Consider the following 72,089-nt stretch of genomic DNA (forward strand, 5'->3'; position numbering starts at 1 on the left):
TTCCAACAGTTTTTTCTTCTCTTGAGTTTTGTCTTTAAGAATTGCGGCGGTTGCCCGTGACTCCCTCTTTCATGTCCCGCGAGCGGGGGCTGGGCATGGTGTATACGCTTGAACCGGCCTGCCAGCAAGCCTGCTTACGCAACACCTCGCCAAGGCCTTGGCAAAATCCTTGTGCGACACTCTCGAGCGAGCCATCGGCCCCTCACCCTCAGGATCCCTTAGCTCCTGGCCTCGTCGGGTGTCATGCCTTGGCGTGCTAATGATGGTCACATCGCCCGGGGCCTCCAGAGACCTACGAAAGTGGCGCTCCAGAGGCCCGCGGGTGGCTTAATGTTCAAGACTTCGGATCCCGACAAGGGGCCTTCCTAGGTCACTCTTGCACCTTAACCGCGTCACCACCAGGAGAAGCTCCGGAGGAGCCGGGGCGCATACCCACGACAAGGGGATCCGCCAAGGACCGCGAGCGCACCAAGCTAAGTTGTCCTAATCACACCAGGCAGGAACCTTTTGATTAAGGCTAATGTAATGTTGATGCGCAAGCAAGAAACACTAACATAAAGGTGCAAGCGCCGCATTCCATTACATGCCCCTGCGGAGCTCTTCGCAAACTCTCGATGCAGGAAATAAAAAAGAAGAAAAAGAAAAAGGGGGCGAAGCAAAAGGAGCGGCCTCCCGAGGGTCGCTACTCCTTAGGGATGGCCTTGTCACCACCCACGCTTAGTCGGAGTCCTCCTACTGCTTGACGGGGGCACGGTGATGAGGCGACTCGGCATCCTCCTGAGCGGGAGCAAGACGGCATGGTAGCCTGCCTCCCTCCTGAGTCTGGGTGCAGCGACAGGGCGGCTCGTCGTAGTCATCATCGCTCGAGCTTCCCCCAGAGAAGATGTCATCGCTGCTGCTGGAGGTGTTGCGGCCAAGGGAAAGTTCAAAGCCGAGGATGCCGCCGCTGCGCCGGCCATCATCCTTCGAAGGGTGGTCGTTGTCGTCATCACCCTCCGGGCAGCACCCCAGGCGGCTGCTGTCCTCCCCAAAGACCCTGATGAAGAGCATTGCCGCCCCGTCATACTTGAAGTGGAGGGTGCGCCTCCCCTTCAGGCCGCAGGCTCGGGCAAATGGCTGCCATCCGCGGGTCAGGAACACATGGCCGATGGAGTTGACGTCCACCTCCACCCATGAGGACCCGTTGCAGCAGCCGTAGCCCTACGGGTCCTGCCACTGGCAGCTCCTCCACGAAGGAGTTTGGAAGTAGAAGCAAAGTTCCTGGAGGGCCCTCCAGTCGCACGACGAACTCGCACGCCGAGTTGCTCAAGCGGGCATGCGGGTGCAGCGGATGGCTGGCCATGGCACGCCTTCCCCCTTGGCCATGGCTGCTAGCGCCCCCGAGATCACCCTCACGGGGGAGGCCCATCTCCCATTGTTGAGGTCGTTGCGTGCTGCCAGAGGCGGAAGCCCGCGGCCCCGTGAAGACGTCGCCGGTGCGGCCACAGATTTGCGGGGACGACCATGCCCTCTCTTAGGCGGTGGAGCCTCTGACAAGGCCTGAGGGGCCTTGCCCTTCTCTTCGGCCAAAAACCTCCTTGGTGGCACCATGGTTGCTTCAGCAAGATGGCGGCACCACAGAGATAGGAGAAGAGGAGATTGCAGGTGAGAAGACGAGAATGAGCTAGGGGGCTCTGCCTCGCCCTCTTATAGGCAGTCGAAGGCTAACCGGCGTGATGTAGGGTGGAACCCTAGGGGTCGATCTTTCATGATTGGAGCGGATCCTACGAAGAACACGAGGGGAAACATGAGGGGAAAACGAGAGGAATCACTCAAACCAACAAGATTCGATTACGCATGTGCTAGATCCTCGAAACACAAAGAGATACATGATCCACGATCAACAAGGGACAATACAAATAGCAAGTTCTTCTCTGTGGGGAGGTCTTGAGGGTCTTCCCTTTAGGCGTCTTGAATCCAAGCTGGACCTTCTCTGTAGAGGTCGCGGTCTCTCTTGGTGGAGTAGATCCGGATGGATGAGCAAAGCTCTATTTCTCAAATGAGCTATCACTATGCTGACCCTAGAAAGAGGGAGGAGCGGGAGAATATATAGTCTAAGTGGGCGAAGGGGTACATGGGCCTCGGCCCAACACGCTGTGCCCAGACAGGCGTCGGTCGTCCGGCGGCTATCGAACGTCCGGTGGCTCGTGAGTGCCCGGTCGTCAGGTAGGTGTCGGACGTCCGGCGTTTTGGTTCTGATCAAGCGGCATCGGATTTCTGGAGTCGTCCGGTCGTCGGTCGTCCGGAGGTTTCGGTCTTCCGATAATTTCCCTTTTGTTGGGTGACAGGGGATGTTCGGAGGGGGTCGGTCATCCGGTCGTTGGGGTGTGTTGGACGTCCGGTCCGTGTCAGTTATCCGGCCACTGTAGCATGCGCAGGCTGGGACTCGACTGTCTGGCTGGCGCTTCCAGGCGTCGGACGTCTGGTCCAGACTAGTCGTCTGGTGGCTGTAGACTTATGGCAACTCTTCTTCTTGTTCCTTGTACTTGGTGTCCTCGCCGTCTTGTCCATCGGGTATAGCTGTCCCATGGCTTTCCTCCAAGTACCTGATCACACATAGGGTCTCCGCTTGAGGTAGTATCCATGTCTGATATGTAGAAAGTGGTAGTTTAGAGAGGAGCTAGTTGACCTTATCTTCGATAGCCTTTGCTCGAGCTCTTGTCATTGGTTGAAGTGGTGTTGTGGGAGACGTAGGTAGGTCCGTGGGGATGACCATAGGATGCTCTGCATCACCCCCCCAGCCCGGGAAAGATCTGACCTAGGATCGAAAGTCACATCACCATGGTAGGGAGAGAGATCTTTGACACTTAAAAAAAGAAACGTCCGTGACATTTTGAGCCGAATGAAAAAAAATTGTCATGCTTATGACATTTCTATTACGATAATTAAAACCCGGTATCATCATAGATGTGGTGGGATCCTACTTCTATGACAAAAAATCATGACAGAAAATGAGCTTTTCATCCTAGGCAGGCCGGAGACGCACATGCATGACATTCTTTGGGCCGTCCATGATGGAAAAAATCATGGTAGAAGCGAGGGCGAGGAAAATTTCGGGGAGTTCCTGGTTACGGTGGTTGGTCGGGGCCGAGCGATGCACTGAGGGATTGCATGTTTCTCTCATACATGTACGCGCGTGTGTGCGAGGCATTGGGCTCTAACTGAACCTGAGCGAGGCATTCGCTTACTGAACCCCAACGATTGCACTAGCTACGTTATTGAACATAAGCGATTGCACTTTCTACGTTACTGAACTCGAGCGATCGATCCTGTTAACTAAACCCGAGCGACTCCTTCGCTACTGCTGCTAACTGAGCCGATCGAACCTACTGCCTCTTGATGAACAGTGAACATGAGGGTTGGTTGAACGCGTCGAGACGTATGTGGTTGGGGTTGGATGAATAGTTCCCTATGGGGGTTGGATGAATAGGATCTCGTGGTAGTAGTAGTAGGCCATTGCCGCTAGATGAACAGGACCCCGAGAGGAGGCCGCCACAGACGAGCTGGTGGAGGGGTGGATGAACAGTAGCCGGCGGAGGGTTGGATAAACAGTAGCAGGTGGAGGTAGGAGGAAGATGCGGTGGATGAACAATGTAGGTGGTGGCTGAAGGATGTCAACAGTGGGTGTCAGTGTCAAAACTGGCGGATCTTGGGTGGGGGCTCCCGAACTGTGCGTCTAGGGTTGATGGTAAAAGGAGGCAGAGGACACGATGTTTTACCCAGGTTTGGGCCCTCTTGATGGAGGTAATACCCTATGTCCTGCTTGATTGATATTGATGAATATGAGGATTACAAGATTTGATCTACCACGAGATCATAATGGCTAAACCCTAGATGTCTAGCCTGTATGATTGTGATTATGATTGCCTCTATGGACTAAACCCTCCGGTTTATATAGACACTGGAGGGGCCTAGCGTTGTACAGAGTCGGTTTACAAAGGAAGGAATCTGCATATCCAAACGCCAAGCTTGCCATCTACGCAAAGGAGAGTCCCATCCGGACACCGAGAGAGGTCTTCTGTCTTGTATCTTCATAGCCCATCAGTCCAGCCCATGTTACATAGCCCAGACGCCCGAGTACCCCTTAATCCAGGACTCCCTCAGTAGCCCCTGAACTAGGCTTCAATGACGATGTGTCCGGCGCGCAGATTGTCTTCGGCATTGCAAAGCGGGTTCCTCCTCCGAATAATCCAAAACAGCCTTCAAACATCGAAAACGTGTCCGACTCTGCAAAACAAGTACCACACACATAGAGAGTATAATATTTTACGAGTCCAATCCACTGACAACTTTTGTAGCATGACATCACGTCACCGCCCGGTCATTATTTCGAACCATTTTTAGCCTCCCGCGTCATGTTTCAAGATGCGGTTTTATTGGAACGTCTTGTCAAAGCAGAGATCGTGTCCCCTTATTGCGGGATTCTCATCAATACGGGCGTGGGTAATCCAACGTGCCATCTGCATGGCCCTTGGGGAATAGGAAAGTTTTAAGGAGAGTGGGGAGGCGCTTGATATTCGCAGCCTTTATAAAGGGATAAGGATTTCACCTTTTCACCCACGCCTTCTTTCTCTCTGCCCATCCATTCTCGAGCTCCAGCGCCCAATCTCCTATCCTTTCCACCTCAAAAAAGCACTCCAGCCATGTCCGGATCTGGAGCACAGGGCAAGTGGATGGTTTCCTCTGTCAAGGAGAAGGGCATCACCAAGCTCCAGGAGGTCGGGTACTTAGCCAAGGAAATAGACATCGGCTTCCAGCAACGGGGCAGATCATCCCCACCCCAGAGTCTCATGAGAGGGTGGTATTCATCGCCCACTTCGTCCGCGGATTGGGATTCCCTCTCCACCCATTCGTCCATGGACTCATGTTCTACTACAGGCTGGATTTCCATGATCTGGCCCCTACTCCTTCCTCAACATCTCGGCATTTATTGTCATGTGCGAGGCCTTCCTCTGCATTCCACCCCACTTAGGATTATGGTTAAAGATATTCAATGTGAAGCCGAAGGTGGTGGGTGGTCAACACGCATAGTGCGAAGGCGCAATGGTGAGCAAGATGCCCAATGTCACATGGCCCAAAGGTACCTTCGTGGAGACCGTCAAAGGGTGGCAACAACAATGGTTCTACGTCACAAAGCCTCGCGATGCCACCTGGGCCGCGGCTCCCGAATTCTAGTCCGACGCCTCGATGCGGCTCACCTGCTGGCTAGAGAAGGGCCTGGAGTGGTCTTCCTCAGACGAGCTGACAGCTCTTCAGACGCGCATTAGGAGCATGGTGGACAAGAACATCAAGCTTGTTAATGTGATCCAGTTGATGCTTGCTCGCAGGATCCTTCCGTGCCAAAGCCATACTTGCCATTTGTGGGAGTTCGATCCGGCCAAGCACCAGACCTTGCAATAGTTCTTCAGCACTACACACGAAGACCTCTGGAAGGTTCTCTTTAAGGCCAACGAGACGTGGTCGGCGATGACCAAGGACCGCGGGCACGACCTGGCCCATACTGCCAGTTCCATAAGTTTTCCGTTTTTCAAGGTGTATCCTTTACTTGCATACTCAAGGAAGGCGCCTAAGCTTCCCCATATATTTTTTAGGGTTGGAGGAAGAAGGTGGAGCGGATCTAGTGTCCGGCTCCGCTGCCCGAAAACCCAGCAATCCCTCTTCTGACGAAGATGCTGGTTCCGGCGCCCTACCAAGCACCGGAGAAGAAGGCCAAGAAGAAGGCCAAGGAGACCAGGAGTGGTCTCCGCCGTAAGGGCACTTTGGACGTGACGTCCGAAGACACCGAGAACAACTCCTCCCACACCGAGAACGATGAGGAGGAGGAGGAAAGCAACTCTCCCCCGGAGAGGGGGAGGAAGAAAAGGGCGGCCTCCATGCATCAGGAGGCAGAGGCGTCCAAGAAGGGGAAGGTCTCCTCCGTGGACAACACTGCATGGGACAACGATAGCAGCTTCGAGTGGCGCCCCAGGGATAAGCCCCTGGCCAAATCGTAAGTACTCAAAGACGCACACATATATCTGGCTCCTTTACTTCTTGGTTTTAACATGTTGAATTATGCGCTGCAGTCCGGCTCGTTCCGACCTCCAGCGATCATCATCTTCGAGGAATTCGTTGGATCTGAAGGTGATGGACAACGGGTCCCTTCCGGCAGCCTCTTCTCCCAAGGCCATGTATAATGCCGAGGTGATGTCCTGAAGGACCTCCCCAAGCCAAGAAGAGACGCAGGAGGCCGTCAGGGTGGCGCGAGAGGGTGAATCCTCGGCCGCCGACACATGGGGGAGCAAATCCCCATGGAGACCGGCGATGGGGCCATATCCAATCCGGCCCCTAGACGAATACAATTCCGGAGACCTATATGGTTCTGGAATCTGGCAAGCAGCCTCCTTCGAAAGAAGGAGGTGCACCGATTCCACCGGCGACCTTTGTCCATCCAGAGGCACCGGACACTCTACTGGAAATGCTTCCATTGTTGAGGAACACCGTACCCTCATGGTTACAGTGGTTGAGAGGATTCAGTCCGCGAAGAGCGGACTGACCGAAGCGTACACAAGCCTTCTAACAGGCTTTCAGGTATGAAAACACAATTTATGCAAAAGGAAGGTCATAGTATAGACAGTAGGCCCTTATACACTATCCGGTGTTCGAAAAGAAAAGCCAGACAGAGGATCAACTTAATTTTCGCAGGAGACTAACCATACGTGTCTATGTGAATAAGCAGGCTTCTTTGCTGGCTACGACCTCTCATGCTGCTGAGGTCTCCGGACTGAAGAAGAGTCTGGAGCGGACCGAGGAAGAGCTCGGCCGCGTGAAAAAATAGCTGGAAGACCATCAAGGTATGCAATGACCTTGTGTAGATTTAGAAAGGATGAATGATTTGTGTTGACCATAGTGCAATGATATTTTGTAGGAGCGGCAACCGAGGTGGAGACCCTCAAGAAGGTGCTGGCTGAAGACCAGGAGAGAGCGGCAAAAGAACAAGCCGCTCGCAGAAAACACGAGGCCAGGGTTGGTGAGGTCCAGTAGGAGCTCCAGGACACCGTGAAGAAATGCGAGTCCTTGGAGCGCAATATTACGGACCAAGAGTTCGAACTTGCTAAGGCCCGCCAAAGCGCACAAGATGCCCGGGTTGAAGCCCAGGGCACCCTCAAGGAAATCCAGGAGGCCAGAAAAATTATGGCGCGCCCAGAAAACTGTGGCCAAAAAGTTCCTCTTACTGACCCGGATTTGGAGTTCTCCAGGGCGTTTGCGGATCTGCCGCGCAGTGTTGCCGATGGCGCAGAATTCTTTTGAGCCAAAGAGGGGATCTCAATGAGGAAGCTGTTCTGGATGCAAATCTTACACCAGAGCATCCGGTGCCCTTTAGTGATCAGCTGAAACAGCTGACCGAACTGCATAGGGTGGCCGAACTGGCCATGAAGGATTTGATAATCCATCTATGGCCTACCGACGCCATACCAGCAGCTACTTCGAGCTCATGAAGCGGCTGGTCAATGCCTGCCCTCGGCTTGATGCCATCAAGCGGTCGGTCCGCATTCAAGGTGCGCGGATGGCCTTCGCCCGTGTCAAGGTGCAGTGGGCGAAGATGGACGCCGTCAAGCTCGCCAGTGAGGGACCGCCCGCGGGCAAGGAGCACTGCACAGCCGAGCGGTATTTTGATGATGTCCTGAACCGATCCCGCATTGTAGAGGGCCAGTGTTCAAAAGACATTATCCTTGAATGAAGTCATTCATGTTATCCCTTCTTGTATTACGAAACAAAGCCGTTATGTAATATAATGTTTGTTGTTTGAAAAAAATTACCTCCTGTGCGGCCGTTTTGTTAAAACTGAGAGATGGCCAGTCGTCGACTTCAGGCCCCACATAGGTAGTATGGGGGTGTTCGGGATGGAATGTAAACACTCTTGATCCAAGAGTTTGGTCCTTGAAGGAGGTGTTTAGCGCAACGAACCAGGCAATCAGACTATGTGGCTTTATCACTTTCACTTAGCCATAGGAGTTTGACAATAGAAATGTAGGCGCAGCCCTAGTTAGTATTTAATCCTGGCTAAGGTGCTATAGACACCTAATCGGGTAAAGGCCGATTAGTCGCACAATGCGAAAAAAATCGCAAAAGATTTGTAAACTTCGAATAGCTGACAAACTCTCGCTGTATCATGACAGTCAGTTTTTGGCTTTCTCTACTAAGGTGTTTGCTCGGATAAACCAGAAACACAATCATAGTAGTTCTCCCATTACATCCCTATCCGATAGGATAGAACGTAAGGTAGCAAGCATAGGAGCCGGGGAACCCAACTATTGACCAAAGACATGATTCGGAGCCGATGCATATAATGCTAAAATTCGGGGTGCTGAACTGTACTACAAAAAGTGTTCGGACTTTGTTGTCGTAGTATGGGGCAAAATGGAGCCCCTGGAAAATCAAAGCGTACCAAAGTGTGCGGGTGCAATCGATAAGAATAATAAAATGAAGTAGTAAGCTAGTGCCACATAAGTTGGGCCGCAAACTGTGTCCATTATAATTTGATTGATACGTCAAAGCGTATTTGTACAAATAGTGCAATAAGCAATAGGGTTATTTAACATGCCAAGACCAAGGGGGAGTTGCGTGCAGGTCCTGAAAACAGGTAGAGTGATCGTCAAGGAGAACATCTAGAGATTCCCCCACACGTCTGTACTACTTTCCGCCTTGGTATATCTATCCTTCGAAAGGACTGATGATCAGGCCGTCGGGAGGGGCCTGTGAAAGGAAAAACTAAAAAATAGTAAAAAGGAAAAGGAAAAGTATATGTGGGAGCCGTATGATGGACGACTATCAAGTTACGCCTCTGTCTATGCCCAGAGTACTTTGAGTGCATAGTTATGTACGCGCGGTACGTACGCCGACATTTTGTCGGGACGGAGACGGGGGCCGAATTGCTAGTCGAACTCTTGACGGGCTGGACTGTCCTGCTGCAGAGTAGTCCGGACTTGTTTGATAGTGTCCGGGAGCTTGGCCGCCGAATTAAGGTTCGGCTTGATAATGCCGCTCTATAGTTCTACTGCTAGGACCGCGGTGTCCTCCTCAGTACGGAGGGAGTGCTCCGTGTTTCCATTGACTGTTATGACACCGCATGGTCCGGACATCTTAAGTTTGAGATAAGCATAGTGTGGCACCGCATTGAATTGAGCAAATGTAGTTCGTCCAAGCAGTGTGTGATAGCCACTGCAGAAGGGGACGATGTTGAAGATCAATTCTTCGCTTCGGAAGTTATCCGGGGATCCGGACAACTTCCACTGTGATTGAACCCATGCAGCGGGCCTCTACACCTGGTATAACTCCTTTAAAGGTAGTTTTTGTGGCTTGATCCTTAATGGATCGATGCCCATTTTGCGGACTGTATCCTGATAGAGCAGGTTGAGGCTGCTGCTGCCTTCCATGAGGACTCACGTGAGGTGGAATCCATCAATAATTGGGTCAAGGACCAGTGCAGCTGAAGTGCCGTGACGGATACTGGTCGGATGGTCCTTGTGACCGAAAGTGATCGGCCAGGACGACCATGGGTTGAATTTTGGGGTGACTGGCTCTATCGCATAGACGTCCTTGAGCGCACGTTTGCACTCCCTCTTGGGGATGTGGGTAATGTATATCCTGTTCACCGTTTTAACCTGGGGGGGCTTCTCCTGTCCCCCCATGTTCGGCGGACGGGGATCCTCGTCGTCATTCTCGCTTTGTGACCCCTTCTCCTTGTCTTCAGCGTTTAATTTGCCGGCTTGTTTGAAGACCCAACAACTCCGGTGGGTATGATTGGCTGGTTTAACAGGGGTGCCGTGGATCTGACATGGACAATCGAGTATATGGTCTAGGCTGGAAGGGCCTGAATTGTTCCTTTTATATGGCTTCTTCTGCTGACCGGACATGGAGCCACTGAATTCGGCGTTGACCGCCATGTCATCAGTATTGTCACCATTGTTTCGACGCTTATGCCTGTTGCATCGGGGCTTGCCGTTGCTATTCTTGGGTTTGGAGGTGCCAGGTTCGCTTGCATTATGATTGCTATGGGCTAGCCAACTATCTTCGCCCACACAAAAGCACATCATAACTGCCGTGAGGGCCTCCATGGACTTCGGCTTTTCTTGGCCGAGGTGTCGGGCGAGCCATTCGTCGCAGATGTTGTGCTTAAAGGCCGCTAGAGCTTCGGCATCCAGGCAGTCGACGATCTAGTTCTTTTTAGTTAAGAACCTTGTCCAGAATTTCCTCGCTGACTCTCCGGGCTGTTGAACTGTCTGACTTAAGTCGTCGGCATCCGGGGGTCGGACGTATGTGCCTTGGAAGTTTTCGCGGAAGGCGTCTTCCAAGTCCTCCCAGCTGCCAATGGAGTTTTCGGGTAGGCTGTTCAACTAGTGTCGAGCTGATCCCTTGAGTTTTAGCGGGAGGTATTTGATGGCATGAAAATCATCACCGCGAGCCATATGAATATGGATAAGAAAGTCTTCAATCCATACTACGGGATCTGTTATTCCATCATATGATTTGATATTTATGGGTTTGAACCCTTATGGGAATTCCTGCTCCATCACTTCATCTGTAAAGCAGAGGGGGTGTGAGGCGCCTCTATATCGGGCCAAGTCGCGACGTAGTTCGGATAGAGTCCATCTGTGGCTTTCGGCCCGGGCGTGATTATGCTTGTCATGTTTGGCTTGATAGCCGTCATTGCACGTCGAGGCACGCCCCCACAATCCATAAATTGACCTGGCTGGACCTACTCTATTCTTAAGGTCCTGCCACGGGTCATATGTGTATCCCTGAGCCACTGTGTCTCTATAGTATGGGCCGGTGATCGGCTTGAGTTGTCATTTTGTCCCGGCCACATGGTGGTCGGTCAGCCGCATTACGTGTTGCTGGTATGGGCTCAAGTGTCTCGTCATCGAATTGAGGTAGAAGTTTCCGCTTCGGGTAACTTTTGGTTGGGTGCACCAGGCCTTATTCCTCGGCTGCCAGGAAATTAGTCCATTTGTCGCTGAGTAGATCTTGATCAGCTTGAAGTTGCCGCTGTTACTTTTCAGACTCCTTGCAGTGGCTTTTAGCCGTTGCTTAAAGCGCTCCTGCTCGAGAGGTTCCTTAGGAACGATAAAGTCTTCGTCGCCGAGGCTCACCTCATCCTCGAAGAGTGGAAGGTAATAATTGTCCTCTGAGTCTTCATTTGCGTCCTTTTCATCAGGTCTAACTTTCCCATCCTCCCGATCGTCTTGTTCAGAGTTTTGCTCGACAAGGTTTTCTTGGTCTTCGACATCGTCCAGAGTATTATTGTCTCTCGTGTCGGTATTGCTGTCTTTCCTGTGATGTGATTTAGAGTGGCACCGTCGGTGTTTTGGTTGTATCTCGGGAGGTTTATCCTCTACTAGATTTTTCTTGTTATCGCCGTCACCCTCCTTGGGTCTATCCACCATGTACACGTCATATGAAGAGGTGGCCGTCCAGCGTCCGGTAAACGGCGGGTTTTGAGCCTGCTCTTCTCCGGCATCGTTGTACATGCCGTCGAGGTCTTCTGAGTCCCATTTTGCGGTACGCCACTACACCCCTCCGATGAACAGGACCCCTGTTTTGATCGTTGCGCTCCAACACAAGTATGTTTCCTCCATCTCCGGTGAACAGGACCTCCGTTTCGACCATAGCATTCCAACACAAGTTTGTTCCCTCCATTTTCACTACAAAAAAAGACACTTCCGTGATGATACGTGTTTGTCACAGTAGGTCACGTTTTCTATCATGCATGTACATTCATGATGATTTTATGATAGAATCAATATAGTCATACCTGTGTTGTCGTAGAAGTGTTCCATGACATTACCAAAATTATCATCACAGGAAGTGTTCACTTCCATGATGATAAATGCTGCGTCATGGAAGTGCTTTTGTCAAGGGTGACCGACACGTGGCATCCACCGTAATGGGTCGCCGTTAAGCTATTGGGTCTGGTTTTGGATCTGATAACCTGCTAACAGCCACGACCAATGATGATTTTCCATGTGTAAAATTCTCATTGCCCGATGGAACCACGTGTCAGCTCCACGTTGGCACATGTGTCACTCATCCAATGGGCGATATGCGCCTATGATATGTCGACATGTGGACCAGCCCAATAGTGGCCCATTCAGGTTAAAAGGCTGGGCCTGCCAAAATAAGCGGGCCGACCCATTAGCGGCCTACTTGAGTCAAGCCCATTTACAAGCACGACCCATACAAGTTACACAGAATCGGCCCATCAAAGGCCCATTCTACATTTGAAAATTTCCAGCCCATCATCAGTTTTAGCCTGTTAACAACCCGCTACATCTTTGGGCCCAATTGCGGCCCGCGCTTCTTTCGTCCTGTTAGCGGCCCATCGGCAGTTCCAGCTCGTTAACGGCCTGGAACGTCTTTCGACCTTTTCTCAGCCCATTCCGCAGTTGGTCCTATTCTAGCCCGCCGTGACATTAGGCCTGTAATCGGCCCATTCGGTAAATGGGCCAACTCCTAGCCCATTTAGTCTCTCGTCTTGTTAACAACCCACACAATAGTTGGGCCTTTGACTTTAGGTCCATTAGGGGCCCACGTTCCGCAGGGCATCCTTCCAGCCCAGAGTGACTTTCGGCTTGTTAAAAGCCTAGTTTGCAAATTGGGCCTCCTCTGCCCCATAACACTTCTGGCCTCCTACTGGCCCGTAAAGTAAAAGGGCCGAGACAAAATTGATATCTATTTCGGCCTGCCAGAGGCCCGCGGGCCATTTCCATTTATACAACCCTATCGAGCTTTTGGCCTGTTAACGGCCTGCTAAGAGCCGTTGTTACGGTGGGCCACATCATTTGGGATCCACTTAATATTATTTTGACGAGCACAATTAGGGCCTGCTTTGATTATGCATGTTTGTTCATTTGTATGGCGTCCAGGAAATGTTTGGGCGTGTGGGCCCCCATTTCAATGATATAGCATATATTATTCAAGAATTATCCTACTCTATACTATCGCCCCTAGAAAACATACACTATACAATAAAAAGACTAAGGTATAGAAATGTACAATAATCCTACACTATGCAATAAAGAAATTACAGCCGAATATACCCACTTGGCATTATAGTTCGGCACCAGTGATAATAAAGCATACACAAACAGCAAATTACATACACTGGACAAATAAAGCTCATACATCATGGACACACATCAACAGAACTTACCATTTGAACTATAATATCTTCAGAAATAGGATTGGCCGGATTCAGATAGCACAAATTCCAGTCTGGAAAATCTCCAATTCCTTCGTGGTTACCTCAGCGTCTTGTTTCATTTTTTGACTCCTTTATCTAATACCTGCATGTCTAGTCTCAACTTGTTGATTGTACGTCGAGAATCATGTATACGTTGTCTCGCCACCTCTAGTTGATGCTCGAGAACATCAGCACATTCCAATTCCAATCCATACTCATTCGGTAATGGCCATGCCGCACTGCTTGCAGATCTTTGTGTTGATGTCACTTCATCCTGAAATGTTTCTCTAAGTACACATGACTAGGGCAAAAATATCGTTACAACAGTGCAGCGAGCAAGACAGATTATTTTGTACATGGCAAAACAGGACTAACAATAATGTTACACGTCATGAAACATAAGTAGGTGATATTTTAAAAATTATAAAAATGGTAGTCTGTGTTGCCTGCATACAAAAATCCCTCTTAGCTCACTAGAGGAGCATGATGTTGGGGCCAAATCTAAAACACAGATAGGTTACAAATTTAGGCAACACGTTGCATATAAGTAAGCAAGCAGTTGGCCATTCTGTAGCTCGATTAAAGTCTTAGGGAGCATAATGAACAACAGAGGGATTCATACAAACCTACTACAGCGAGCGAAGCTATGCAATCATTAGCCTAGTATAAACTAGATTATGAGCCTCATGCCGTAGTAGTTGGTTAATAGACTTCAAAGCTTCAGGCACACTTCGCCAGAGTAATTAAATGGCAAGGCCTTTAATTATGTCAACTAATAGTTATACAGGTAACCAACATCAGGCATCCTTGTTTTGGTGTCTCATTAACTAAGGACAAATAAAGAAATTGAAAAAGAGCAAATTAACTATGCCTGAAACAAAGAAGGAATTGAACTGTTGAGTTGGATACAGTGACTTACCTTAACTAGTTGAATAGGCTCAGCGCTGCTCCTACTTCTCTTGCAAGGCTCCTTCCAAACATCTTGTACATGGAAATCCTCAACCTTATCTTCATTGCACCCCCTTTGCAAGGTGACACAAACTAGTTACTAGTCTCCTTGGAAGATAAATATGCATACTTTCCAGTCTGTGAACACAAACGGATGAGATTAAAACAAAACGACACCACATAATGAAACATGCCACATCTCCTGCACTTGCACACAATCAAATGAGCATTTACTATGTGTGCACTATGTAAAAACTAGGCATACCTTCGAACTGGATCTCCAGGTATTCTTGGAGAGCCTACTTTAGTGTACAGCCAAACCTTTATCTCACCTATGAGTTAGACAAGCCCCCACTACAGCAGCCCTTAGTGTTTAAATCGTTGACAAGCTCTACTAGAGTGTTATGTCAAGAATAGCAAGTAATCAAAGCAAACAGTTCTGGTATGGTTGGCTGGTGCAAACAAGCAATTGAACAGATGTATCAAGAAAACAAGCAAAGAAGGAGGCTTAAAGACCATCACTTGACTGACCAGATTTAAGGGGCATTTAAACATCATGTGCAACGTATGAACTAACATAAACATTTCATATTCCAGATTCTACAATGGAATGCACATGTATTAGGTTATGCCATGTATGATCATGCCTAAATGTACACTATAGCAGGCAGGAGTGATTCATTATTGCACGCACAATTGAATTGCATGTTAAGGGCCAGTTCTATTCCGCCTTTTCAGAGCTTATTGTCAAAATAAGCCATAAAAGATGTAAAGAAGTCATTTTTGAGTTATGGGCTTGGGCTTAACTTATTTCACTTTGGAGGGGGGTGTTTCGGGTAGAAGCTCACTAAACATTGAAGGGAAGGGGAATAGTGAAAATGCAATTACCCTGCACGCTTATATCTCCTCTCCCCTTTCCGTCTACCTCGATCCCCTGCCTGCAATGATAGGGTTCCTCCACCGAGCCGTCGCCACTGGTCCCATCTGTCCTGGTCCTTGACGATGCTCTGTCCAGCTAGGCTACATGGCCGGCGGGTAGGGACAAATCTCCCCGGCTGCTCCTCCCTCTAGCGCTGCCCCTCATTCTCATGGTCTCCAGCAGCTGCTCCACTGTTGTCCGTCCAACGCACTACTCCGGCGGTTGCCGCACAACTACGGTTGGTGCCACACTGAGGTAGAAGGCACATTATTCCCCCTCCCCTCCTCCCAGGCCGTGGCCTTGTGGTGCTGTTGAAGGATGAGCTCATCCAACAAGGTGAGGATCTCCTCTGATTTTTTGCCAAATTTTTATTCTGATCCATTATACGATGAATTGCTACGAGCTGCTTCTGCTGCTACTATATGATGCATTGCTATGAGTTGATCCTGCTGCTGCTAAATGATGAATTGCTATGAGCTGCTGCTATATGATGAATTGCGATGAGCTGCTGCTACTGCTGCTGCTATATGATGAGTTGCTATAAGCTGCTCCTGCTGCTGCTATATGATGAATTTCTATGAGCTCCTTCTGCTGCTGCTATATGATGAATTGCTATGTGCTGCTCCTGCTGCTGCTATATGATGAATTGCTATGAGCTTCTGCTGGTGTATGATGAATTACACAATGTTGCTGCTGCTGTATGATGAGTTGCTATGAGCTGCTGCTATATGATGCTTTCAGGTGGTGCTGCTATATGATAATAACCAGCCACTTGGACCATTGAATTTAAATAAATAATTGTTCTTCATTTAAATGTGGGTCATGCGTTCTTCATTTAAATTTGACAATGGGATCTCTATGGAAGACATTGACCAAAGTAGATTGTGCCAAGTAGATGGTATCTTTGTATTTGCATTTTAAACAAATAGTCATGGTCTGTTTTCCTATCATATTAATTACTGCAGTAAGTTCAATTTGTGATGTTTGCAAGTCAAATTAATTTTCATATGGGCCGAAAAATGACAAAATATAATGCAATCTAGACTTTTCAGTGATCATACCAAAGATAAGCTGAAAAGGAAGGCAACGAAAAGAACTGGTTGGCTTATTACCCGAAGCTTATATTCACATGTGCTTATTTTCTTAGGATAAATCATAATAACTGCCCCTAAGAAACTTGGACAATAGAATTGACATACAAATAACATGTCACGATGATTGCAATGGAGGAGTGACCTACCATAGCACACTGTATAGGCTCACCGCTGCCTCTCCTTTTTTGTGATGTTCCATGAAATTGCTACATACATCTTGTACTTTTTCATTGTGTAACCCTATCTGCAAGTTGACACGGCTAATTTCAGACATCTCTACATGATAATACTCCCTCCATTCCTAAATATTTGTCTTTTTAGAGATTTCAAATGGACTATCACATACGGATGTATATAGACATATTTTAGAGTGTAGATTCACTCATTTTGCTCCGTATGTAGTCACTTGTTGAAATCTCTAGAAAAAATATTTAGGAATGGAGGGGGTACTTTACATATCCCTTGCGCATATTTAAACCACCAATTAACGATTGTGTGCCTAGCATAAACTAGCCATGACTCTGTGTGCTAGACTAGCAGGCACTCTAAGGGAGCCTAAGGTAGTGCACTGGAATTCCTACATGCCACCTACGATTTTGTGTAATGTACTACCTCTGTTCCTAAATATATGTCTTTGTAGAGATTCCAGTATGGACCACATACAAATGTATATAGATGCATTTTCGAGTGTAGATTCACTCATTTTGCTCTGTATGTAGCCTATAGTGGAATCTCTAGAAAGACTTGTATTTAGGAATGAAGATACGAGGTAGTATCAGGTCTGACCTCTACATATCTAATTTAGCAGCTGGTAGTAGAAATCATTGTCTGCACAAAGGGATTACTGGTCGAAAATCCTAGCAAAGCACGCTGGCAGACACACAACAATACAAGAGAGAGAGAGACGCACTTACAAGATCATAGCAATGCCTTAGTCTAGGATCTTGGTTGGCCAAGCTGTTAGATCCAGAAGAAACATCGTCCTTGTAGTTTTTGCCAGCTGCATAACAGGTAACAGCGACATGTTAGTATATTCGAAGTACATCAGGCAGGTAATGATGGACGGGTTTAAAGGTGAAGTACCTAGGCCGTGGTGGGTGCTTGGCATCTTTCCAGAAAATGAGAATCAGGTTAGAAACGTCAAGGGTGATGACGCTTCACTGGCTGTCGGGGACCGATAAGGAGATCTAGAACCGTCGAGTAGGGTGTTTGTGGAGCGGCTGCAGTATGGTGGACTACAGTGTGGGCGAAGCGCCACTGTGGCCGTGGACAAGGGCGTCGGTGAAGCTGCTCTGGTGGTTGGGTTAAGGATGGTGTCGACGATGCGGATCTACGGCCATGGACGGGGCGTCAGAAGCTGCTCTGGTAGATTGGATGAGGGTATCACGAAGCGGATCTGTGGCCGTGGACTTGTGAGTTGGCCAAGCGGGCCCGGTAGGGTTGAGAATGGTATAGGCGAAGCTACTTCGGTAGGGTTGACGATGGTACTGGCGAAGCGCCTCCGGTAGGGTTGAGGAAGGTGTCGGCGAAGAGGATCAGAGGCCGTCGACGGGGGCGTCGATGGGGCGGCTCCGGGGGGTGTGGACGAAGCGTCTCCGGTGGGGAGTATGAATGAGCCACTGCAGATGTGGTACGTTTGACGAGAGTAGCGGTGAAGCAGATCTGGCGCCGTGGGCAAGGGCGGCACTGAATGGGCTATAGTACAGTGGTGGATGAGCAGTCTACTTGTTTCTAGTGGAGGCGGGAGGGGTAGATGCGGCTGTAGAAGCAAATCCGGCGAGGTGGACGCTGTTGGCAGTGAATGGGCTCTGGTACGCCGGTGGATGAGTAGTCTAGGGTTTCGAGAGAGAAGGGGAAGAAAGGCCGAGGAAGTACGGACGGCGTGATGTAAGATGCTCTGGTGCTGTGGAGTTAGTCATTTTTGCGGGAGGGGAGAGGAAATGGGGGTGCCGTTTGGTGGGGGGAACCGGAAGTTACCAAAGCATCCCCGATGTAATATGTAGATGAGGGCGGTATTATTACTGTTGTTCTCCGTGCACCAAGGAAAAAAGGGATTTTCGCATGCTAAAGACTAGGTGGCAGAAATTTTAGAAGGAGGCGGGAGATTTTGCCGCCCGCGGGCTCGTTCGTATCCAGTTTCAACTAATTTTGGACCGTGCTAGCGGGAAGGTCACGCGAGACTGTGTACAAGGGGCACGCGTCAGCAGTTAATAACTGGTGTGAACTCCACCCCAAAAAACACAATAACTCGGGATGATGCGCTGATAACTTGGACGTTCACACGGGCGCGGCCAATGGGTGTAGAGGCGCGTTCACAAAAAAGGGATCAAACACTGAGCCTATGTATTTCTCATGTAAATAGATAATTTAGTGCCATTGGTTATTTACTTTAAACATAATGCATTGATGTGTTAGTGTAGAGGCGCACAAAAAGAAATGGATATTGTAGTCCCACAAAAGAAATGGATATTGGAGTCCGCTACTTAAAAGTGTTACCTCATATGATTACATAGCCTCCATTTCATAAATTGCATACCCGTTGAATTCATATATGAATATTACATATATTACTTCATAATAGAACCTTAAATCATCCAAGACTAATGAATTTGAATGCAAGAGTAACAATGGTGCATGTACTTGATAACTACATTGGTTGTTTGAAGAAACATCACTGTAACTTTGGCATGCACAATTGAAAAGGTTTATTTAGATAGAACCAATTTGATATGTGAGTGTCTAATCTTTATAGCATTGAATCGATATTGTACCTTTGGCCACGATACGAAGTAGATATTCATTTATGTTCAAGCGATGCATGTCCACGATCGCTAGATAGTGTATGTGAATGAATTGTGCAATCTCTTTCACACGCATACATATCTCATTTCCCCGTGGGCATCGGAATCACACACACGCACTTCGTGTATTTCTCTCCCTCCGTCATGGTTAGAATTCGTTTTTCTTCCCCGTCCTACAAGTCTCTCACACAGAAACACACACACTCTCTCTCTGTCGAACACGCCCACCCCTTTAATTCCGCCCACCCACAGCCACAAATGTCTCAAAGGATAATTATGTCTCTCACACATATGCCCAAGTTTAACTCGAGTTTTGGAACCATATGAATACATACAATGGGATTCCAGCAGAGCACCTTTTGTTTTGATATCTCTCTCTCTCTCTCTCACACACACACACACACATGCATGCGCGCGTAGACATTGTTTATCGCTTCATTTTTGCTGGCACTTGCATCCACACTGTTTGTTTATCTCCGTGATGCCTTAAGTATGCCTCGCACACATCCTATCTATCTATCCCTTAATATAGATATGTGTCACACAAAGTCCTTCTCCCTACTAGCAAGATGCCCATGCGTTGCACGGAACATCAAGATGCATTTGTATGAGTACTTTATCTTGTGGGAGAAAAGGATGAATGAGGGAATGCCTTATTTGCAAATGTGGAGAGGGGTGTGGGTATCCTTTTGCAAAATTGCCATAGTTTCCTTCCTATCGATCAGATATAAATCGGATGGCCTATATTGCAGGATCACATGAACACCATCATCACCAACTCTGTTTTTATAAGAGTAGAGATATGTAAGTGTCACTGCTCCCCCCACCCACACACACACACTTCCCAACACCGAAGGAGTAGGGTGACACCTCGATCTTAATACTAATCTATCGATTGGCTTCACTCTCAAACACACACACACTCACACACACACTACCCGACACTGAAGGAGTAGGGTGGCACCTCGATCTTCATAGTAATCTATCTACTCCTCTTTCAAACACACATAGACACATCCACACACACACTCGCTAGTTGTGCCTCTGTGCATACCGCGCACACTCTCGATACGTCCTTCTCTCCCTCCCCCTCCCCACCCCACCCTACTCCAACCCCAACAATGACAGCAGAAGGGTGACACCTCGATATGATCTTAATCTGTCAATTGGTTTCTCTCTCAAACATTATGTCTCTGTGCCTCGCTCAGACACACTCGATACGTCTTTTTCTCCGTAGCCCCCTTAATATGTAAACTTCTCGTGCGCGCACAGCTGTAGTGAGGATGACACTGAACCCAATGTGCTTTGTTTTTACCGGCCTTAGGTGATAGTTTTCACCCTATTTTATGTTAATTAACAAGACAACCTTTTCTTTGTTACTACTAGTGAATCTGAAATCATTCGGGGCAGACATAAAATATATCACTTCAACCCAATTATCACAGTAACAATTTTAAAAGAAACTAGCTAGATGACCGTGCGTTGCACGGAACATCAAGATGAATTTTTATGAGTAATTTATCTTGTGAGAGACTAGCAAGATGCCCATGCGTTGCACAAAACATCAAGATGCATTTAAATGAATAGTTTATCTTGTGAGAGAAAAGGATGAATGAGGGAAGGCCTTATTTGCATATGTGGAGAGGGGTGTGGGTATCCTTTTGCAAAATTTCCATAGTTTCCTTCCTATCCGTCAGATATAAATTGGACGGCCTATATTGCAGGATAGCAGGCACACCATCATCACCAACTCTGTTTTTTTATCTCTACTGCTATAAAAGACCTAATTGGTGATGATGGTGTGTCTGCCATCCGTCATTTCTGACCATCAGATCTGCATCTAACGACTATGATGTAATTCGTGGCTTTTTGCAACAAGACCCCACTTCTCTGATCCAATTTGCAGAAACCTCTTAGTATATTGAAACCAACCACATCCCTCCCCCACCTCATCAAAACAGCCACAAGGAATATATTTTGAGTGAAACCTAATACGAGTATATTTTTAGTGATATATACACCAAACTGGAGTATTTTTCTTTCAAGTTTGTGAACTTGTATTATTATATTTTGGATCCGTTGCAACGCATGGGCACATTGCTAGTAAGAGTAGGGAAAAGGATGAACGAGGGAAAGCCTTATTTGCAAACGTGGAGAGGGGTGTGCGTATCTTTTTGCAAAATTGCCATAGTTTACTTCCTATCCATTAGATATAAATTCGACGGCCTATATTGTAGGATGGCACACACACCATCATCACCAACTTTGTTTTCTACTCCCTCTGTTCCTAAATATTTGTCTTTTTAGAGATTTCAACAAGTGACTACATATAGAGCAAAATGAGTGAATCTACACTCTAAAATATGTCTACATACACGTCCGTATGTGGTAGTCCATTTGAAATCTGAAAAATACAAATATTTTGGAACGGATGGAGTATAAGAGTAGACATGGAGATATATCTCCAGCATGGTCTACAACAAAAATGTGCAGGACTGGTTAGCGCCGAATGCTCGCAACGCGTTGTCCTGAGTTCGAATTTTGTCTTTAACTTTAGATTTTTATATTATATATTACTTATTTAATATATACTTCTTTCGCTACTGTACTGACAGTGGAACCCACAGAGTACTTAGAATACAATATTAAGGATGAACTTGTTTCTTTTTAACTTTCTGTACGAAGCTGTAGCCACCCTGCAAGTCACAGATACACTGTACATGCAATTAACTTTTTATAGAGGGAGAATCATACACGCAATTAACTGTAATGGATTGGATGTGACTCTATTATTTCCATCATAAGAGCATCTCCAATGGCAGCTGGCAAATTTCCTCCCGCTTCCTTCCGCAGAGGATAACATCAAATGCCAGCGGCATACATTTTCAGAACTCTAACCAACCAGATGAAATTCATGCAAACATGAACTGTTTTCATATAAGCATGCAGGATTTCGTATAAAAAGCCGGATCTTCATATAAACATGATGGATTTCATTACATTTACATGAACTAAGTGATGCTAATCCGGCTCTCTTGGTATAATTAATACTCCCTCTGTCCGGAAATAATTGTCCTAGAAATGGATGTATCTAGACTTATTTTAGTTATAGACTAGCAAAAAGGCCCGTGCGTTGCAACGGGAGAAAAAAAACCAAACGCTATAAATTTACAAAAAATATTCTATAATGTGAGAATTTGTAGCTATTTCTTAAATACATGAAGAGTTGTTAAAAATATAAATGATTTTTTAATCATAAAAAGAGATTTTTTTTGTCTGGAAAAGAACATTCTTCTATAGTCTCCTGTTGACGCAGGTACTTGCGCCCCTATTTCATCACTATTTATTGCCATGCATGTCATATGTATTGGTCCCTGTTTGATTACTATTTATATCTTATCAAATTTGCCTTTTATTTTATTTTTGTCATGCATGCCTCCTTTTCTTACTTTTTTCGTGCATGTCCTCTCTTTTCTTCTTCTTCTATAGTTATATAGGAGAGTAGCGCAACATCTCATCTTTCTCAGATCTCCTCTGTATTTTCTCTTTTATTTATTTTATAGTGGACATCCCATCTTTATTAGGTCCTTCTTTTATCTCTTCTCATACAGGTCCTTATTTATTTGGTGTCAGTAGCAAATTTATCTTCAATTTCATGCCTAATCCTAATTTTGCTGTGGTGTTCATGCCCAATCTATGATCTGAGTATTTGTAGTTACGACCAAAACAAAGATGGTCTTTGACTACAAAAGCGCAAGTTAAAGATTTCACATGTCTTATATTTAAACACGACTTGCATGTAGATTTAATACATACAAAGAAATGAGCAAGTGATCTTCAATTTCATCTCCAATTATGATTTTGCTGAGATGTTCATCCACAGTCCGGATCAATACCGATATGAAAGAAAGATAGATATTACACTATTGATTAAGATTGCACCCTAGATAGTACTTTTTATTAAATGGTTAACAGGTAAAATAACATCATATTCAAATTCTATATATTTTTCTAATAAAATTCCATATATAACATGTTAAATTTGGAGTTACGGTTTAGGAGATATGAGTATTTTAAAAAATATTTAATATGTACAGCGGGTTTAATGTCAAAAACTTCAGGGGGTTTTCTATAATATAGCATGATGGACTAAGAATACCTATTTCTTTTATTAGTAGGTATAGATACATCCAATTTATCGATTCTTAGAACAAATATTTCCCGCCAGCCAGAGAGGGAGTACCTTATCTAAAAGGCCGCCCGCGGATCCCTTTGTCTTCCTTATGTCCAGCAGACACTTGCGGGGTCGATGAAGGTCCTTGGAAGAGACGAAGCAGCAAAGAAACCACCTGAATGCGTAGTCGTCGCCTTGACGGTGGGATTCATGGGACCCAAGTGGTGGCGGCCTCCCGTGTTCTACTTCTCCTCGATGACGGCGGCGGACACGGAGAAGCTGGCCACCGACTCGTCGCCCTCCACGCACCCGGCTTCTATCTCTGCCTGCATGGCATTGCCGCAGGCATGGGAGGCGCGGCCGTAGGCACGGGGGGCGCGCCCACAGACACGGGAGGTGCAGCCACCGCAGACACTGGTGGCGTGACACGACGCGGCAGCGACGATGCCCGTACCAGGGTGCTCACCGCCGTACCAGCGTGGAGCAACTCGCCACTCCTCAACGAGCTGAACTGGAGTGGCGAGTTGCTAAACCACGCGCCGTATTGGGGTGGCAACTGGCTCCATCGGGCCAAGCGAGGTTGATGAAGCACCGAGCGGCCTTGCCCGTATCCGGAGGGCTCGGCGGGCCACATAGTCGGGTAGTATGTCGGAGAATGGCTCCTCAAAAGCCATCGGAAGAGTAGAGAAAATGGTGAAGAAGGAGATGGGGGATCGTCGGAGGGGTGCGATTCTTGCCTGCTGTCTTTATGGCCTCGTTTAAATAGAGGGCGGATGGTAGGAGCTTGGCCGGCGTCTGGCCTCATTTAAACTAAGGGCGGACGGGAGGAGCTCAGCGGGTGTTGCGTTTAATTCTGGCCTGCTCATGAACGAACGTGTGGCCGGAGTAGGTTTCTCGGTTTGCATGCGGGCTTAACAGAGGGGTTTGATGGAGGCGAGGAGGCGTGTTCAGTCGGGCGCCCAGCGGTCGGCGCAGTACTATTCGATTTGACAGCAGGCGGCGCAGTTCCCGATACGGCTTTAATGCAGATGAGGGAGGGGTAGCGGTTCACGAAATGTTGAATGGCCAATGATGCATCCTCCTTCAATTAGCATCGTGCATGCATGAGGGAAGTAATGGGAGGAGGATCAGGAAAAGAGGCTGCACGATGTGAATGCAATGCAGTTTGCACTCATGTAAAGGCGCACCTCCATTCCAATGCTTCTACCACATCGTACGCACCTAAGCATTTGCCTAAGCACCTACACTAAGCGCAAAAGTGCTCACTCCAGACCCATGGCGGTGATGCGTGCGAGTGGCAAGCGGCTGTGCCCGATGGTCCATGACGCCGGCATGCGGCATGGCGCCGAGGATCATCTCCAGACGGTGGTCGCGACCGGCTGGTGGATGGTCGCCGTCAACGCCAACTACGACTTTCAGTTGGACCAGATGAACGTTGCCACCACCAACAAGTTCACCGTCCTCAAGAAGCTCGGGGATGACATTGTCGTACTCCTCCAGCCCGCGCACCCGGGCTCCTCATTGCCTGCCACCCTAATCAGCCTCCATGGCCGGAACCTCTTTCAAGAACGGGTGGCCCTGCGACCGCCCGCCGACGCCATGAAGAATGTCCACCTGGAGGTCACACTCGCCGCGAGGCACCTCTCCCTGCAAGAATTCATCGATCTATACATCCACATGTACGAGCAAATCGTGTACATAGGTATCTACAAGGCCATTGAGGACACTATGACGTTGGCCTTCCTCAACCGGATGGAAGCCTTGGATGCCTTTGCTGAGAAGCACCTTGACCTCGCCACAAAAGCCACCGCTCCTTAGCCGCTGGTCGGTGGCCCGGCGCACTAAGTTGAGGAGGAGGAGGTTGTACGTTGATGGATCCATCTTTCTTCTTGCCTCATGTAACCACCACTGCGATCACATCATCGTGGCCTTAATTTTTATCGTGCTATTGCATTCTTGTTCCAGTCAATACTGACATGTGCGATCCCTTTGCTTAATTTTATGCATCACTGTAACTAGTACTTCATCCATCAATTTTATAAGTTGTGCTTACCTTCTCCATCAACTTCGTGCAACACACGAGCATCTTGCTAGAAACACTAGAACATGTCGGACCGCATGTGACCAAACTGACGATGCGCCAACCTAGCTACTACTTTGGATCCGTCGCAACACACGGGCACATTGCCAGTACAAGGAAAAGGCCTCCCGCGTTTGCGTCGCACCCCCACACGCCCGGGAATTGGGAGTACTCCACGGCCCGTCCGGCATGCCACATAGCTAGGGAAGGCGTGTTGCCTAGCATTTTCACTTTCTTGTGGGACCGCCACCACATTTGGCAAACCGACTATTGGCAAACCGCACCCCACCCGCCGCTGGGTTGGAAAATAGAAACAAGGGGAAGATCTAACTGTAGCACGGAAACCAAGAAATTTGGTGTTTGATGGGGCTCGTTGATAGAGTGTTATTTATTCATAACTAGCAAGATGCCCATGCATTGCACGGAAAATCAAGATGCATTTGTATGAGTAGTTTATGTTGTGGGAGAAAAGGATGAACAAGAGAAGGCCTTATTTGCAAATGTGGAGAGAGGTGTGGGTATGTTTTTGCAAAATTGCCATAGTTTCCTTCCTATCCGTCAGATATAAATGGGACGGCCTATATTACAGGATGGCAGGCACACCATCATCACCAACTCTATTTTTTATAAAAGTATAGACATAGGTATAAAGAATAGAGATTTGGGTGCAATGCACGTGTACCTTACTAGTTGGTTACCAAATCTCATCCGGGTTTGGCATGAGCTTGTACTGCGGGAGCACCACAAGGCCTGCCGCAGGAGTTACATTTCCCTCTCGGGGCCCACAAGATCGAGCTTCATTGGCTTAGTGCACCGGCCTATGAGTCAATGACATGCAGACCTTAAATGCGTCAAGCCCACATGTCATTATCATGGTGGTGCACTACAAGAAATATGTCAACTAGTGACCTTCTGTCAGTGACCCTGGAAGAATTGGTCATAGATATATGACCATTTCAGACCAATTGGTCAAAAGCTGTTCGGGCGGCTCCAAACCCTAAACTATAACGACCATTTTGGTCAGAAAGGGCGTAATTTCCTTACACGAAATGGTCATAAAGTAGATAACACTGGTTTGCCGCCTTATTTCTAGCTGATCATGACCAATATAGATGGTCATAACCTTGTAAATTGTGGTGGGTTGCTATGACTAGGTGCCACCTCATCAGTTTTGCCTATGTGTCATGTCCATGTGGCAGTTTTTGCCCTAGGTTGTGAAGCAACCTATATTTCTGTCATTCCCAAAATTCCCAAAAAAATCTCATAAATTCTTTGGGTCATATCTTCATCAAATATGTAAAAATCCTTCCTTGCCTAGTTCAAAACTAATTCAACAATATTCATTTTCCTATTCTGTTCACAACAGCACTTTATGAATGAAGTGCTAATTATATATTCTTGATTGCCCTCGGAATTTTTGGGCACTCTTTCCTATCCAAATCATTACCGCGTGACAAAACTCAGCTCTATTTGCCTAGAAAATCTTCCTCGGCAAATTTCCAAAGTTTTTGTCCACCTAGAAGCATTGTGAAGGAAGTACCTTTTTTATATATCGAAATGACATGAAACTTATACAGTTCCTTCATATGCCCAAATTATCACCCTCCTCCAAATTGCAACTCGGTCAAATCATCTATATGAGCCCGGGTTCAATTTATATTTTATGGCCAAATTGGCACGTTGCAAAGCAAGTGTTATATAGACCCCTCCTATTACCCTCAAACTTTTCGAGCACTCTTCCATACCCAAATCATTGCCACATGATAATATTCAGCTCAATTTTCCTAGTAAATCTTTCTCAGGAAATTTCCAAAGTTTCTACCTCAAGAGAAGCTTTGTGAAGTAAGTACTATAAGAAATATGTCAACTTGTAACCTTGACTATTGGTCACTGAAAGGTCATTGTTTTTCATTTGCGACCTTTTTGTGACCAAAAACAGAAGGTCAAAAGCTGGCAGTCGTAAACTGCAATTAACGACCTTCTCTATGAGAAGGTCATAGACGTTTATGACCAAAACAGAAGGTCGTTGAACCCATGACCTTTTGTTTTGGTCACTGGCTGTCTGCCCACGCCACGTCAGATCCGACGTGGCAATCTGACGTGGAAAAATTGCGACCAATTGAAAAGGTCGTTGACAAGATTCAGCCCGGTCCGATTAGGTGTTTTACATGGGCCGAGCCCAACAATTCAGCCTTTCTATATTTTTTTCTTGTCAATTTTTGGTCGACTTAATGGGCCAAGCCCAACATTGCAGCCTTTTTTTCTTTTTTTTTCAAATATGTCCAGCCCAATATTTTCCAGGTTTTTCTTTCCTGGGCCTTGGCCTTTCCACATTCATCTATTCTCGTTTTACTTTTTTACCCAAAATATTTGTCCAATATAATTTGATCCCTGGCCTCTTTAAGGTCCAACTCCATCCCATTTAACAAACATTTTCGAACCAGGTTGAATAAAAATATGAATCAAATTACCACGAATTAGCTGAATATTATGGAAATATCTCAGAACACACATTCTACAAATTTCCATCACATATGTATATTATACAGATCCAAGTAACCTACGACATGTTGTAGTCAAGCATTCAGGTGCTGGAATACTCCAGAATAGGAAAAATAAATAGAACAAGCATATCTAGTGCTTCATGACGAGAAAACATTGTAATCTGCTTCTTCAAGTACTGCTTCTTCCTTTTGCAAAACATCTGGAAATTCAAAAGAGAACAAGAAGTATGTCACTGATAGAAGAAATATTACGTGAATACTTTTAAAATAAAAACTAAAGACACGCCAGTATTTTATCATTCTACTTATTATTATTTTAACAAGATCATTCTACTTATCTGAAATAGGCATATTCGTCAAAACTGGGAATTAAATTGGCACATATGACAAACTTAGCAAGAAATAAGCATTGAATGTTTCACATACACGACAAGGTTTAAAAACAATCATTCAAAGTAACAGCAGATCAAAGTTCCATTTGAGTATAAGGAACAATACTCATATTCAATCAATAAACAACTATGTCAAAATTAATTCAGATTTACTAATGTGTGTGTCAAATGATACATGCATCAAGCATAAGGACATCAAGCATCATGCCCTTATCTGTTCAACAAGACAAGAACATACTTGACTTTGTGTTGATACGATCGATGGTTCTGCCATTGAACATCAGTCCGAATCATTGTTGATGATGGACGCCGCATGTACTTGTCCATTTAGAAGTATACCATGCAAAATGTTACACAAGCAAGTATTAGCATAAAGTAGAGCTTCTATAGTACATGTAAACTTTAGATATGAAGGACCAAGAGTTCCGGAAGCAACGAATCTGGCATGGATAAACCAGGACATGATGAAACAAATTATTCCTGGTGCATTTAAACAGGAATATGGTGTCCACTTCATACTACCACGTCATCATCAGGATTAAAACAACACATTGATACTCAGAGTGTTGGATGAGGTAAATATCGATTGAAACCAATCAGAGCAGTGAGCAAAATAGATCCTCTATTTAATTGTCATAAGAATAGAAGCTGAAGGACAAAGATGAAGCACCCTTAGCTCAGTTTGCTAGCACACAGGCCATAAAAATCGGCTCAACATTCAAAAAGCACGACTCTAATATTAATGTTGTGTGGAAACAAGACAAGAATTGTACAAGTCTAGTACTGTACACAGCAATGAGCATAACTTCAATACTGCATGGCAAATTTAGTCAGTTATCAAATCACCTTGTGGCTATACCACATGCTGACATCAATCACACACAACTTTTCTAGATTGAATCCCCACACACCGCATACATAAACCAAACTATTGTACAGACAGATCACATTTGCTTTCCCAGATGACAAAATGCAAGACACAATCATGGATAAATTCACGGGCAGATACCTAAGCTAGGAGAATCACCACCCGTACCTTGCCTATCTGCAACTTGTTGAACACATCCAGGAGAATCCTATAGTTCTGGATCATGTCGTACTCCATCTTGGCATCGAAATTCACCTGCAAAGCACCCCAAAATGAGCATCGCATCGCAGCCATCTAAGCCAAGCTGCCTAAGCGCAACGCTCTAGAATAGATCAATCAGGCCAGAACGCCTCCTAACCTTGTGCATAAGCACCAACCCAGGGTGAACTATGTCCAGCAGCTGGCATTGCACCGCCCCCGACACCACCTGCAGACTTGATGATCCAGGCCCCCACGACGACCACGTCATGATCCATGTGGAGCTCCACCTCCTGCATGTCTGATCCATGCTCCAGTGGAGGCTCGGGCTCCACCCTCGAATCCGGCGGTGCCTGCAGAAAGATAGAGAGAGATTGAGCGAGTCAAACAGAGAGAGGGGACAGGTCCAATATACAAGTTATCATGGTCTATTAGCATTCGCAACAGACTAGCAAAATGCATTACCATTTTTGTTAATAAATATGCATCATGTTCAGGTACTGGTCATGCTATTAAAGCTGATCATTGTGACTAACACCAGCACGGTGCATGATTCCAGCAAATGTTGATTGACTAGTCACCTAGATCGGTATTGATTAACATTAACCAGATAAAAAATGTATAATGTGCATGCATGGAAGTAACAATCTTGCATATAATGTTTACTGCACAAACATTTTTTAGCTTAAAAGTGGAAGCAAATTATGGCTATTCTTTCAATCATGATAAAATGATTGATCATGCCCCCAAAATACGTTTGAGTGGAAGGACACGGCATAGGACAGGCCACTCCGTAATTGAAATATTGAACTGGGTTGTTAGAGCTAACTGTAGTGAAACTAGCAGAATGACAAACAAGACGAAAATATAAATACAAGGCCAACTGAAACTTGGGTTTAGTACACAGGTACAGTTTAAAAGCAAATCAGATCAACTATAAAATCATGCACCTGGGTTTTACTTATCAAGGTTTTTCACTTTCCATTTATACAACACAAAAACTAAATTGATTAGAGAAGTTCAGAGAGATATTTGAGAAATCTAAATTAGAGAGCTGAGGCTGTGAGTGGAACTACGATAAATTAATCAGATTTAACAATTGCTTTCAGATTCTACTTACTCTCTACTGAATAACTGGAAATTACTACTCCAATAAGTAACAACTCCCTAACTCCATCTAGAAGTTGGACACTGACTCTCAGTTATACTGATTCAGTCATAGCTGACATTCAGCTACTTTCAGAAATCAAATCAGCATCCAAACGCAAACTATGTGGCACAGATTTCACGTACCATGTACACATATGGATCCGGGTGGCCACCAGTGCCTACATGACGCAACCCTCTCTTCTGCTTCAGCAACCTGCAAATTCCAAACAGAGAGTCAGCAACAAATTTCAGAACATCTTCAGAGATGATAGTTGGATTAGCGGAAGTGTCCTACTCACCAGTGCAGAGCCTTGCTAGTTACAGCGTTGTCCACGACGGCGGCGCGGATGGCCGTCTCCGTGACCGGTGCCGCCTTGGACCATGAGAGCGACTTCATGATCGAGTCCGCCCTCCGCACCAGACTCTCACAGCCGCCACTCGCCAGCGGAGGTCGGCGGCATCTCCCCGACGTGGTCGTGGACCGGGAGGACGCGGCTCCCATGATGGTGCTCCCCTTGCTGGCCACCACGCTGCACCTCTTGCTCTCCTCCCCCTCCTCACAGTTGTTGATCTCGATCCAAATTCCCTTCCGCCTCTTCATTGGCTCACCTTGGAAAAGCCTCCTGGTCGCCTACGCCAGTAACTAGATCCAATGACCAGAACCATCAATCAGCGCATCGCCGTAGAAGACGGACATGATGGACAAACCGCGAACTAGCAGGAGAGGAGGTTGGTTACCGAGGGAGGCGATGATGGCGAGCACGTGGAGGGGGGTCGATGGAGAGCAGCAGGATGCGAGGATGTGCATGTGCGGGCAGCAGAGGGGCTCGCCGAGGGAGAGATCTAGGAGGGGATAGGGAGGGAGGTGGTGGTGCGATTTGGAAGGCAAGGAGGAGCGGGTGGTGGCGGGCGGGCGCTGGCGGCGAGATCGGCTGAATCGGGGGCGGGAGGTAGGTGGCGGCTGCGAGGAGTGCATATGGATTGGGGGAAAGAGGGGAGAGGAGTGGAGTTAGGGTTTGGGTACGGCGGCGAGAGAGGGGGCGGGGGAGAAAGGGGGCGAGGGAGTTAGGGTTTGGGCTGCAGGTGGGGGTATCTCTTATTTATTTATTTTTTCTATACACAGATGGATGGACGGATGTGGATGGAGAGATGGATGGATGGATGGATGGATGGGCGCCATGTCATCGATCCGTGGGACGAGTTCTGATTGGTTCAGAAAATCAATGATTTAAAAGTACTGAAAATAGAGGGATTTTGTGAAGCAACTATCAAAAATATTTTCTAGAAGGGAATCACACAAATTTTCACTAGAGTTAGACCACATTTTATGGATAAGGACCAATTTGTATGCATTTCTGATCTGTCTAGCTATTTTTAATCATTTTCCAAGTGGCAAACATGGTTTTTTTGTGAAGAACCTACCAAATATTTGTTGCAAAATTGGACTCCATCAATTTTCTAAAATACTAGTCCATATTTAATATACAATTGAGCAAATGGTTGGGTGTCAAAAGCTTTGATCCACCTCTCGTGAAAAAGACAAATTTCCGTCGGTTCAGCTGGAAGCAGGTCAAATTTGAACCATAGCTGCCTCATAGTTTGCTCTTTATTTTTTCCAAAAATCATTTCTAGCTACATAACTATCAATTTAATAAGAGAAACATCAAAAGGTTTCCAAGATTCAACAACTAGCTAGGAACGGTCTAGCCCGCCGTTTTGACCGCATTTTGAAATGGGCATAAAAAATTCAAAAAAATAAAAAAATGGAAAACCTTCGCATTGTGTCATTATTTGTGACCAAGTTTCCAGGAAAAATAATAAACTTGTAATACGACAATTATTTTAAAAAAGTGTTCTCAGAAATGAGCTATCATGCGTGAAGATTCATGGCTTTTAAGCCAAATGATCAATCTTATGGCCACATTCATGGCATAGTTTGTTCAAATGATCTCATATTATGCACAAGGGTGCATATTGGAATGGCAATCAATGTTGCCTAAGGGACTTTTTATTTTCTTTACACGGAAAATTGATTTTCCATTTTCCGAGTGCCCGAATTGAGTTCTTTTTGTGAAGGACCTACAGTATATTTGTTGCAAAATTGCACCAAATCAATTTTATAAAATAATAGGCCATATTTGATTCACAATTGACCAAATAGTTGGGTGTCAAATGCCTTGATCCACCTCTGGTGAAAAAGACAAATTCCCCCCGATTTAGTAGGAAGCGGGTCAAATTTGAACTGCAACTGCCTCATAGTTTGCTCTTTATTTTTTCAAAAAATCATTTCTAGATACATAAGTATCTATTTAATCAGAGAAACATCAAAAGTTTTCCAAGATTCAACCACTAGCTAGGAACGGTCAAACCCGCCGTTTTGACCGCATTTTGAAATGGGCATAAAAAATTCAAAAAATTCAAAAATTTGGAAAACCTTCGCATTGTGTCATTATATGTGACCAAGTTTCCAGGAAAAATAATAAACTTGTAATACGACAATTATTTTTAAAATGTGTTTGTTCATGCGTGAAGATTCATGGCTTTCAAGCCAAATGATCAATCTTAAGGCCACATTCATGGCATAGTTTGTTCAAATGATCTCATATTATGCACAAGGTTTCTTATTGGAATGGCAAACAATGTTGCCTAAGGGACTTTTTATTTTCTTTGCACGGAAAATTCATTTTCCATTTTCCGAGTGCCCGAATTGAGTTCTTTTTGTGAAGGACCTACCATATATTTGTTGCAAAATTGTACCAAATCATTTTTATAAAATATTAGGCCATATTTAATGCATAATTGACAAAACGGTTTGGTGTCAAAAGTTTTGATTCACCACTTGTGAAAAAGATAAATTTCTGCCGATTCAGTAGAAAGCGGGTCAATTTTGAACTGCATCTACCTTATTGTTTGCTCTTTATTTTTTCCAAAAATCATTTCTAGTTACATAAGTATGTATTTAATCATAAATACATGGTTTGGTGGCGATACATCAAGGTTTAGATGTGGCCCAGGGCCCCAACTCCAAAGCGCGTAAACTCACATGCCCGCCACGTGGTCACCGCGTGACCTTGGCGTTGACATGCTTTCTGGGAGGCCTAGGCATGTCTAGTGGGTTGGGCACTCCCTAGGTAGGTGCTAGGAACAAAATTACAACAGAAGAATCTCACGAGGAGACTAACCTATGCTCAAAGATGAATTAGGAGCCAAGTGTTTGATTAGCGGTACGGGAAATGCACATGGCCAATGGGCGTGAGTTTTGGTTGAGGATGATCATCTACTAAGAAGAATGTCTTCACAAATTTTTAGCTCAAAAGGAGGATCCTAGGTGGTACTTACTTTGCAAAGTACCACGTTGGACAGAAATATGAATGTTGAAGCTGGGCTCAAAATAATGAATGGATAGAGCTGACATTTGGTGGAGGATGGTCATTTGGGCATAGGAATTTATTGTAGAAAATTGATACCATTTGGACATGCCAAAGTAGTACTTCCTTCACAATGCTCTTCTATGGATAGAAACTTGGGAAAACTAGTGAGAGAGATTGGATGAATGAAATGAGCTAAAAATTGGTGTAGGTAAGTTACATAGGTATGGTCATGCACTGGTAAATTTTCAGATCATTTGGGTAAGCCTAGCTAGTACTTACTTCACAAAGCTTCTCTCGAGGTAGAAACTTTGGAAATTTCCTGAGAAATATTTACTAGGAAAATTGAGCTGAATATTATCATGTGGCAATGATTTGGGTATGGAAGAGTGCCCGAAAAGTTTGAGGGTAATAGGAGGGGTCTATATAACACTTGCTTTGCAACGTGCCAATTTGGCCATAAAATATAAATTGAACCTGGGCTCATATAGATGATTTGACCGAGCTGTAATTTGGAGGAGGGTGATAATTTGGGCATATGAAGGAACTATATAAATGTCATGTCATTTCGATATATAAAAAAGGTACTTCCTTCACAATGCTTCTAGGTGGACAAAAACTTTGGAAATTTGCCGAGGAAGATTTGCTAGGCAAATGGCGCTAAGTTTTGTCACGCGGTAATTATTTGGATAGGAAAGAGTGCCCAAAAATTCCGAGGGCAATCAAGAATATATAAATAGCACTTCATTCATAAAGTGCTGTTGTGAACAGAATAGGAAAATGAATATTGTTAAATTAGTTTTGAACTAGGCAAGGAAGGATTTTTACATATTTGATGAAGATATGACCCAAAGAATTTGTGAGATTTTTTTGGGAATTTTGGGAATGACAGAAATATAGGTTGCTTCACAACCTAGGGCAAAAACTGCCACATGGACATGACACATAGGCAAAACTGATGAGGTGGCGCCTAGTTATAGCAACCCACCACAATTTACAAGGTTATGACCATCTATATTGGTCATGATCAGCTAGAAATAAGGCAGCAGACCAGTGTTATCTGCTTTATGACCATTTCATGTAAGGAAATTACGACCTTTCTGACCAAAATAGTCGTTATAGTTTAGGGTTTGGAGCCCCCCGAACAGCTTTTGACCAATTGGTCTGAAATGGTCATAGATCTATGACCAATTCTTCCAGGGTCACTGACAGAAGGTCACTAGTTGACATATTTCTTGTAGTGGGGCGTAGTTCGCGACTCACTGGCTGGTGGCGTGGCCGTGGCAAGGGTGCCACACCTGGGCGTCGAGGCGTTACGAGGCGTAGATGGCCACACCGGCGGGTACTGCCTATAGTACAGAAGTAGTCCAGCTAAGGATTGATGACCGGGAAGAAATGTGTCTCAGTCACTGGATGGAAATTCAATGGTGCGGGAGTACGGATCGGAGCACAGGAGCGGACCAGGCAAACTGCGTCCAATCGGGTGTGGCTGTGGTAGAAAGTTTATGGTTGCTGCAGTTCAGCTGGCCTGGATGTCATGCACACAAAGGCAAAGGAGCGGTGGGGCCGAGAGGGATGAGGCGCATGTCGGGGGACGTCGTGTCGTGGGTTGGAGTGGCTCGTGGGAATCGTGTATGGGTGTGGCAGTGGTAGAAACAAGAGACATGATGGTCGCCGTGGTTCAACTTCCATCGACAAGCTGTCATGTCTGCTGATACATGCATTGCATACCCCTCACTGCAAGGAGCAGTAGTAGAGAAAACTTGTTCCAAAGATACAATTTTCCGATAAAATTCTCGAGATATCATTAGTTTTTACAGATGGGATTACTTTTATAACTTCCAGGTGTTTTATAAAAACATGCATCTTGATGTTCCCTGCAATGCACGGGCATCTTGCTAGTTATAAAAGAAGCCCACATGGGCATCTTGCCACAGGGTGTGCCACCAACCCAAACTCAATGTTTTTTCAGACGCTTAGGTGCACCGGATGTCGTGCCATACTACTAAATGTAAAAAAACATCTCTAATTTTTTAAAACCTGTTATCTTCAAACCATCAAAACAGCCCGAGGTATATATTTTGAGTGAAGCATGATTTACTTTTACTGATATATGTATATCAAAACTAGAGTGTTTATATTTCAAGCCCGTGAACAAGTATTATTCTACTACTTTGGATCCATTAAAACAAACGGGCCAGCACATTGGTAGTAGTAGTCTCTATCTCTATCTCTACTCTACTCTTAAAAAAATAGAGTTGTTGATGATGGTGTGCCTGCGATCCTGCAGTATAGGTCGTCCAATTTATATCTGACGGATAGGAAGGAAACTATGGCAATTTTGCAAAAAAAATACCCAAACCCCTCTTATACTAGCAAGATGACCGTGCGTTGCACAGAACATCAAGATGCATTTGTATGAGTAGTGTATCTTGTGGGAGAAAAGGATGAACGAGGGAAGGCCTTATTTGCAAATGTACAGAGGGGTGTGGGTATATTTTTGCAAATTTTCCATAGTTTCCTTCATATCCGTCGGATATAAATCGGATGGTCTATATTGTAGGATGGCAGGCACACCATCATCACCAACTCTATTTTTTATAAGAGAGGTGGTCCGATCTATATCTAACGGATAGGAAGGAAACTATGACTGTCGGTGTCAAAACCGGCGGATCTCGGGTAGGGGGTCCCGAACTGTGCGTCTAAGGCAGATGGTAACAGGAGGCAGGGGACACGATGTTTACCTAGGTTCGGGCCCTCTCGATGGATGTAATACCCTATGTCCTGCTTGATTGATCTTGATGATATGAGTATTAAAAGAGTTGATCTACCACGAGATCGTAGATGCTAAACCTTAGAAGCTAGCCTATGGTATCATTGTATGTTGTCCTACGGACTAAACCGTCCGATTTATATAGACACTGGAGGGGGCTAGGGTTACACAGAGTCGGTTACAAGGGAGGAGATCTACATATCCGTATTGACAAGCTTGCCTTCCACGCCAAGGAGAGTCCCATCCAGACACGGGACAAAGTCTTCAATCTTGTATCTTCATAGTCCAACAGTCCGGCCAAAGGATATAGTCCGGCTGTCCGGAGACCCCTAATCCAGGACTCCCTCAGTAGCCCCTGAACCAGGCTTCAATGACGATGAGTCCAACGCGCAGATTTGTCTTCGGCATTGCAACGCGGGTTCTTCCTCCGAATACTCCATAGAAGATTTTGAACACAAGGACGGTGTCCGGCTCTGCAAAACAAGTTCCACATACCACCGTAGAGAGAATAATATTTCCACAAATCTAATCTGCTGACACATTTGACAGCATGACATCATACCACGGCCCGGTCATTATTCGAACCGTTCTTCTCAACCAGCTACTGCACATATCGGAAGGTGGTTTCCTTGGCACGTCTTGTCGAAGCAGAGATCGTGTCCCCTTATCACGGGATTCTCATCAATATGGATGTTGGTAACCCAACCGCGCCATCAATTACGGCGCTTGGGAATGAGAGGTTTTACCAGGTGAGTGGGGAGGTGCATCACCTCTCCCGCCCTTATAAAGGGACAAGGATTCACTCTCTTCACCCACACCTTCTTCCCGATTCATTCCCTTCTGCTCAGGCTCCAGTGCCCAAGCATTCACCTTCTCTGCCCACAAAAAGGTCTTCCAAAGATGTCCAGATCCGGAGGAGGAGGGAAATGGATGGCCTCTACCGTCCGAGACAAGGATATCAAAAAGCTTCGTGAGGCCGGGTATCTAGCCAAGAAAATCAGCCACCATCTCCCGACGGCGGGACAGATCGTCCCCACTCCGGAACCCCACGAGAGGGTTGTATTCCTCCCTCACTTTGTCCGCGGGCTAGGGTTTCCCCTCCGCCCGTTCGTTCGTGGCATCATGTATTATTACGGGATCGATCTTCACGATCTGTCCCCTAATCCCTTCCTGAACATCTCGACATTCATTGTCATGTGCGAGGCTTTTCTCTGCATTTCGCCACACTTCGGTTTATGGCTGAAGGTTTTTAGTGTGAAGCTCAAGTGGTGGGCGGCGAGCAAGCCAAGTGCGGGGGCGCTATGGTGAGCAAGATGCCCATCGTCATATGGCCAACGGGAACCTTTAATGATTCTGTCAAGGAGTGGCAACAGCAGTGGTTTTACATCACTAAGCCGTGCGGCAAGGAATGGGACGCCTCTCCCGAGTTTCGATCCGGCGCCCCTCTGCGGCTTACATCCTGGGTTAAGAAAGGCCTGGACTGGTCCTCGCCTGACGAACTATTGGTGCTCTGGACGCGCGTTACAGATATGGGAGATAAGAACATCAAACTTGTCAACGTACCCCAGGTGATGTTAGTCCGCCGGCTACTGCCTTGTCAACACCGGAATTGCAATCTATGGGAATTCAATCCAGCTAGGCACCAAACCTTGCGAGGGTGCTTCGGCTCCTCACACAAGGACATTTGGAAGGTGCTTTTCAAGTCCATCAAATCATGGCCAGACTCCGCCGAGGACCGCGGGTACCAACTGTCCTGCCCTGCAAGTTCGGTGAGTCTATTTAACTTTTCTATCTGCATGACCCAAAGGAAGCGCTTGATGCATGTTATTCAACTCTCCCAGGGCTGGACGAAGAAGGCGGAGAGGATCCATTGTCCGGTCCCGCTGCCCGAAGACCCGGCCATCCCACTTCTGACGAAGATGCTGGTCCCGACACCTTACAAGGTGCTGAAGAAGACGACCGAGAAGGAGGCCAAAAAGACCCAGGGCGGTCTTCATCGCCGTGGCACTTCGGACACAATATCCGAAGGTTCTGGTGCCCATTGCACCTCTGAAGAGGATGAAGAGGAGGAGGAAGATGAATCCCCTACGGGGGGAAGAAGGAAGAGGACGACCTCCATTCCCTTGGAGGCCAAACTTCCTAAAAGGGGAAGGGCACCTCTTCCGGAGGAGTCCACTGCCGCCACCGACAGCGGCCCGGCCTAGGATCCCACGGCCCAGTCCCTGGTGAACTCGTAAGTATATAAAATCTGAGTATGTTTAAGCGTCCGGACTCATCGTGGCTTAGTGTTTTAGCCTGAGCATATATATTTTTTGTAGTCTGGAGAGGTCCCGTACCAAACAATCCTCATCAGAGGACCTGCTGAGCTAAAATTCTATGGAGAGCGGGATGCCCCCAAAGGCCCCTTCCTCCAAACAGGTGCATAACACCGAGGCTTCATCCCAGAAGGACTCTGGCCAAGGAGGAAAGGAAGAAACCGTGAAGGCGGCGCCTGGAGGTCAAACCGCAGGGGCCGAACACGTGGGGGAAAAGATTCCCATGGGGTCTGACGGCAGGGGTGGTCCTGAGTTCGGCTCCCCACCGGATGCGATTCCAGAGACCTATACGGCTCCAGAATCAAGAAGGCAGCCTCCTTCGGCTGGAGGGGGCATGTATGTTCCGCCGGCGACCTCTGTCCATCCAGAAGTGTCAGATGCTTTGTTGGTGGCATTGGAAGACGCTTCCATCGTTGATGAACACCGTGCCCCTATGGGTGCGGTGATTGAGAAGATTCAGTCAACTGAGAGTGGTCTGAACAAAGCCTGTATCAGCCTTATAAAAGGCTTTGAGGTATGTTTTATGAGTTGTCGAAGAGTGTCATAGTATAGATAGTATCCCCTGATACACTGTTCGATGAAAGAAAGAACCGGAAAGGGGATCAAATTGATGATCGCAGGAAGACTCATTGAATGACATTGATTTCTCTTCTGCTTCAAGTAGGTACCTATAGCGGCTGTTGCCTCTCGTACTGCAGAGATCTTCGGACAGAATCAAAGTCTGTAGCGGGCCATAGAAGAACTTGGCCAATTGAAAATGCAGTTGAGGGATAAATAAGGTATGCACAAGCGTTGCACACATTTATTGCAAAATAAATGTTCAGTCTGAAATAAGCCGCATAATTTGTGCTAGGGGTTATGACCGAAGTCGAGGCCCTCAAAAGGGCCGTTGCCGAGGCCGAGAAAAAGGCGGCCACAAAGCGGACTCTTCATGAGAAACACGAGGCCAGAGTTATTAAAGCTGAGCAGGAGCTGCAAGAGGCCGTAAGTAAATGGGAGACCTTGGAGCAGAGTTTAACGGAGAAAGAATCCGAACTCACCAAGGCGCGTCAAGCCACGAGCGATGCCCGAGGGGAAACCCAAAGCGCCCTGCAGGGGATCCAAGAGGTGAGAAAGATCGTGGCGGGTAAGGCTTTTCCCATGTAAAGCAAGTATTTGAAGGGAAAATTATGTTTCTGATTTTGAATCCGGATTTCTCAAGTGTATTTGCCGAGCTACCTTGCAGCATATCAGATGCCGCCCAATTCTACCGAGCCGAAGAAAGGAACACCACAGATAAGCTCTTCTGGTCATAGTATTTGGCGGCGAATTATCCGGTGCCTTTTGCCGATCAACTGAAATAGCTGATCGAACTGCATAAAGTAGCGGAACTAGCTATGAAAGATATGGTTATCCGGCTATGGCTTGCCGAGCCAATTCCAAGCAGCTACTTCGGGCTCGTGAGGCAGCTTGTAAGTGCTTGCCCTCGACTTGATGTCATCAAGCGGTCGGTCTGTATAGAAGGAGCGCGAATGGCCTTCACCTGCGCAAAGGTGCATTGGGGGAAGATGGATGCCGAAAAGCTGATGACCGGAGGACCGCCAGAGGGGAAGGAGCACCGCAAGCCCGAATTATATTATGAGAGTGTCCTGAAAGGATCCTACCTTGCAGCGGAGCTATGCACCAAGGACATTATATTTCCATGAATGCCAATCATGTTGTCCTTTGTAATGTTTGAACAAGGTCTGTTGGGGATATTACTATTGGACGTAAACCGGCCAGGAGTAGCCGGATTAGCTTTATGAAGATTAGAAGCCCATGAAGATGTAAGGATGATGGCGCTTTATGAAGGCCCAAGGCCCAGAGGCGAGTTAAGGCCGATGTAAACTGAACTAATTATGTAACTTGCATTGTAAGATAGGAAGTGTAGAGACCGAACCGAACACGTTTATGATCCGGCTTCGGGACTCTATAAACCGGCAGGCGTCAACCTATGTATATAAAGGGACGACCCGGCAGTGGTTTAGGGACGACAGACAACGACTCGAGGGCCAGTTAATGTGGATTCGCTCCCTGGTCATCGAAACCCTAGCAATACCAATCACAACTAGACGTAGGCTTTTACCTTCATCAAAGGGGCCGAACTAGTGTAAAACTCCCCGTGTCCCCTTGTCTGGTTTAACCCCTTTAAGCTAACCCGTTGCGATGGCTCCACAACTAAGTCCTTTCACAAGGACATCTGCCATGACAAACCCACGACAGTTGGCGCCCACCGTGGGGCTATCGCATGATGGTTTCGAGTTTTTAAAGGGCAGCTTTGATGGACTCAAGGGATACGATGTGGGCCGGATGATGAAGAGTCGTCGTGGCAAGCTTTACATCGACAACGCAGGATGGGGCCCTGAGGCCGATTCAATCGAATATGGGTACCGGGTCCCCTTTGGTGGGATTCACGTCTTCATCGGCAAGATTGGTGAACCGGGCCCTGAGCCAGACATCTGCACCGACATCATCGAGACGGCTCAGCATGCAAGCCCTTCCCGAGTTCAGCCCATGGCAAAGCATGTTTTCGTAGGTGCATCCACGGAGCAGAATATGAGGACGGACCGACGTCTGATGGAGAAACTGTCGTCTGCTCCGACGACGAGTCTTCTGGAGAGACCGAATCGCTTTATTAGTTGCAGGACGGCCGGATTAGCGGAGGTTCCGAGGGCAACAGTATTCTGGGCTCCCCTGATCTGCCAAACCAGGCAGCTATCTTCATGGCCGGTACACAATTAGCGCCCCACTCGTCGACCGCCGCAGCGATGCTCTCCGGTTCAGCAACAGCCATGCCGGCAGGGGCTCTGCGCCACCTCCGGCTCAAGTTCTGTCTGACTTGTTCGATGCTTTGGTAACATTGATGGCCGTAGAGGTGGATGCAGCAGCCCGGGATCAGCACAACACGGATATCGTAAAGGTAATGGATCAGATAGCTTGGGCTAAAGCGGACCTCGCAGCATAGAATGCTAGGATGGCTACAGAACGGGCCGAGTTGGAAGCTCAGGCCTATCGGCTTAGGCTGGATCAGAATGCTTCAGAGGAAGTCATGAGAAGAAGATACCGATCGCATCTCCCACCGAGTTATGAGCCAAGAAATCTTTTCAGTACGCCAGGAGCAGGAACGAGTAACCAGCCAATAGTAAACCGGACGGAGGCGCCAGGAACAGGAGCGCCGGTTCAGCCACGCACGGCGGACCCGCCTCGTCAAAACAACATTGTGCCACAGTATGTTCTGACACCTCCCAGGCATTACTCCAACCCGTTGGACAACATTGTGGCCGCCGCTTCACGATTGGCAGCCCTCCCAACCGACGATGAATCACCAGTTGCGATTAAGGCACGACGGGCTAGAGATCTACTTCAAACAGCTCTAAACCAGTAGCATGCATATTCGCACAGTCGTGAGAGGATTCATTCCACTCCCCGTCCAAGCCGGAGCTACAGCAGGCACGTTGAGGATGAACCGGCCGTGTGAAGCAGTGCATGCCGCCATAATTCGACGCGAGGGCACAACCCTGCGGGGGGAGGTGCTAATGCGGAGGATGTGGTGGATCATGGTCATGCACGTCAAGAGGCCGGGTTAGCAGCTCTGCACGGAGCTCGTCAACATACTCCGGTTCACCCTACCGCTTCACTAGAGCCAGGTGTGGTATTCAGCTCCTTAGGAGTGCCGTGTCTCACCCCCGCTTTGTGTAATGTGAGACTGCCAAAGGACTTCAAGGGACCTCGTAAGGTGCCCAATTATATCACCGATCTGCAACCAGAGGCATGGGTTGAGAGCTACGAGATGGCAATGGAGATGTTAGAGGTGGATGAAGCAGTATGTGCTAAATACTTCACCATGATGTTGGAAGGAATAGCTCACACTTGGTTGAAAAGCTTACCAACTAACTCTATGGGATCATGGGCCGAATTGAAGCACCGGTTTATCTAGAACTTCAAGGATACTTGTAAGCAACCCATGTCAATTGTGGATATGGCCGCTTTTGTCCAAGAGGATGGGGAGTCCACGACCCATTGGGTAAAGCGGGTCTCAGCTATTCTGCATTCATTGGATCGTATCAATGCAGATACCGCAGTGCTAACGTTGGAGGGCAATTGACGTTTTCTGCCGCTCAAACAGAAGTTAGAAAGGCTCAAACGTCACTGCAATGATATGTCAACGCTTATTGCTGCTTTGGTTAAGTACGCCGATTCAGATAATACCAAAGACCCTGACTCAGAGGAGGACAAACCGGGGAAAGGGAAAAAGAATGACAACACCAAGGGTCGGCAACATAATCCGGCAGGCCATGGGAACAATGGTAAACGCAAGGCTGACAACAGTCTGGACTTTGTGGCTAACACCAATGCTCAGGAGAATGGTCAGCGTCGTAAGGGTAAGCAGCCCCAGAGGGGCGGAGGTTCAGGCCCCAATTTGGAGCGCCTGTTAAATCAACCTTGTCCAAAGCATGGATTAAATGAGAAGCCAGCATCACATCTTTGGAAGGATTGTTACATCATGCGGGATTTCAAGAATTCCAATATGTTTCAGTATGATAATGGCCCGCCCGGCGGTTCAGGAGGTGGTTTCCACTGGCCGGGTTACGGAGGCAGCAGCTCCGGTTCAGGATTTCAGGGCAATCAAAATGGACACAGTAATCAAGGGAACCATGGCAACCAAGGAGGTTACAACCATCAGGGGAACCAGCAGCAGCAGCAGTCGGGTTATCAGAGCAATCCTAAGCAGCTAAATAGTGGGCAATATCATGTCTTCACCACTAGCTTGTGTAAGCGTGATCAGAAGCTTCGTAAGAGGGCAGTAAACTCTGTTGAACCGGCGGTGCCTCAGTGTTGGCGCTGGTCTGAGCAACCCATTTTGTGGAGTAGAGAGGATCACTCACCCTGGGTTGACAATCTGGGTCACTTGGCCCTAGTGGTGGCCCCTCAAGTTGGGGGATATAAGTTCACTAAGGTACTCATGGATGGGGGAAGTAGTATCAACATTCTATATTATGATACCTTCTGTCGTATGGGGTTGACAGATAAGAGTCTTAAACCGTCAAACACTGTTTTCCATGGTGTGTTGCCTGGCAAGTCTGCATATCTAGTGGGCAAGATAGCCTTGGAGGTGGCTTTTGGAGATGACTATGATTCAATGTTAGAAACATTGACTTTTGAGGTGGTCAAAATCAAAAGTCCGTATCACGCTTTGTTTGGGCGAACGGCTTATGCTAAGTTCATGGCGAGGCCGTGTTATGTTTATCTACAGCTTAAAATGCCTGGTCATAAGGGGACCATCATAGTACACGGGAGCAGGAAGATCACTTTGGAATGTGAGGAAGGTGATGCGGCTTATGCTTAGTCGGTTTGTGCCACAGAGGAGCTGAAGTTTTATAAAGACCAAGTTGATCCGGCTGATATGACCTCTTTGAAAAAGCCAACTACGGAACATGATCCGGAGTTGATGTTTAAATTGGCTACAGATACTAAAATGGTTGATTTTGTTCCTGGCGACTCATCCAAGCAGTTCAGCATCAGTGCTAACCTGAATCCCGAATAGGAAAGCGCGCTCATCGAGTTCATCCATGAGAACCGGGATATCTTTGCATGGAAACCTTCTGACATGCCAGGTGTACCGAGGGAACTCGCTGAGCACACACTTAACATTGATCCGAAGTTTAAACCGGTCCGACAGTTTCTCCGCCGCTTCAATGAAGAAAGGCGCAAGGCTATTGGTGCGGAGGTAGGTCGGTTGTTGGCCGCAGGGTTTATCGTGGAGGTCTTTCACCCAGAGTGGCTGGCTAATCCGGTGCTGGTTCTTAAGAAAAAACGGCACTTGGCGTATATGTGTGGATTACACAGACTTGAACAAAGCTTGCCCTGCAGACCCCTTTGCCCTCCCTTGTATTGATCATATCATTGATGCTACGGCGGGTTGTGACCGTTTGTGTTTTCTGGACGCTTATTCTGGTTATCATCAGATCAAAATGGCAGTTAAGGACCAGGAGAAGACAGCTTTCATAACTCCCTTTGGAGCCTTCCGCTATGTCTCCATGCCCTTTGGGCTCAAAAGTGCCCAGGCGACTTATCAACGTTGTGTTTAGAATTGTATTCATAAGCAGATTGGGTGCAATGTTCATGCCTATGTGGATGATATTGTGATAAAGTCCAGGAAGGAGGAAACATTGATAGATGATTTGAGAGAAACCTTTGAGAACCTCCGGGTTTACAAGATGATGCTCAATCCGGAAAAGTGTGTCTTTGGTGTTCCGGCAGGCAAACTCTTGGGTTTTCTGGTGTCAAATAGAGGCATTGAGGCTAATCCGGAAAAAAATTCAGCAATTACATCTTTGGCTAAACCGGCATGTATCAATGACGTTCAACATTTGGCCAGCCGGATTGCGGCTTTGAGCCGGTTTATCAGTCGTCTTGGGGAGAAGGCTATCCCTTTATATCACATGCTCAAGAAAACAGATGATTTAGTCTGGAGCGAGGCGGCTGATAAAGCATTTGAGGATCTGAAGAGGCAGTTAGCTGAACCGCCTGTGCTTGCAGCCCCGATCAATAAAGAGCCGTTGTTGATATATGTGGTTGCTAATGCCCGAGCTGTTAGTGTGGCTATTGTGGTGGAACGCAAGGAAGCTGGCAAGGAATATCCGGTTCAACGGCCGGTTTATTATATCAGTGAAGTGCTCATTGAGTCAAAGCGGAGGTATCCACATTGGCAGAAGCTGGTGTATGGAGTGTTTATGGCAAGCCGGAAGCTTAAACATTATTTTCAGGGTCATCCTATCACAGTGGTCAGTTCAGCCCTGCTGGGAGATATCATTCAAAACAGAGAAGCAACTGGCCGGATTGCCAAATGGGCTATTGAGCTTGGACCTCACGGCCTCAAATACATTCCTCGCACAACAATTAAATCCAAAGCACTCATGGACTTCATCAATGATTGGACAGAATTGCAAGCACCAGAGGAAAAGCCAGATAACACGTATTGGACTATTCAGTTTGATGGATCCAGGCAGTTGGAGGGCTCGGGGGCTGGAGTCATACTAACTTCCCCACGAGGTGACAATTTTTATTATGTCCTCCGTTTAATGTTCCCTTGTACTAACAATGCAGCTGAATATGAGGCCTTACTCCATGGTCTTCGGATGGCTAAGGAGATGAACTTAAGCCGGGTTAAGTGGTTTGGGGATTCAGATCTGGTGGCCCAACAGGTGTCTAGCACTTGGGATTCTAAAGACCCACTCATGGCTGCATATCAATGAGAGGTGGACACAGTGGCGGGTCACTTCAAGGGTTATCAGGTGGACCATATAGACCGGCGAAAGAATGAAGCGGCGGACGCTTTAAGCCGCCTTGGTTCTCAGCGTAAACCGGTCCCACCAAATGTCTTTCTTAACGTGCTGCATAATCCGACGGTCAAGGTACCAACAGAGGAGGAGTTGGCTATTCTTGACCCAGAGGCTCAATTGGTGGCACCTTTGCATGTCATACCGGATTGGACAATCCCATACCTGGCTTACATGAACCGGGGCGAGTTACCAGAGGATGAAACCACGGCCCGGCAGATAATCTGGCGTTCCAAATCGATGACTATTCTCAACGGAGAATTACATCGTTACAGCGTCTCAGGGGCAATTTAGCATTGTGTTTCTCCTCAAGAGGGTTGTGAGATTTTGTGAGAAATCCATGAGGGGATTGTGGTCACCACGCCGGTTCAAAGTCCTTGGTGGCTAAAGCTTTTCACCATGGTTTCTATTGGTTAACAGCTCATGCTGATGCTGAGGATTTAGTCAAACGATGTGACGGTTGTCAAAAATTTGCACGCCGTGCTCATATTCCGGCTCAGGAGTTGAGGATGATTCCAATAACATGGCCGTTTGCGACTTGGGGGCTTGATATGGTTGGACCCTTTAAGCGCTCCAAGGACAAAAAGACCCACTTATTAGTGGCAGTGGACAAGTTCACCAAATGGGTGGAAGCAGAGCCAGATAGTAAGTGTGATGCGGCCATGGCGGTTCAGTTCATCAAAAAGGTGATATTCTGGTTTAGCTTTCCACACAGTATTATAACGGATAATGGTACTAATCTGTCAAAGGGAGAGATGGTGGAATTTTGCCAACGTGAGCACATCCGGCTTGATATAGCATCGGTGGCTCACCCCCAATCCAATGGACAAGCGGAGAGGGCAAATCAAGAAATTTTGCGAGGTATTATACCCCGTCTTATGGTTCCTTTGAAGCGGACACCGGGTTGTTGGGTGGAGGAATTACCTTCTGTGTTATGGAGCATCAACGCCATACCTAACAGATCTACGGGTTAGACACCTTTCTTCATGGTTTATGGACCGGAGGCGGTTCTTCCTAGTGACATCCGTCACGACTCGCCCCGTGTGACGGCTTATGTTGAAGCTGATAATGAGAAGGCACGTCAGGATTCTCTGGACCTGTTAGATGAGGAGCGTGATCTTGCAGCAGCACGTTCGGCGATTTACCAACAAGATCTCCGACGTTATCACAGCCGCCGGGTTAAGACCAGAACTTTTCAAGAAGGCGATCTGGTGCTCTGGCTCATCCAGCATCAAACTGATATGCACAAGTTATCCCCACCTTGGGAAGGACCTTTTGTGGTCAGCAAGAATCTGCACAACGGGTCATACTACCTCATTGATGTTCGAGAGCACAAAGACTCACGTAAATCGGAGGAGGAGACCAAGCGGCCATAGAATATAGCTCTTCTTTGGCCTTACTATACTTAAGCCACATGCTTCTTCATATGTACATATTTATGACAATGTATATATTATATAATAAACTGGAGCCTCGAATAAAGCGGGGTCTCTGTTCTTTTTACATCATGTGTGTGCCTACAAGAGTTTCTGCTGACAAAGCAAAGTTTTGTTAAACCGGTCTCTACAGCCGCACGGATACAAAGAGATATCACTAGGGGGCTTGGTTGTTGTCACACCATAGCTACACCTCTTGATCGGTGTAAACACCACAAAGGGATTTCACTAGGGGGCTTGGTTGTTATCACACCATAGCTACACCTCTTGATGGGCATTAAGCCACAAAGGAAATGAGGTGGGGCCAAAGAGAGTGTTGCACAAAGCACAAACTCAAACATGGGCACCCACTGAGCACAGCTCACAAAGTTACTTCGGGGCTCTTTGTGCAAAACAACAAAGAGTTTGAAAGGACCCTTGTAATTGTCTATCAAGTCACGGCTTGGAAGCCTGGTGTATTCACCTAAAACCCCGGGTTAACCTACCTTCATCAAGTAAGCCACTCCTGTCCATGTAATCCTGGTATGACCCGCCGAACGTTTGACAAGTCAATCTTATACAGACCCTAAACTTGTCAAAGTTAAAATGACGATTGATTAATTGGAGGTCCATCTTAAAAGGCTTTGTTAAATGGTTTAACTCAGAGGCCTGGCAGCCCATGAAAAGCCTTCATTTGGAGCCTGGCAGCTCGTAAAAAGCCTCACATATTTCTTTTTCGAGTCCTGTTTGCTAAGTTTTTCGCCTTTATTGAGGTTCATAATGTCTTCTGATAAACCGGTGTCCTTGACCCGGCTTGGCTTTCATCTACAAGTTGTCAGTACATGATCAGTATAAACCGGCGTTCATTACCCCGGTCTAGTTTTGACTAACAAGTCGCCAGTGTTATAAGGAAACCCGGTGTTTATTATATCCCGGTATGGTTTGTTATCATAATCCGGCAAATTAAGGATGGAGTTATCACTGCTCCGGATTGGTGTTTACACCTTTACCATACAAGCAGTTGGTCAGCCAACGAGGTATGTTGCACATGTTATTTTTTATATACAAACTTTGATTATCCATCCAAGTATTGTCTATTCTTGGGCATCATGACCCGTCCAGTGGTAAACCACTAGGACACTTTTCAAGTTCTTGTATCCAGGAACACAACTCATCATGGGTTATGCATAAATGGATCCCAAAAGGTGGAGCAAGTTTTCACACTATCAAAGCATCACAAAACATGCTCGATGGCATGACAGATAAAGGAGTTTTTGCTATCCTATTGCATGAAGCTTCCAAACGGCTCCAATTGAATAGTTGTTTTTAAGCATTGGCACAGAATAGCTGGTAAACCGGCTGCCAGTTTAAGATGCTTCGTCTGGACGGTTTGACGGTTGAGGATCAGTTGGTGTGATCACTTCTTCTTCATCCCTCCCCAGACGCTGGAAATCAACCGTTGACCAATCGATTCCAGTTAAAGCTTGAAACACGGCTTCTTCATGGATAAGGCTGGAGGGGTTAACGTCAGGAGCGTAAGTATGCTTACGGATTGGAGGCACAAGTTCTTCGACTTCATGGATTTTGGCAGGCTGTCTCTTCCCTTTAGCGTCATAAGCCGGTTGTAAATGAGACAAGTTTGTGTCCTCTGCCAGTTTGCTGGCTATTGGCTGCATTTCTTTGTTCAGCCTTCGGAGGTCATCATTGTCGAAGTTTGAACTGTCCTCCTTCACACCTGGATATCCTTTAATGATGTCCTCCGCTTCAAGATCTGGAATCCATGCCTTTGCTCGGATTAGTGCGGTTAATGCTCCTGCTCTTGCAGCTGCCTTCTTCAGTTCGGTAATCCGGGCTAGTAACATGGCCATCTTCTCAAGAGTTCCTTTATCAGTGATGGCACCGGTTTATTGTAAGCCGCAATGCAAATAGCACGCTGGGACCCAGAGTACAGCTGTTCAATCAAGGTATAAGCCGCTTTAAGCTTCATCCGCATATATGTGCCCAGATGAGCAATACGAGTGCATGTCATGGTTTAAAATCAGCACTCTGGTAAATGATAAGGTTTCATGAATTGGACAAACTGCATAAGGAGATACTTACCAAAGACAGTGGAAGTCATGGCGTTGATTGGCCGTTTCAAACCAGTTAGTTCATCTACAACTGGTTTCAGGGCTGCTTCGGCATCCTCGGCTCTTTTGGTTAAACCGACCTTCTCGGTTTCCCAGTCAGCATGATCTTTGTTAAAAGCCTCTTTTAGCTCTGCCATTGCTATCAGGGCTTTGGTCAATTCCTCCTTGGCTTTCGCAGCCTCTGCTTGTTGGGACTTCACGTTCTCTTGCAAATCAGTGGTTCGGGTATCTCTATTGCTTAGTTCGGCCTACAACAGTGAAGATATGTCAACAATAGGATATATATTTTCTAAGTACAAAGCGTATAACAAGTTATGCACTTCATACTTGGGGGCTAATACCTATTTGCTCTAATCCACTACATCTTTTATAAGTCTCCAGAAAAATGCAAGCATTATCCTTGCCACTTGGGGGCTAATGTACATCTGTTCAAAATGGACATATGGATTAAAACTCGGATTACCTAGCAAAGCTAAACCGGCCTTTGGGGGCTACGCTGAGGAAAGCTATGTAATTACATTGGTAAAGTATCGGTCTTGGTTTTCACTAAGGACCTGACATTTTGAGGGTCAGTAGGAGAGACTTAAAGTGTTACAAAGACCCGGTTTACGATTAACATCATAAAACGGCCCTTGGTGGCTATTTGGGCTAGCACTTCAACTTTGGAATCAAGAAGTAAAGGGAGATGAAAATACCTCATAGCGTTCCTTCATCAAGTTTACCAAACCGGCTTCATAGTCACGGTTTGAGTGCAGACGGTTTAAGAAACCGGAGTGAAGTTCTTCAGCATTGAGATGGGCATAACTTGATAAGTCGGTATTCCATTTGCCCTTTTCCCTAGCAGCATGCTCTTCTTTGGCACTATGTTGGGCCAAGATTACGGGATGGCCACGAGAGCTGTGGCCCATGCCAGTAATGATAACATCATCTCCTTGGCCTTCAGTGGTTTTTACGAGTGATGACGGAGTCTCAGTACCTCTCACCGGACTAGCTCGGTTTGGAGCTGTCGGTTCAGTATCAGGCACGGCAGGATCAGCTTCTGGTGGTTCATCAGTATTCCGGTCTTGAAGGGGCGGTACATCAGAGGTGGCCTCAGGATGAGGACCCTCCGGTTCACGAGTTTGGTCTGGTTCACCTATTTGCTCTTCTTCAAAAACTGCCTGGTCTTCTGACGGATTCTTGACCCGAGCTTTCTTGCTGGGCCTGGCTTTGGCTCTGCAAACAAAATTAAAAGAGGTTCAGCATCTTATTCAAGATTTGCAACGCATTGGAAGAAAGGGTTTGAAAGTTTACCCAGCCACAGTTTTTAGAGGAGGGAGTTGGGTTGCTGTCGACTCGCCAAAGGATGAAGGGGGTGTCACCTGATAATTTGAACCGGGCGGATTAAGAGGTTGTCTGAAATAACCTGCCTTGGGATAAGAATTGTCAGAAGTGGGAGAGACCTCAGACCGGCGCTTCCGAACCGGGGTATCAGGTAAACCGACCGAAGTAACCTGTTGGCCACTGTGCCGGGTTGTCCGGCGAGCTTCATGCTGCTGTGTTTTCAAAATAAATGTTGCATCCAAGTAAGCAAGAGGATGAGAAAAGCATACTTTCCGGACTGCTTGACGGGTTTTTTGTGTTGGCATAGAGTCTGAACCGGAGGAAAGGGTAATTACCTCTACATCATTAGCCTGGCTGCCCTCTACGTCCTCCTGATAAAGATCATTGTTAATGAGGTGCATGAAAAGGGAGCCAAGTGAGTCAAGTTCTACCTCAACTTTTGGATCATCTGCATCTTCATCAAGCTCCATGCTGATCCGGTCAGCCGTTTTCCGCTTTGAGGTACGCTTGACAGCTTTGGTTTTGGGACGGGATGGCTTTGCCGCTTTATCTGCGGATTTCCGTTCCAGAAGGGATCATCACCCTCTTCATACACAAACTGAGGAAGGTTCACAAGTTGAACAAATCAAAAGATATCAAAGATAAAAAGGAAGCATTGTGCTTATAGCAGGCAGTTTATTCTGAGTGTAGAAGGGGCTCAAGCCAGTTTGGCAACAGACTGATTCCGGTTCATTCAAAATTTTCTTAACGCTTTCAGCGACCTCTTCATCGGTTACTTGAATGTTGATGCGGCATTGGGGGTCTTCAACCTCACCGCTATACTCACACATTAAACAGGGGCGGCGGCTTAGTGGCAAGACGCTCCATGATATCCAGCAACGCACAAAATCAACAGTTGTTAAACCGTTGGCCATAAAGGCTCGGAGCTTGGCGAGTTGAGGGGCATATTTGGCCCGTTCCGTGGAGCTTAAGCGTTGTGGGAGTGGATGAGTGTTGGAAAGCCGGTGATCATGATAGCCTGGAAGAGGGTTTTCATCTTCAGGGGAGGTATCTATGCAGTAGAACCAAGTCTGGTTCCATTCCTTAGGGTGATTGTGCAGTTTGACATGGAATTCAACTTGCTTCCACTTTTGAATAGAAACACCACCAAGTTCAGTGTTGGGACCATTTACAAATTCTGTATGCCGGTTCAGATGAAAGAAGTCCCAGAACAGCTCAGCAGTTGGTTCTTCTTGTAAGTACACTTCACAGAAGACCTGGAAGTTGCATAGATTGGATACCGAGTTGGGTCAGATATCTTAAGGATGGAGTTGGAAACTGGCAAGCACATCTCAGTAAAACTTTGACCCTGGCGGTTTGAAACCACGGCCTATGCGTTCGACAAAGACCACAACCTCACCCTGCCTCGGGGTTGGAGGATTTTTTGCTCGTGGAACTCGCCATCGAATTTCAGTTTTCTTAGGCAAGGTGCCGATGCTGACCATTCCGTTCAACTATTCCTCGGTAACATGGGAATGAGCCCAATTGCAAGCGGCAAACTTTTTGGCCATTGTGAAACAAAAAGCTAGAAAAGAAATGTCGGTTTACAAATCATTCACGGTGGTACGCGAGATGTAGTGGAATAAAGATATACAGGTATGTGAAATTGCGTAAACCGGAAACTTATACAATAGTGAATGACAAGGTCATATCAAGGGCATACATGTGTTGTTAAACCGGACTATTACAATCAACGTAAAGAAGGTTGGCCGGTTTATTAGGGGACTAATGGTAAGAGATAGATTGTTTTTACAAAGGTAAACCGCCTAGATGGTAATGAGGATATAGATCTAAGGCAAAGAGGGTTAAATAAGGTAAAACAGGTTTCATAGGATCACAGAGGCATTTTGGATCTACCACAAGTCAGGAAAAGAAAAAGATTTAGACCTAAAAAAGTTGGTCTTGGAGCAGTTCATGACAGCAAAGACCAAGGTTCTTTTTTATGCGCATAAAGGCTTGATTTAAAACAAGCAAGAATGGGAGCTCTAGAACTATCCACAGAGCGTATCAAGCATAAGATCTACTATCTAAAGACTGGTGAAGAACGAGAAAGGAACACCATGAATTTGCGGCAACCCTAATGGATCTAGAAAGGAAGGAGGGAAGGACTTACTGCGGCCGCGAAAGCAGTGGAGGTGTGATGCGGGGCTCTGGTACGAACATGTTGATGCAGCGGCCGACGGTGAGGCAGAGGTGAGGCTTGACGATGGCGGCGGCGCTCAAGTGCGGAGGCGTCGCGAGGAAGAAGAAGGGATGAAGGGGCAACAGAAAGAAAAGAAAGGGGTCCTCTGCCTCTATTTATAAGGGTAAAGAGATAAGCGACAGACGCGGGAATTGAGGAGCCCAAAAAATGGATAGATAATGAGATTGTTGCCTCGATCATTGGATGCTCATTAATAAAGGGTATCTTCGGCTTTAATGAACAGGATGATGTCACAGAGGTTTACTACAAATCTGGAGGATGACGTCACGGCGGTTTACAAGATCTATGCCAAGATGAAAAGGGAGGAATTTTTCTAAGTATTGAAGATTGGCATGAACGAGTTCAAATCAATCTGGGGCCTAATGTTGGGGATATTACTATTGGATGTAAACCGGCCAGGAGTAGCCGGATTAGCTTTATGAAGATTAGAAGCCCATGAAGATGTAAGGATGATGGCGCTCTATGAAGGCACAAGGCCCAGAGGCGAGTTAAGGCCTGTAGATGTAAACCGAACTAATTATGTAACTTGCATTGTAAGATAGGAAGTGTAGAGACCGAACCGGACACGTTTATGATCCGGCTTCGGGACTCTGTAAACCAGCGGGCGTCAACCTATGTATATAAAAGGACGACCCGGCAGTGGTTTAGGGACGACAGACAATGACTCAAGGGCCAGTTAAAGCGGATTCGCTCCCTGGTCATCGAAACCCTAGCAATACCAATCACAACTAGACGTAGGCTTTTACCTTCATCGAAGGGGCCGAACTAGTATAAAACTCCCTGTGTCCCCTTGTCCGGTTTAACCCCTTTAAGCTAACCCGTTGCGATGGTTCCACGACTAAGTCCTTTCACAAGGACATCTGCCATGACAAACCCACGCCAAGGTCGTTTATTTGTCGCCTGTTATATAAAAGTTTACCCTCCTATGTGGTCGTTTAAACCTAAGAGTTGGCCAGTGGTCGGCTTCTGCCCCCATGTAAAAAGTACGGGGGTGTTCGGGATTAACCTGAGCACTCTTTATCCCAGTTTGTGTCCTTTGAATGAGGTTCTTAGCACAACGAACCAGGCAATCAGACTATAGGGCTTTATCACTCTCACTTAGCCATAGGAGCTTTAGTATGGTCGGCGCAGCCCCTTGTGTTCGGAAGACCGTACTAGGGGCTCTATAAGCGCCTGATCGGAGAAAAAACCGATCCATCGCACGCTGCATTGGTTATGGCATTATGCGGGAGAAATCCTTAAAGATTTTGTAACCACTCGAACAGCTGACCAGATCTCGCCGTATCATGACAGTCAGTTTTCGGCTTTTTCTACGGAGGTGCTAATCCGGAAGAACCGGGACACAATCGCAATAGTTCTCCCAGTGCTACCTTAGCCGATATAGCAGAACGTAAGGTACCAAAACATGGGAGCCGGGAAAACCCAACTATTGACCCAAGACATGATTCGGAGCTGATGCATATAATGCAATAGGTTCGGGGTGCCGAACTTCCATGAAGGTATTCGGACTTTTATTGCCGTGTTACGGAAAAAACGAAGCCCCTGGCATATTTAAGGCATATCGATGTGTACGGATGCCACTGCTATGACCAGGGGGAAGAGGTTGAGTGCGGATCCGTAATATAGCTGGACGGTCACTACGGGGAATGTCTAAGGATTCCCTAACGCGTTCAAGCTGCCTCCGTGTAGTCCGTCCTGGTCGGTGCAAAGGTGAACCTATGAAGGAACTATAAGAAATGTTTACGTGCCGGAGGGTGGTTGAACCGCTGAGTTCGGCATGTCATGGCCTTCACCGGAGTGTTTAGTTGAGCTCTGGACGAGCCGGGGTATCCTTCTGCGAAGTAGTTTAGAGCCCCTTGACGGTGTCCGGGAGCCTGGACGTCGACTCAAGGTTCAGCTGCAAGGTGCTGCTCATTGTTTCTGCTGCTAAGGCAGTGGTGTATTCGTTGGTGCCGAAGGAAGGTTCGGCCTTGCCATGAACCGTGATGACACCGCGTGGACCGGGCATCTTGAGCTTACGGTAGGCATAATGTGGCACCGCGTTGAATCGAGCGAACGCGGTTCATCCGAGTAGTGCTTGATAATCACTGCGGAAAGGGCGATTTCGAAGATTAACTCTTCGATGCGGTAATTTTCTGGTGATCCGAAGATTACCTCAAGGGCAATTGAGCCTGTACAGCTAACCTCCATACCTGGTATGATGCCTCTAAAAGTGGCTTTAGTGGGTTTGATCACCGAATGATCAATGCCCATCTTGCGCACTGTGTCCTGGTAAAGCAGATTTAAACTGCTACCTCCGTCCATAAGGACTCGAGTGAGGTGGAACCCGTCTACTATTGGGTTGAGGATTAGTGCGTCTAGATTGCCCTGATTGGCGTTAACCGGATGATCCGTGCAGTTGAACGTGACCGACCCTAGTTTATATTGTGGGGTGGCCAGTTCCGTTGAGTCGCCATAACTAAGGGTGCATATCTGGTCCAAGTTGGCAATTTGGGTGGTATTTACCACATTCACCGATTGAATATGGGGGAGGGGGGAATTTCTTTTGCCCTCCTGTGTTCGGTGATCTGGGCTCTTTGTCGCTATCATCGCTTTGAGACCCCTCTTCGTCTTTGGCGCCTGCCTTGTCGGCTTGTTTGAAGACCCAACATTCTCTGTTGGTATGGGTGGCTGGCGTTTCTGGGATTCCATGAATTTGGCATTGGTGATCGAGTATGCGGTCCAGACTGGATGGACCCGGATTTTTATTTTTGGGTGGCCCTTTCCGCTGACCGGACTTTGAGCCCCTGAACCTAGCATTAACTGCTGTATTTTCGTTGTTTTCACCATATTTGCGGCGCTTGTGTTTGTTCCGTCATGGTTTGCCGTTGCTATCCCTGGCTTCTGATATGGCAAGTTTCCTTGCTGTATTGGTGCTACGAGCCAACCAGCTATCTTCCCCCGCACAAAAGCGGGTCATAAGTGTCGTGAGGGCTGCCATGGATTTTGGCTTCTCTTGGACGAGGTGCCAGGCGAGCCATTCGTCACGGATATTGTGCTTAAATGCTGCTAAGGCCTCTGCATCCAGACAGTCGACAATTTGGTTCTTCTTGGTTAGGAACCGGGTCCAGAATTTCCTGGTCGATTCCCCTAGCTGCTCAGTTATATGACTTAAATCGTCAGCGTCCGGCGGTCGCACATAAGTGCCCTGGAAATTGTCCAGGAATGCCTCTGCCAGGTTCTCCCAACTTCTGATGGAATTTGCTGGCAAGCTATTCAGCCAATGCCGAGCCGGCCCTTTGAGTTTTAGCGGGAGATACTTGACGGCATGTAGGTCATCCCCGCGGGCCATGTGAATGTGGAGGGAGAAGTCTTCTATCCATACCACAGGGTCTGTAGTACCACCGTATGATTCAATGTTTACGGGTTTAAACCCTTCTAGGAATTCATGATCCATTACTTCATCAGTGAAGCATAAGGGGTGTGCGGCGCCTCTGTGCCGGGCTTTATCATGATGCGGTTCATACGAGTCTTGTCTGCCGTGTTCGGCTCGGCCGGATTTGCTTTTAGTGTATCCGGCGTGACGATCATTCTCGCGTGTTGGTGCACACCCCCGTGATCCGTAGATCGATCTTGCATGTTTTACCTTGTTTTCCAATACGTCTCGCAGGTCACGTGTTTTGCCTCGGGCCTTAGTATTTTTGTTTGAGTGGCGGCGGGGTGCAGGCTGAACGTCAGGCTGAAACGCCTCTCTAGCTCGGCCACGAGGTGGCCGGTCAGCCGCATCGTACACTGGTGATGTAGGTTTCAATGCTTCCTCCTCGAGATGAGGTAGCAACCTGCGCTTTGGGTAACTCTAGGAGGGGCGCTCGAGTTCGTATTCCTCGGTCACAAGGACTTCAGTCCATCTGTCTACTAGCAGATCTTGATTAGCTTGAAGTTGTTGTTGCTTTTTCTTCAAGCTATTTGATGTGGCCATAAGCCGGCGCTTGAAGCGCTCCTACTCAACAGGATCCTCAGGCACGATAAATTCTTCGTCGCCGAGGCTCACCTCGTCTTCGGAGAGAGGCATGTAATTGTCCTCCTCTTATTCTCCATCTGCTGCCCGTTGTGGAGGGCTAGCTTGTTCACCCTCCTGCTCTAAATCGTGCTGGAGGGGATTGTTGTCGTCTTCGGCACTATCCGAAGTGTTATTGTCTCTTGTGCCGATATCATTACTTTTGCTATGGCGGAACTTAGAGCGGCGCCGCTGACATCGGCCCTTGGGTTGCTTCTTGGAGGGGTCATCCTCCGCTGTCTCGTCGCCATTGCCTTCTTTGGGGGTGTCCACCATGTATATATCATATGATGAGGTGGCAGTCCAGTGCCCTGTGGGCGGTGGTTCCTGTTCATCTCCTGCATCATTGTCCATACCGTTGATGTCTTCGGAGTCGAAGTCGAGCATGCCTGTTAAATCATCGACAATGGCTACTAAGTGGGTGGTGGGTGGGGAGCGAAATTATTCATTGTCCGCATCCCATTCTAGCCGGACATAGTTCGGCCAAGGTTCTCCTGACAATGAGAGAGACCTTAATGAATTTAGCACGTCGCCAAAAGGTGAGTGCTGAAAGATATCCGTGGAGGTGAACTCCATGATTGGCGCCCAGTCGGATTCGATAGGTATGGATGTAGGCGGCTCGGAGTCCGTGGCCGGAGACGAATCCAGTGGTTCAGCAACACGGCTCTCGTAAGGGGTGAAGTCAGTATCCAGCTCTATCGCCACTTAGAGTGCGGCCTCCAAGGCGGGGTATATCCACCCGTCCTCGGATGGCATAATTTGCTCCGGATTGAAGGCCGGAGTAGCGGCAGGTGTGATCTCCCAAACACTGTCCGACGGCAGAGCTAAAACATGCTCGTCGTGATCGTGCGGCGCACCTGACATAGGCTCGAATCCATCGAAGATCAAGTCTCAGCAGATGTCGGCAGTGAGTTTAAGTTTCCGAACCTGACCTGATGGCCAGGGGCGTAGCTCTCGATCTGCTCCAGATGGCCAAGCGAGTTGGCCCGCAGTGCGAAGCCGCCGAATACAAAGATCTGTCCGGGGAGGAAAACCTCACCCTGGACCGCATCGTTACCGAGGATCGAAGGAGCCATCAAGCCTTACGGTGATGGCACAGTGGAACTCTCAATGAAAGCACCAATGTCGGTGTCAAAAGGCGGCGGATCTCGGGTAGGGGGTCCCGAACTATGCGTCTAAGGCGGATGGTAACAGGAGGCGGGGGACACAATGTTTACCCAGGTTCGGGCCCTCTCGATGGAGGCAATACCCTACTTCCTGTTTGATTGATCTTGATCATATGAGTATTACAAGAATTGATCTACCATGAGATCGTAGACGCTAAACCCTAGAAGTTAGCCTATGGTATGATTGTATGTTGTCCTACGGACTAAACCCTCTGGTTTATATAGACACTGGAGGGGGCTAGGGTTACACAGAGTCGGTTACAAGGGAGGAGATCTACATATCCATATTGCCAAGCTTGCCTTCCACGCCAAGGAGAGTCCCATCCGGACACGGTACGAAGTCTTTAATCTCATATCTTCATAGTCCAACAGTCCGGCCAAAGGATATAGTTCGGCTGTCCGAAGACCCCTAATCCAGGACTCCCTCAATGGCAATTTACCTGCACTCCTCTCCACTTTTGCAGATAAGGTCTTCCCTCGTTCATCCTTTTCTCCCACAAGATCTTGATGTTCCATGCAACGCACGGGCATCTTGCTAGTCTCTACTCTTATAAAAAATAGAGTTGGTGATGATGGTGTGCCTGCCACCCTGCAATATAGGCCGTCCGATTTATATCTGATGGATAGGAAGAAAACTATGGCAATTTTGCAAAAATAAACCTACACCCCTCTCCACATTTGCAAATAAGGCCTTCCCTCGTTCATCCTTTTCTCTCAGAAGATAAACTACTCACACAAATGCATCTTGATTTTCCATGCAACGCACGAGGATGTTTCCTTGGGGGTCTCTCCAGCGCGTTGTGGTCGTAGTTGCAAGTTGACGCCCCTTGAGATGCCGATGTTGAGGGGCTCTCGGATTTTGTCTGATGAGCAGGTAAGATGAGTTTGATCACATAGTAAATGGATTCTAAATACTACTTCCATGTCCATTTCCTAATTCTCCCCCTGCCCACTGTTTCACAGGTTAGGCTCGGTGCGAGTGGAGATTGGCTTGCATATGTACGGGAGGGTACCAACATCAATTTGCACAACATTTACAATAGTGACACCGTTCCCGTAGAACCTTTTTCCAACATTGGGATCAGCCATGCAATGGGCCACCGCCTGAATTGGTATGATGGAACCACGGTGAGATTGAAGAAGATAGCATGAACCTTGCACATGGCAGTCAAAGGTGGACGATGCTGTCTGCGGCCGATTTGTTGCCGTATGAGTACGAAGAAGTTGTGCTCCTTTCTAACCACATCTTCGCGGTGACAAACCAGGGGACTTGTTTTGTATGGGGCACATCCTACGGGATACTCCCTCTCTCCGAGTTTATTTATTTTGAATTTTTTCAGTTTATAAGTTTCAAATTCAAATTTAGAGCTCCCCATCACATGTTGAGGTTACAATGTCCATTAAATCGTTGCGTGCATGTATAGTAAAGAAACAAATATGGAGTTTGCCATGAGTTCGTGCAGCGGTAGCACCACAAGGCCTGGCGCAGGAGTTGCATTTACCTCTCGGGGCCCTCGGGTCTGAGCTTCAGCGCCTTACGACACCTGCCTTTGAGTCAATAACTTGTGGACCCGATAGGTGGCTAGTCCACATGTAATGCTCCCAAAGGCAGAGGGGCAGTGGGGCCAAGAGGGGTGAGCCGCAGGTCGGGGGACGTGTGGTGTCATGGGTTCGAGTGACGTCATGGGAATCGCGTTTGGCTGTGGTAGGCCGCATTTCAGTTGGCCCAATTGTCATGCACACAAAGGCAGAGGGGCGGTGTGGCCGAGAGGGGTGAGGCGCACGTCGGGGGACGTGGTGCCATGGGTTGGAGCGGCGTCGTGAGAATCGCGAGTGGTAGTGGATGAAACGTGATGGTCACCGTAGTTGAACTTCCATGGACAAGATGTCATGTCTACGAACACATGCATTGCATACCGATCACTAGAAGGAGTAGTAGAGAAAGCTAGGTGGATAAATAGTTCCTTATAGTCAAGTTGACCCACGCTACTACTTGTTCCAAAGACATGCACAACCTCGAAATAGTCCATCTATATCAATATACACAGAGAGGGAATATTTTTTTACAACAGAGGAAATAGTTCATCCATCCATAATGCCATGCTGCTGGTGCAACATATTCTTCTTCTTATTCTTCTTCTTCTTCTTCTTCTTCTTGTTCTCATTTTCTGTGGGAGACGGCATCGCAACAAGCTCTCTGGACCTTGCAACTATCTCGAAACTCACACGGGCATCGAGGGAAACATATTTTATTCGCTCGTACATCAAGGGATAATTCTCCCATCCAGATGACCTTAATGCCATCGTCTCGTCGCCCTTCTTAAGATTTGTTCTGAGCACAAAATTTTCTATGTCGAATAGGGATGGTGTCGGTTTATCACAATCTTCTACAGGAATTTTTATTTTGGTTTGTACGTCAGCGATGCTTTTCAAATCAAGGTTGTATGGCTCCAACTTCTGTTTGTCCCCTGCGATGGCTGCCCCATAGAAGTATATGTTCTCCTGAGACAAGAAACCGTGAAGCTCACATGGTACGGAGGGTGCATGTATGATGTGGTACACCAAAACATCATCTCCGAGGCACAACTGAAGGATGGCAGCCTCGTTGGATCTTCCCAGTGGCACGCTCCGTGTACTCCGCGTCGAGACCGATGACCTTCATCTCCACCTTTTGGAGGGAGTTGGATACATTGTTGATCCACTTCCGAACAACCCTTGGGTGGTTGGTGACTATGGAAACTATGCTCAATGAGACTTCAACAAGGACATGTTGGACGCTAAAAACCTGCATCTCAATCTCTTTCGCCATTTGGAACCGCTGGACCAGAGGGCTATGGTTTGGAGAATTAGGATTAGATGGCTAGTCTAACTGAAGAACATGATTATTTTTAGGGTCTTCAGAATTACTCCAAGAGGATGTGAAGAGGTTAAAGCAATGTGAATGTAGTGTGGTTTGGATGCAAATGAAGATGAAGGAGTAGTGAAGAAGCCAAGGAAAATCGGTTCCTGAAGGAGATGTAAATGGGAGAAGTGGCTTGCAGGCAGTTGATTAGATGGCTAGGTAGACTAAACGAAAAGGCTACGTGGGTAGACTGAGGAGTGGGGCCTATCCATGTACGTGCCCATCCTTCTAGCGCTACATGTGCCACTGGCTAGTTGAGGTCACTCTTTCGAATCACCGTGGTGAGACATTTTATGATTCCTTTTTATTTCTGCACCCCTCCTGACAGGTGGGACCTATGCAAATGGATAAATAAGAATGTGGCATAGCTGGTTCGGATGGATATTGGTGCTTGCGTGGGAGACACAACATTCTCTAGTTAAGGAATATGCGGTTATCCTCAAAAACGAAAAGTCCTTCTTCGCGCTTCCGCATGCACGAGAATTTGGTTCTGTTCGCAATATGAATGATACCTGGAGGATGAAGTGAACCCAAAGGCATGCTAGCACAGGAGTACTACTCATGTTCCTACTACTCCTAGTAGTAGTAGTAGTAGTAGTAGTAGTAGTAGTAGTAGTAGTAGTAGTAGTAGTAGTAGTAGTAGTAGTAGTAGTAGTAGTAGTAGTAGTAGTAGTAGTAGTAGTAGTAGTAGTAGTAGTAGTACAACGTTGGTACACTTGATGGCCAAAATACTATTATTCACCGGTCCTCACAGTGAAGAGACAAGACCCTGTGCCCGAGGTGACACCAGTCCAGGCGGCGTGTCCGGGTTACCAAAGTCAGCCTCACCTTGTGCACTGTGCAGTCACTATCACCGCCGCTGTATAGCATGCCTTGCCTCGTCTCCCTCTCCCCTAGCACCACTTCATATCCATCTCCATCTCGCCGGAGATCCTGAGGTCACTCTTCATCATCTCACTGTGCCCCCGCGTACCCTCGCCTCGCTTGCCTCCCCCAATACCACTATTCCCTCACTAGACGCTCCAGCACCGAGAGCCTTCTCCCCTGTAAATCAAGCCCCCCAAAACCCAACCTTCCAAAGTCCACCATGGTCGAACACGAACCGCGTAGCATCCATATGAGCCGCGATTGGAGCAATCTCCCCTGTGACGTTATCGACCTCTGTTGTTCATGTATGGATATGTTGAGTGCCCTGCAGCTGGCTGCATGCTTGAGGGGCATGCACACGACCATCGTCTAAGCGAGGCCTAAGCTTTTCAAGACACCCGGCTTGCTGCTATCTGGTCTTGCGAGATTCGCTCACCATGATATAGAGACATATATGATGCCCCTCAACTTCAATCCGACCTCCATTAGCCAAAACTTCTTTGTAGGTATGTAGTGGGTCGCCGTACATCGTTTCCCTCGACTTCAATCTGATCACCATCGCCCAAAACTTCTTGCAGGTATGTACTGGGTCGGCATGAACTCCCACTAGATGGCTGTCATTAGAGAAGACGGGAAAAAGTTGGTGCTCATGAACTTCCAGACCTCCCATGAGATTATCCTTCCTCCGTTGGATGATATAGAGTTTTACCATCGCGGTCCAAGTCATGTAGATTACGTCGTCATTTGGACGCACCTTGTTTTGCAAAAGATTGTAATCTGACAAGTGCCCACACGACATGCGAGTTACGCAGACTTCAAGCTAATTGCCTTGTTCGACAAGGGACTCGCCTATCTTTTCGCCGGTGCCTTCTTTAGATGGAGACAGCTCAGCTCGCAGTGGATCATCGTCAAAGCTGATACACACTTCTGTGATGTTATTGAACACAATGGCATCATCTATGCGATCAAGAAAGCAGATGGCACCACGTATTGCTGGGACGGCCGTCTGATGTTAATGATGACCCCATGACACTGTTTGAACTTTTTGTGATATTGACATACCCTGTTTGAGCAGAATTTGAGTATAACTATGGCAATGTATTAGAGACATCGTAAATCAGCTATATTTGGAATGAGTTAATTCATGCGATTGTGACCATGTCATTACAGCCAATTTGTACCCCTGAATAATCAAACGGTTAGAATGATTTTGATATTCTCCTTATTTTATAGTAATCTATATACTACTAAATATGAGTGTGTATCAATGGCCATGTTAGTTTCCTCATTTTCATGATGAAGAAACATGCATCACACTGTTGGTTTCATCTAACCATACATTAGGGAAGTAAATGTGCATATGGAGAACTCTATATTTGGAAGTAGTGAAATCGAGTAATGCTTACCATGTGTAGATACATATGTTCTCCCTTCCGCAATCAATGGCTAGAATAATATGCTCACAAAATTTTTACCCACATAACATGAGTATATAACAATGCATGGTCTATTAGTTTCCTTGAAGAATTTGTTTGTGAGGACAGAACATGATTACATAACATGCATGACATGGTAGTTTCCTGTAAATAATCGATTGCGAGATAACTTGAGTATAACCATGCATGGCACTTCTATATTTTGGAACCCAGTATACATTTCCCTCTATTTCCCTCCTAGTTCCAACAGGGACATACCAATGATGTTTCTTGCATTATCCTACTCATACTCTGAACGATGCTGATCTTACATTAACAATGCTTGTCCTTTTTGATATGATGCAGTGTCCCTACAGTTACTTCCCTTTGTAATCACACCACCTTTGCCAAAAGCAGGGAAGCACAACTGGTTCCTCGCTCGATCAGATGACGGCAAAAGACTGATGATCATTCAAACACATGAGCTGGAAAAGTTATATTGCAAAAACCCCATTGTATGCAAGCACAGTGAAATACGTGAGTATCCGGATAGTGGCTGTTACGTCTATGAGCAGGATACCATCTTGTTGGGGCCTTCGGGATTTTTGAGTTGGAGGCGGGTAAACTGCCTTGGTTCATAATCTCTGTTTCTCGGACTCAATTATCCGATTAACCAGGAGATCACCGTTGGCAAGGACCTTGATGGCAGAGAGGCTCTGTTTTCTATGGAAAATTGTGTCTACACAGTGAGCCCTAGGAGTTCGGGAGCAAAATCCCCTGATTGTCAATGATACAGCCTGCAGACAAAAGAAGGTGAGAATGACAAAGGCATCAGGATTAACTTTGATCCTTGGATGTGTCGAGTCCGACAGCTAGTGATGTGGTTCAAGCCTTCAGGTTGATAGGTAATTGGGTTGTTGCTTCGAAAGGGTGGAGTACTAGTGTCTCCGGATCACTGGTGGCTGAACCGGGGCTGCAAATTATGATGGTGTTGGATCATCCCTCTTCGAATGACTTGTTGTCTTTGCTACTTGTTCCGGATGGGTAGTTCTCTCTTTTGTTATGCATATTCCTTGTCATTTGGTCATCCTTGTCTATGTCACTCTTACTATGTAATAGTTGCCTCTATTTAGAAAGTCATTCTCATCTGGATCAAGAGAGTCTGAGCACTGCAGATGGGTGCATTTTGGCGGTGTAGCAAGACTTCTTATGAACTACTCCCTTCGTTGCTTGATATAAGGTGTATAGATTTTTGAGAAAAAAATCCCAAATATATGGTGTTTGCGTTGCACCACTCGTTTGGATATTTTTTTACTGATTTGATTACATTTCCTTATATCAGGCAAGATCCTCTATTTTCTCATGTCAATTAGTTAGGTGAAATCTTGCCCAAAACTTGTGAAATTTTCCCTCCGCGTGTGTTCTTTAATTTCTGTGCCAAAAACTATACACCCTATATTTAGGAATGGAGGGAGTATCATGACTTGCTGTTTATGTCAGTAGTAGTCACTAGTCAGTATTTGAATGTTGTATATATCGTTGTTTCGAACTGTTTATTGTCTTGAACTGCTGGTGGGCTAAATGAGGGCATCACCATTCTCCAGTGTTTAGAGTATATCTCCTTTTTTCAAGTTATAATTTGAGCTTAGTGTCTTTGCGATGATGTACACTTGTTTGGGCCAGTGAGGTGTCGTTGAATATGGGCCGAGTAGTAACACAATGCCAAATAGGTCAATTATGACTCTCAGACCGGGCTCTCAAAAGATCCTAAAAAAGGTCGGGCTCTCAAAAAAAGAAAGAATAGGGACTCTTAGGTCGACATGTGGGCGCGACCGGTGTCTTCGTGCGCTTGTGCGCCGAGAACATATTTGCTCGTGTTCGAAATTCATGCTACCTTTTCATCCCCAATCTCCCGCCCCTCCCCCACCTCTAGAATCTCGATTCCTACACCAGTTCCCCCAAATCCCCCTCCTGTACTCCCTACACTCAAGCGCACTATCATGTCGCCAGTCAATGCGGATCTCCGATCCAGAGATCTTGAGGTCCGTCCTACCTTCGAGCGCTATGTGCTGTCGCACAATAGTGGCATGGCGGCGCTTGACGACCTGTTTGCCAGCAATATGCTGGTGGTAACCATCAATGCCGATCGGCCTCCCGTCTCACCGAATGACCTTATCAAAGCTCTTGGCATTGTGCATGACATTCAAATAAGTGACTTGCTCATCGAAGTCTGTCTACCACCGGTCGATTTCTTCGTCAGTTTCCAGACAACTTTCAACTGCAGTCGTGTGTTCAAATCTTCCCAGCGTGTGTTCTGCGATGGCGCGCTGGTGAGCTTTGATCGGTGGCACCCAGGATGGGGCTCGGTGCCCTCTGAGCTTGAGTTTTTAACAAAGCTTACCTTCCACTAAGGATGGCAATTTTACCCATGGACATGGATATCCATGGATACCTGACCCGAATGGATAGGGTTTGGATATGCTCTTGTGTCCACGGGCAGCGCCCAAACCCGATCCAATTGCTCGTGGGTAGGGCATGGATATAATCTTGTACCCGTGGGTATACCCAAACCCGACCCGATAGTATGACTTAATGGGCGAAAATCTGCTATCCCTACCCACAGTCACATGTCCCACTGCAATTTTACACTGTTATCTAAAACATGTAAAAGAAATCACACAATCCCCATCGTAACTTTTATTATTTGACATTCAATTCCCACCGTAACATACTCCAACGCCCCTTCCCTTATTTTTATCTCCTTCCGAAATGACTTGTCATTCTAATCTGTTAGAAAAATACTAAATGATCTTAGGTTGTAAGTGGGCATTGATGTACCATAAGTTGATGTTTACCATAAGTGAAGCCTAGCCTGCCACTAGGTGAAGAACGGAAGAGCTTATGTTAACATTGTGTTATGTCTTATTTATATGTCTCGAGAGGACTCAATGGATATCCAATGGGTATGGATATCCATCGGGTTTGGACATGGACACAATTTTTTGCCCGTGGATATTTTCATGAGCGGGCAAAGATTGTCTTCATGGATATGGATATGGATTTGATATTGTTCAACCCGATCCAAACCCGACCCATTGCCATCCTTACCTTCCACGGCATGCCTCGACGTTCTTGGAATAGCGAGTCCATGAATGAGCTTATCAACGACCTTGGAGGTGAGCTCGTAAGTATGTTTGTTCCTCCAGATAGCTGGGCTCTGACAGTTATGGCACGGAAAAAAGAAGCCGTCCACCACACCGAAGGTGATTGGTGTTGAGATACCGGTGCAGGAACCGGGGTTGTACTATTCGTCGCCACCAAGGCCGCCGCGGACCAAGTTAGGGATGTACCTGTATCGAGTGTTTGTGCATGTCGAAGAAGTGGTCAATCCATCAATCGAAGTCCTGCCGCCACCGCTGGTGCCTGGGTCTATCGACGATGTCCATTACAGGAGTCAACGTCAGACTTTCCCTGTGTTGCTCGGAACGATGGATGGCACAGGGCCTACTCCATCGCGCGTCGGATGCCACTGCTTCTTTTCGAGAAGAGGCAGGGCTGGCTGCCTAGATGTGCTGTAATTTGAGGTAACAATTGAATCTTGTCAGATACTGTAGTAGTGAAATCCGAGCTATGGGTTTGAAGCACTAATCTGCCGGTACATTTGATTGTGACCTGTTCTATTTTTTACCTGAACTTTTTTTAGAAAGGGTTGTACGTCAACTTAATGTTCTAGAAGAACTTATATATTGTGTTGTCTCTCAGTTTTCTTTGCACATCATTCAAGATATTTCCCTGTCATTGATAAAGACAATGAACCATTATGTATGAGTTCGTTGGTTTCAACATAGCCCTACCCAGAGCGATCCACTGCCTCCACCCTGATTGTGCCGCCTGCGTGAAATTTTTGTATGCAAGTTCAGTGTGCTATGATGTTCTATATGATTGTGTCAACTATATAAGTTTTTGCTGAGCATCATCAATGCATATGGCTGAAAGATGTATTTACGAGCATCGACCGATGGGTCTCTCTCTTTCTCTGTCTCACACACACACACACGCACACGCACACACGCACAAGTGGGACCCGTTGAATTATTTCTTCGCTCGTGACAACTTTTAATTAGGTTCCGCTGTACTCTAACTTTTTTCTTAAGTTATTAATTGAGCTCAGTGACTTCAAAAAGTTGTACAGAAGCCTTGTTTGGGCCTTTCTAGCATTGCTGAATGTGGGCTGAGTAGCCATGTAAGGTTGTACTGTACTACAGATGCCTTTTTTTCAACATCAGCAATGCAACTTGGCCGACAGTTGTACATAATCCGGGTGAACTTGTTATTCTCTGCCCCACAAGAAAATGGGCTTTAAGAAATAATAAATGGGATGTAATTATAAAAACTGGGCAGTAACTATAAAAAAATGCACCAAACACATAATTAGTTTATAAAATATTACTTTTGGATTTTGAAATTTTTAATTTCATTAATTGTTGCGCGCGCAATGTTTCGTTGGATTTTTATGTAATACAAATTTATAATGAAATTGTATTTAATCTGACTAGAAATTTCGGGATAAAAATATTTTGGATCCCATCAGAATGTGGGAAATTTTATTGAATTCTGTTTTGAACGGTTGGTTGAAATTATTAATCGTTGTCCTAGCTAGAAAATGGGTTGTACTTTTAACAAACTGTAAATGGACTGTAGTAAATTCCATTAGAATTCAAAAATGGGTTGTACATTCTTACCTATCGCAAATGGGCTATAAGTTCTCTTCCACACACTTGTGGGCCTACTAAGTTGACCCGTCCCCTAAAAAAAGTAAGTTGACGTGTATGCAAGGCTTTGTCAACTTATAGTCAACACACGGTTCTAGCAGTAGTGTCCATTGGATGTCCATCCAACAGATGTCGTGCTTTTCAATCTCGTATATTCTAGCTTGAGCATCCCAAAAAATTATTCCTCCCCCTTACATCTGGGCACACCGTTTCGGAGGCTGACCTGTGGGCCTACTAAGTTGAAGTTTACCAAGGGCTTTGTAAACTTAGTCAATATAAACGATTCTAGATGTAGTGACCGTACGATGTCCATCCAACGACCGTCGTGATTCTTCAACCTCTGGTCTTCTTGCTCTAGCCGCCCAAAGAAGCGCCGGTCGTGTTGCCTACTCCTGCCTCCCGTGGCCGGCTATGCTGCCGTAGAGGCCTCACCGCCCCTACCACTCCCACCGCAGGCCAGGCATTGCAGTGACGGCATCCTCACACTGCAGCCGAACCAATGAACCCTCGTACTCCTCTCTGCGTTGGCATCCACTACCGCGTCTTCCCCGGCTCCGCATCGTCCCCTTCCTAGGCCTCACTGTCGTCCACCGCCTTGGTGCTCTCAGCGCGCCGTGGTCAATGTGGTCAATGACCGACTTCCATCGAAAGAGTACTATACATGGAGAGGTTGAAAGCTGGGTCCACGGTCGCAGCAAGGAAGTGCCTCCTCATTATGCGGAAAATAATTATTCCTCCACCTGACAGCAGGGACCCACCACTACAAAAAAAAGACACATCCGTGACATTTTGGGCCGAACGAAATTTTTTTCTGTCATACATATGACACTTCTATGACGATAATTGTGACAAAACCCGGTATCATCATAGATGTGCTGGGCTCCTACTTCTATGACAAAAAATCATGATTGAAAATGGGCTTTTCGTCCTGGGCGGGCCGGAGACGCAGCTGCATGACATTCTTTGGGCCGTCCATGACAGAAAAAACCATGGTAGAAGCAAGGGGGAGGAAAATTTCGGGGAGTTCCCGGTTACAGTGGGAGGTCGGGGGCCGAGCGATGCGCACTTCTCTCGTACACGTACGTGCATGTGTGCGAGGCGTTGGCTCTAACTGAACCCGAGCGAAGTGTTGGGCTCTAACTGAACCCAGGCGATTGCACTGCAGGCTACGCGTTACTGAACCCGAGCGATCGATCGATGGCTATTAACTGAACCCGATCGAGCGATTCCTTCGCTACTGCTGCTAACTGAAGACGATCGATGCTGCCTCTGGATGAACAGTGAGCATTGCGGGGGGTGGATGAACAGTTCCCGGTGGGGGTGGATGAACAGGACCCTGTGGTGTTACCTCTAGATGAACAGGACCCCGATCGATCGAGCCGGTTGGGGCTGGATGAACAGGACCCCGTGGAGGGCAGGATGAACAGGACCACCCCGTGGAGGGCAGAATGAACAGTAGACGGTGGAGGGCAGGATGAACAAAAGCCCGTGGAGGGGTGGTTGAACAGGAGCCCGTGGAGAGGGATGGTTAAACAGTAGCCGGTGGAGTAGCGCGCGGTGGAGGCTGGATGAACAGGAGCCCGTGGATGAACAGTCGCAGGTGGAGGCTGGAGGAGGTCGACGGTGGATGACTAGTAGCTCATGGAGGCTGGAGGGGGTCGACGGTGGAGATGAACAGTATCCCGTGGAGTCCCGTTTTGCAGTATGCCACACCCCTCCCGATCAACAGGACCCCCGTTTCGACCGTAGGAGGTCCGTTTCCTCCATTTTGCGGTAAGCCAGACCCCTCCCGATGAACAGGATCCCGTTTCGAACGTGGCCAGTCGAACACAAGGCCGTTTCCTCCGTTCTGCGGTACGCCATGTCTCGTTTCCATCGCGTGTTCCGTCCAAGCCCTCCTGATGAACACGATGCATTATGTTGCCTCACCATGAACATGACGCATGCTGTTGCCTCCCCATGAACACGACGATGACGCTGTTTCTCTGTTCCGACCCAGCCATGTACACGAGCCCTGGCCGTACATATGCGCGAGTAGGCGTTCGAGACCCCACCCGTATGTACACATACGTGGCTGTATTTTCTTTCTTGCACCCTGGCCGCTGTACGTACGTGTACATGCTACGTGCGCGCCTCTACTACAACACGTGCGCGCCTCTACATCGACCAGTATATATGTACGTACACATTTGCGACCAGAATGACAACGCTACGTATGCTTCGACCAGGTGGGTCCCGACTGTCAGGCACTTCCTTGCGTGCGAAGATGTAGCTGGTGGGTCCCAGCAGTCATGGGGCGAAATACGGTGGCCCATCCGGTGGGTCCCCACTGTCAGGTGGAGGAATAATTATTTTGCACATAATAAGGAGGCACTTCCTTACTGCGGCTGTGGACCCAGCTGTCAGCCTCTCCACGTACAGTCCACGTCCGATGGAAGCCGTTCCTTCACCACGTTGACCACGTCGTGCCGAGAGCACTAGGGTGGTGGACGACGGCGAGGCCTAGGAAGGGGACAATGCGGAACCGGGGAAGACGCGGCACTGGATGCCCACCAGTACAGGTACGACGGTTCACTTGTTCGCTGCGGTGTGAGGCTGCCGTCGCCGCAGAATAACAGGGGGTGTGGGTAAGTAGAGGGATGTCCTGGCCAGCGGTGGGAGTAGTTTGGGGCAGTGAGGCCTCCGCCGCATCGCAGCCGGCCATGGGAGGCAGGAGCACGAGGCACGACTAGCGCTGGTTTGGGCGGCTGGAGCAAGAAGACCAGAGGTTGAAGAAACACTATGGTCGTTGGATGGACATCGTACGGTCACTAGAGCTACAATCATGCATATTGACTAAGTTGACAAAGCCCTCCGTCCCCGTCAACTTAGTAGACCATAAGTCAGCATGCCACCAAGGTGGGTCCCAGCTAGTAGGGGGTATTCATTTTTTTAGCGTAATAAGGAGGCACTTCCTTGCGTGCGAAGGTATAGGTAGTGGGTCCGAGCTGTCAGCGGCGGTAACGTTTTTTCACGAAATACAGAGACCCTTTTGGTGGGTCCCTGATGTCAGGTGGAGGTATCATTATTTTGCGCGTAATAAGGAGGCATTTCCTTGCGTGCGTCTGTGGACCAGCTGTCGGCCTCTCCATGTACAGTCCACTTCAGATGCATGTCGGTCGTTAACCACGTTGACCAGGCCGCGCCGAGAGCACCAGGGGGGTGGACGACGGCGAGGCCTAGGAAGGGAATGACACGGAGGCAGGGAAGACTCGGCAGTTGTTTCCCACGCGGAGGGGAGTACGACTGTACAAGGGTTTACTGGTTCGTCTGCCGTCGCTGGAGAATAACAGCAGGTGTGGCTGAATAGAGGGATGGCTAGGCCAGTGATGGGAGTATGGTGGAGCGGTGAGGCCTGCGCGGCAGCACAGCCGGCTGCAGGGAGGAGGGAGCAGGCAGTCCCGCCGGCGCTTGTTTGACCGGCTGGAGCAGGGAGAGTGGAGATTGAAGAAGCATGACGACCGTTCGATGGACATCCAACAGTCACTGCTTGTGCGTCAATCTTTTTTTAGGAAAGCCTCAAATCTGTGGAAAAACAGCATACAACCCATCTGCCATTATTTCTAATAATTTACAGCGCA

Source organism: Triticum aestivum, chromosome 2A (assembly GCF_018294505.1).
Source record: "Triticum aestivum cultivar Chinese Spring chromosome 2A, IWGSC CS RefSeq v2.1, whole genome shotgun sequence".
Taxonomy (NCBI): Eukaryota; Viridiplantae; Streptophyta; class Magnoliopsida; order Poales; family Poaceae; genus Triticum; species Triticum aestivum.